General features: G+C 43.3%; 2 protein-coding genes across 4 annotated transcripts in view; both read right to left on the reverse strand.

Moving 5' to 3' along the window:
* CFAP20 (cilia and flagella associated protein 20) overlaps positions 1-687 on the reverse strand; it is a 12,299-nt gene extending 11,612 nt beyond the window's left edge. The window contains exon 1 of the mRNA XM_014827359.3: positions 240-687. Coding sequence (XP_014682845.1) covers positions 240-323 — 84 coding nt within the window. The 5' untranslated portion in view covers positions 324-687. The remainder of the gene's footprint in view (positions 1-239) is intronic.
* Positions 688-13,383: 12,696 nt separating this feature from the next.
* CSNK2A2 (casein kinase 2 alpha 2) lies at positions 13,384-52,112 on the reverse strand. 3 transcript variants are annotated; one of them, XM_044760765.2, is made up of 12 exons: positions 51,904-52,112; positions 50,995-51,106; positions 40,504-40,605; positions 38,079-38,129; positions 29,011-29,070; positions 23,898-23,981; positions 22,977-23,087; positions 22,686-22,787; positions 22,053-22,153; positions 21,075-21,223; positions 19,498-19,591; positions 13,384-13,833 (listed from the first exon to the last, which is right to left on the reverse strand). In XM_044760765.2, exons 1-11 carry the CDS (start codon positions 52,005-52,007, stop codon positions 19,515-19,517), a joined length of 1,053 nt encoding a protein of 350 aa, XP_044616700.1. In that variant the 5' UTR covers positions 52,008-52,112; the 3' UTR covers positions 13,384-13,833; positions 19,498-19,514. The 3 variants fall into 3 exon arrangements, with proteins under 3 accessions (XP_044616700.1, XP_044616702.1, XP_070356324.1); XM_044760767.2 differs by lacking the exon at positions 29,011-29,070 and having other exon boundaries at positions 51,904-52,106; XM_070500223.1 differs by lacking the exon at positions 23,898-23,981 and having other exon boundaries at positions 51,904-52,105.
* Positions 52,113-72,089: the final 19,977 nt, after the last annotated feature.

The raw sequence follows: 72,089 nt of genomic DNA on the forward strand, positions 1-72,089 counted from the left end.
CTGCGCGGAGGGACCACGGTCCCAACTACACCGAGGCCGCAGGACACTCCCACCCAGCCACGCCCACGCCACGGGCACCCCCGCTGCCCGCACGACGCCCCCACCTCACGCCTCGGTCACGCCAGGCTGGGGACAGGGCACCGCAGCCACCGCCCGGCCTCCCCGGGGCCCCCACTCGTCACGACCACCGCCACCCCGTCCCCAGCCCCGGGCGAGGAGGGGCCGGCCCCACCCCTGACCTTTTTGTCCCAGATCTGCAGCGGCTTGCTGCCGATGCTGTAGAGGATGGAGAGGAAGCCGCTCTGGAACGTGTTTTTGAACATCTCGCCGGCGGCCTTCTCCTCGGCCGCGCCGGGCCGGCCTACAGATGGGCACCAAGCGGCGAAGGCAAAGCAGGGGGCCCGCCCTGGCCCGAAGCAGGACGCTGCTCCCTCGACCTCCCGACAGACAGCCTCCGACGGCGGAACTTGGACGCTGGACGCTACGTCCCAGAGCCTCAGCTCCCTAAAAATACAACCCACCCGAAAACCGAAACCACAGCAACTGCCAGCCACGCCGCTCTCCCCGCCTTAAATGGAGGCGGCGGGCCGCCCGCCGCCCCAGGTGGATCCCTCCGCCCGCTTGAGCCCGCCCCCCGAAAACGCGGGGCCCAATCGCCCCACAGGGCTCACGGACTTCCTGTGCCTTCCGCCCTGAGGCCCCGCCCTCGTTCCGCCTCCTCGTGAGAACAACTCCGTTGCCAAGGGACTACTTTCCCATCGTCGGCCCGGAGTTGCTGTGAGAAAGCGGAAGGAGACGGAGGATTATAGAATGTGCGGTTGGAACCTGCGTGGTGTCATGGGAACCTGGCGGGGTGGGGTCAGGGGGCGTGAGGACCAGGCCCCGCCCCCTGAGACCCAGGAGGAGCTACAAGGGGAAAGGAAATGGAGAAAGGCTGCGAAGGCGGGTTGGCTGAGTCTTACCTGGTCTTACCTGGTCTCCTGAGAGTGCCAAAGCAATGCTTGTTGGCGAGTACAGGATAAGGTTCAAGCAGCTAGCCAGTATTGAGCACTAACTGCTAAGCGCCTTATGTGCATCATTGCTTTAATTATTAACGGGCTCCCTGTGAACACACGGCCACGTGTCTTAACTTGTGGGATGCAGTCAAAGCAATACTCTGAGGAAAATCCATCACCTTAAAGGCATTATTAGAAAACAGGAAAGCCTGACCATTAAGATAAAAACAGAAATTAATAAAATTAAGCAAAATAAAGTTGATTGAGTTGAATCAACAGCTGGATTTAAAAAAAAAAAAGTATTAATACCTAAAACATTTTTTAAAAGATGTAAAATAAGCTATGATATTTCAGGTGTGGAAGAAATCCCAAATTTTGGAGATCAATCACTCGCTGAGCATCTACCTAAATATTTTACTCTGTGCCCAGGCTTGTGCTGGGTACTGTGGCAGACAGAAAAGGAGTTTGCTGCTAATTCCATCATCATAACAACCGGTGATAGTAACATCAATGGAACATTTATTATGTGTCAGGCACTATACTATGTTTCAGGCACTATGCTAAGCGTCTTAGCCTTTATTAAATCATTTAATCCTCAGAGCAACACCATGTGTGAACAATCCAGGCAGAATTTCCAGATATAGGGGAAAAAACGTATGGATCTTATAACAGTAGAAAGTCAGAACTTTTTGTAAGGAACTGTTATTTGGGGATGGTTTCCGGGGTCTCTGTATACTTTAGGCCAGTGAAAAAATTTATCTTTTGATTGTTATTAAATTTTTCAAAATATCCTAGGGAGACACAAGATTATCGTATGTTAGATTTTCATGTGCACTTGAGTCTATTGCAGAATTTTTTATTCTGTTCCACTGAACACTGACAACACCAAATGCTGGTAAGAATGTGCAGCAACAGGAACTCGTATTCATTGCTGGTGGGAATGCAAAATGGAACGGCCACTTTGGAAGACAGTTTGGACATTTCTTACAAAACTAAAGATACTCTTATAGGATCCAGGAATTCCACTTCTTGGTATTTACCCAAAGGAATTGAAAATTTACATCCACACCAAAACCTGCACACAGATGTTTATAGCAGCTTTATTCATAATTGCCAAAATTTGAAAGCAACCAAGATGTCCTTTAGTAAATGAATGGATAAATAAACTGGCACATCCAGACAATGGAATATTATTCAGTGCTAAAAATAAATGAGTGATCAAACTATGAAAAAACATGGAGGAACCTTAAATGCATATTACTAAGTGAAAGAAGTCATCTGAAAAGGCTGCATACTGTACCATTCCAATTATTGACATTCTGGAAAAGGAACTATGGAGACAATAAAAAGATCAATAGTTTCAGGGGGTTGAGGTGTAGGGGAGAGATAAATAGACAGAGCAGAGAGGATTTTTAGGGTAATGAAAATATTCTGTATGATGCCATAATGATGAGTACATGTCACTATACATTCGTCCAAATCCATAGAATGTACAACACCAAGAGTGAACCATAGTGTAAGCTATGGACTTTGGGTGATTATGATGTGTCACTGGAGGTTCATCAATTGTAACAAATGTACCACTCTGGTGGAGGATGTTGATAGTGGGGGAGGCATGCATGTGTGGGGGCAGGGAATATAGGGGAAATCTCTGTACTTTCCTTTCAGTTTTTCTGTGAACCTAAAACTGCTGCAAAAAATAAGGTCTTAATTAAAAAAAGAAACTTAGATTCTATCTTCAAGACCTTGAGTTAGACAAATGTTTCTTAAATGACACAAAATGCACTACCATAAAAAAATTGTTAAATTGGACTTCATTATAGTTTTATAAGTCTGGTAATTAAAAGACAACATTAAGAGAGTGAAAAGGCATACCACAATCTGGGAGAAGGTATTTGCAATTCGTATATCAGACAAAAAATCTTATATCCAGAATATATAAAGAACACCCACAAGTTAATAAGAAAAAGACAGAAAACCCAATTTTGAAAAATTGGCAAAAGACTTGTAGCAGGCACTGTGCAAAAGAAAATATCCAAATGACCAACAAGCATATGGAAAGGTGCTCATTATATCTTGTCATCAGGGAAATGCAAATTAAAATAATGATACACTACTACAGATCTACCAGAATGACTAAAATTAAAAGGACTGACAACACCAAGTGATGGAGAGGATGTGGAGGAACTGGAACGTTTATGCCTTCTTGATGGGAGTATAAATTGGTACAGCCACTTAATAAAACTGTTTGACAGTGCCTACTAAGTCTAGACATATGTATACTCTGTGACTGAGAAATTCTAATCCCAGGTACCAAACAGAAATGCTTGCTTATGTTCATAACAGACATTTGCAGGAATGTCCTTAGCAATATCATTTCTAATAGCCCTAAACTGGAAACAACTCAAATGTCCATCAACAGTAGATGGATAAATTGTGATATATTTATTCAATGAAATACTACATGACAATGAAAATAATGAACTAATGCTCCACTCAATAACATGCACGAGTCTCACAGAAATAATGTTGAACAAAAGAAGCCAGACGTAAAATGAGCCAGATTGTGTGATTCAACTTACTGAATATGAAAAACAGGTTAAACTAAGCTATGGTATTGAAGTCATGCTACGGCCTCCTAACTAGCATATGAGCCTCTCTCCTCCCAGCCTCCATGTCAACAGCCTATAGCATTCTCTAGTCCTGTTAATCTGCTGCCCTTGGGGACAGTCCAAATGCTCACCCTACGTTTAAAGGCCTCAGAATTCACCAGGTGGGGATCCGGGTTTTGTGGCACCTGCTGTTTGATCTCCTCTTTATAAGACACAGTTTTGTAATATCATTTTCATAGAGCAAATAGGATAATTCAGTCTTCCTTTATCATGGCTGATAGAAGGCTTCATAAAACACGCAACTTTACCCACGTGTGCTGCTGTTTCTAGTACTCCTCCTTGTTTGTGCCCTCCAGACACAGGGATTCTGATTAAGTCTACTTTGCATGAGTCTCACTAAAAAAAAAAAGTGTCGTATGTTTATAACTATACACCCTGCATTATTGACTCTATTTCTGATGGGAGGGAAGTTCCATTTGGACTTAGCTTTGATGAGACCCAAATCTTCTGCTTACCTTTGCAGATTTTATAAAACCATATGGACCACTTGAATAAATTGCTAAGGCCCCTCCCAGGGCCTGGGAAGGGGCCCAGCAAGTGAGAGGTTCTGACGCTTGAGTTTCCTCAGTGTCTACGCCTCTGCTTCTCTCCTATCACTCCCTTCCTGTATCGTTCAGCCAGACTGGTCTTTGCCATTTCCCGTAAGTGAGCACTTTCTCACCTTATTTCCTGCCGGTGCCGCTCCCTCCTTCACCTTGTCTGCTTATTCCCAGTGGAGGTGGCTTTTCCTTTGTACTCCTCAACCACTGGGTTTACATGTGGCATGTGCAACCTCCTTGATCCTCATTGCTCCTCCCAGACCACTGCTTCTCTCTCCTTCCTGAAATGTCCAGCTCCTTTGAAACTCACACCATCAGACTCTGCAATCTACTACCCCTCCTCGTTAACAGCCATCTCAGATCACCTCCTGGATCATTCCTTGAATATTTAATGTCTGGCCCAATGTCTCTCTCCACCGTGCTCTCGTTATTAACTATTTCTAATGTGTGTGTAACTGGTTTATTGAGACACAATTTACCTACTATAAAATTCACTCATTTTAATTGCACAATGATTTTTGGTGTATTTACCAAGTTGTTACCATCACCACTATCTAATTTTAGAACACTTCCATTACTCCAAAAAGAAAACCCCTGCCCATTGTCACTCCTAGCCTGAGGTAATCTCTACTCTACTTTCTGTCTCTACAGATTTGCCTTTTCTGAATATTTCATATAAATGGAATCATACAATATGTGGCTTTTGTGTGTGCCCTCTTTCACTCAGCATAATGTCTTTGAGGTCCATCCACGTTGTAGTACGTATGAGTACTTCATTCCTCTTTATTGCTGAAGAGTATTCCATTGTGTGGATACACGGCATTTTGTTTATTCATCAGTTGACGAACATAAGGGTTGTTTCCACTTTTTTGACTACTATGAAGAACGCTGCTAGAACATTCACATACAAGTCTTTGTGATGACATCTGTTTTCATTTCTCTTGAGGATGTATGTAAGACTGAATTGTGGGGTAATGTGGTCATTCTACGTTTAACATTTTGAGAAACTATCAAACTGTTTTCCAAAGTGACTGCGCCATTTTATAGTCCCACTAGCAATGTGTGAGCGTTCCAATTTCTCCGCACCATTGCCAACATCCATCATTGTTTTTGAGGACCTTGGCCTTCATTCCACCCAGCTACTTACTCTTGTGGACAGGCCTCTCAGGCATCCACTCAAGCCCCCGCTCCTATCATTCTGGCTCACTCCCTCCCGTGTCCGGAGTCCTCCAATTATTCAACACCAGTGGGACTTTGAATCTGCTACCCTCCTACTTTTTATGCTCCCTCACCCCCATCATGTCGTCACTTCCTTCCCTTTGTCCTTGGCTTAAATTCCACAGTCCATTATTAGCTCGCTGGGTTGAATACATCCTCAACAACTTTGTTACCCTCTTCATCACTGGTACTCACACGTGGCAAAACCCCTACCCTGGTAAAATATGACTGCGTCTCCTCTGTACTCATCCCCATGCAGTTCAACGCGGCTGGAGAAAAATTCACAGCCCTGCTGACTGGTCTTGCACTAAATTCATGACCATGAACCTCAGGTGGACACTTAGTGCAGCTCGGCAGTCTTGTTACATATCCCTGGCCACTTGCTCTCTCTTCTCGCTTTCTCCTTTCTCCTCAACCTCCAACATTTCCCCTACGACTTTAAGCTAACAACCTTGCTTCTGCTGCTGCTGCTTTTTTTTGCAACATCACGTCTATTTCCAGAACTTTTTCATCACCCTAAACAGAAACTTTGTACTCACTAAGCAAGATTTTGCTTCTTATTTCACTGAGAAAAATAGAAGCAATCATAAGAGGACCCCTGCAACTTCCTCCCACCAAACACAGAACCTTCCATGTGTGTGCCTGGGTATTCTGCTCTCCCTCCTATTACAGGGAGAACCATCTGTGCTTCTATGGAAGGCCAGTCCCTGCACCTGTGTACCAGGTCCCACAGCCCTTGGCTCATCACAGAGGTCATTCCTGCAATTATGCCCTCTTTCTCCTGCATCGTCAGTTTTCCTCTGTATGGGGTCATTTCCATAAGTCTACAAACAACTGTAATATCTCCCATCTAACAAATCCCCTCCCTTGGCCCTACCTCTTTCCCCTACAGCCCCATTTCTCTGCTGCCTTTTACAGCAAAGCTTCTCAAAAAGAACTGTCTTACCATTTTCACTTCATTTTCTCCCGTCCCTACTTTAATCCATTTCAATCTGTTTCTCCCCGCACCACTCCTTGAGCTCACATGCACCCCCATGTTGACAAATCAGTGGTCAATTCTCACTCCTCATCTTACTTGATTTTTCAGCAGCCAGAGTTGTTGCTTACTTTTTCTTGAGACAAGTTCTTTCCTTGACTTCCAGGCACCGCACCCTCTGGTTTCCCTCCTTTTTTATCAGTCCTTCCTTCCTTGTCTTCTCTGCTGTCCTTTCCCCCTCCCCCACATCTCTACTTCGCAGGGCTCCAGGTGCCATCTGACAACCACCACTCCCTCACAGATCTGCTAATCTCAGGCTTTAGATAGCCATAAGCCGATTCCTGCCCCACCTCCATCCCGTGCTCCCCCCAAAGTCTATCTCCAGGCCCACTGCCCCACTGAGCTCCATGTGCTTATATCCAACTGTCTACTTGACTCCTCCCCTCCAAGGTATAATGGGCATCCCAATCTTAATATGTCCAAAATAGAACTTAAAATATCACCCCCCTCACATCCCACACACATCCCTTGCGTAAACCTGCTCTGTTCCAAGTCTTGCCCATCTAAGAAGATGCCAACTCAATTCTTTGCTCAGACAAAACCCAGGAGGCAGCCTTGAGCCCCTCCTTTTTCTCACAGCCCACGTCAGTGCAGCTCTACCTTCAAAATACTTCCCCAATCCAATCATGCCAGCACCTCCATTGCTACCGTCCTGGCCCAAGCCGTGGCTGCGGCAGTCTCCTCTTTGCTTTCTTATTTCTATCTTTGCCATCCTACAGTCTATTCTCCACATGGTGGCCAGAGGGATCTTCTTATTAGCCAGTGGCCCTTTGCTCTCATGACTGCCCATTTTGCTAAGAAAAAAACCCACATCCTTATTCTGGCCTCCTCCATCTCGTTCCTGGAAACCTCTCTGATCTTCTCACCTACATCCTTCTCCTCACACACGCCCTCGGCCAGTGCGACCTGGCACCAATCTCTCTCGCCTCACTTGCCTTTTCCTCTGCCCAGGCTGGGCCTACCTCCTTCCCTTCCTCATTTGGAGTTCTGCTCAGATGGTACCCATCTTAGCTTCCTAGGGCTGCTGTAAAAATCACCACAATCTGGGTGGCTTCAAACAATAGAAATGTTTTCTCAGTGCAGGAGGCTAGAATCAAGATGTTGACAGGGTCATGCTCCATCTAAGTCTCTGCGGAAGAATCCTTCCTTGCCTCTCCCAGCTTCTGGTGGCCCCAGGCATTCCTCAGCTTGTGGCAGCATCTCTCCAGTCTCTGCCTCCATCTTCACGTGGCCTTCTTCTCTCTGTGTTTGTGTTCTCTCCTCTTCTTATGAGGACACCAGGCCTTGGATTTAGGGCCCACACTGAATCCAGTATAATCTCATTTTGAGATCTTCAACTAATTACATTCACAATGACCCTCTTTACAAATAAATTCACATCCCAAGGTTCTGTGTGGACAGGAATTTGGGGGTGTCACTATTCAACCCACTATCCACCTTATCAGAAAGGACTTCTTTGACAACCAATCTGAAATAGCTCCCCCACATCCCAACTACTCATCCCCCAACCCTGCTTTATTTTTTTCATAGCACGTATCACCACTTACAGTCTATATATTTATTTGTTTACTGTCTGTCTCCCTCTACTTGATTTTGAGCTTCTGGGACAAAGACTTTGATCTGTCTTGATTATAGATGTATTCCCAGTGCCCAAACCAAGGGCCTCCCTAAAATGGGTACGCAGCTAGTATGTACTGAATCAACGAATTAGTCACAGACTTGGGGTTGCCCAGCACAGGCTCGGTCTCTCCTGGCCTCTGCAACTCCAGACCCATCCAGCCAATAGAGATCCTCTCCTGCTCAGAATCAGGGCTCACCTAGCCCATTTTCTGGCGCACATTTCTCTCACTAACCATGCAGTCTCCCCAATTGAAATGGAAACACCTGGAGCGACTGGGGGCTTAAGTGCCGTGAACAGCAGTCAGTGAGCAGGCCGATGGAGGAGATGAAAGTGCTTGCTTCTCTTAACTCCTCGTTCTCAGTGAGTGTCTGCATGAACTGTGTTCAGTTCTTCCTTATGTTGGGGTTCAAAGTTTATCGTGGTCATGGCCTTGGCTACAGCACAGATAATTTGATCAAAGATTGGAGAACATAAAATCGTGGGTTTGCTCCTGTTGTAGACTTGATCTGGTCATGCTCCTTCCAGGTGCAGACTGTGTCTTCTATGCCTGTATCCCAGCACCTAGCACAGTACCACCATCATGGCGGGCACACAATGAATGAATGGATGGATGAGTGAATGAATGGAATAGAGCCACATGGTCACCTCTGACATTCACCTTCATCTCAAAGGTAATATAGACTAAATTAACCTACAACTACAGATCTCTCTCGCAAAAATATGCATTAAACACTATTTCTTCAAGACTGTTTTCCCTTCAACATGAAGGTAAGGACAAAACACAAGTAAGATCTTGCTAATGAGTTGCTTCCTTCTAGGATGGGGTAGATGAGTCCGTTTTAGAAGGTCAGTGAAATAAATGGAAAGAGAGCAGAATCGAATGAGGCAGTAAAGTGATTACAATCTGGGTAGTGGGTGCAGAAGCTCAACTGATGCCAATCAGGCTACGAAAAGCTGTAGAAGAGGTAAAGGAACCGTGTGAGGTGCGAGGCACGTGGCGGTCTTGAGAATTCCATTACTACAAGGGGACGGTTAACCTGCAGTTGGGCAGAACCATCTACAGAAGCAACCAGCCTTGTGTCCAGCCCAGAACCTCTGACCATGAGCGAATCGGTCAGAATACGTCACCTTGGGAGGATAAGTGTCAAAACACACAGATTACGGCAAGTAGATCGGACCCATGATAGCAGTAATCTGTGTCAAACTGAGAATAAGTTTCTGATTAGTGACATTTTATTTAAGATATTTGAAATATTTAAGATAACAATGTATTAGAGGATCTGATACTTTGAACTTAATTTGAAATGCTTAAAGGAAGTTGAAATTAGATCTGTGATTTTAATTTAAAAATGTCCGAGAAAATTTAATTGTCTGTAAACAATGAATGTTTGAAAGATTTTGATTTATTAAATCTATGAGTTTAGACTTCGATATGTTAGTGTTTGAACGCTTAGGAAGATTTCATCACATTTTAGGTCTTTCATGTTAGCTATTAGAAGTGTTTGTGCAAATCAAACATTAAATATGTGGTTGGCTTTGAAATGTCTAAGGAAACTAGATTAAGTGTGTGAACAACATTTATGGTTTAACCCTTAAATTTTGAATTAATTGAGCATTGATCAAAGATGAAGAAAAAGCGTTCATATTTATATACAAGACCAACTAATTTGCAGTTAGAACATTTGTAAATTGATCTTAAAGACACATTTAGATTTTTAAATGTACAACTTTAATAACTAAGATATTATTTAACACACCGGTAACTATAAGCATTCTTCTCAGTGCACAAGGCCCTGGTCAGAGGCTAAAACCTGGTGGACAGTGTCTGTTGACGTCAGTCCAAGCCCAGAAACTTAGAGCCCCGGGCCTCTGGGAGACACGAGGGCCTCGCCACACACTGTAAGGCAGAGTTTATTCTCCACTCCTCCTTGCTGATGGGGATGGGGAGGTGGAGCAATAAGGTGAGGAGTCGTGCCTGGAGAACCTCCCCTTAGGTGGGAGCGAAGGAGGCGTGCCCCCACTGACTGGATGTTCAGTGGCCGATGGAGGACCACAGAGTCCCAGCTCACGTTGTATCCAAAGACCGTCAGCCCTGACTATGCCAGTCAAAGAGCCGGTGGCGGCCAGACAGGCTCCTTTAAACTGAGAACAAAGTTCAAATGGGACTCTGCTGGGCTCCCCCACATTGTTATTTTTAAAAATTTATTTTTAAATTTACGCACAGTAAAATGTACTTTTTTTGGTGTACGGTATTGACAAAAGCACCAACTCATATAACCATTGCCAGGTTTAGGGTCCAGAACACTTCCATCACCCCCCAAATTCCCCCACGCTATCCCTTTGTACTAACCCTCCCCCTCCCCTGAACCCCTGACAACCGCGGCTCTCTTCTCCAGCTGTACACTTTTGCCTTTCCCAGAACGTCACATAAATGGAATCGTTCAGTATCAGTTTTTTTGAGTCTGGCTTCTCCACTTAGCACAACACCTTTGAGCTGCACATTTTAACAGCTTCTAGAATATTCCACCAAGTGTTGCTCATCCATTCCACCACTCGGCCTCCTCTGGTCAGGGATATTTTAAAACGTTTGCCATGCTTACTTATGAAGGCTTCCCACAGCATTTCAAACAGCTTAAAGGGCAGCCACTTTTCATATTTAAGACAACTGTTTTCCTGTAACTTTTTTGAAAAGGTCTTTAGAATTTGCTTTTGAAATTATTTTATTATTTTGTGATTGTCTGTGACTCTTCAATAATTATCATGAGAGAAATATTTTTAAAAGTAAATATTGAATTTAACAATTAGTTCACAGGACTGGAAAGACATTTAACTACATTTATTAATTTTTATTTTACAACATTCTTCTTTTAGAGCCACAACCTTTTTTTTCAGGTCTCAGACATTTCTGTAGGCCCCTAGAAAGCTCACAGACCCTGAGCACATGCCCCAAGTGCCTGACAGAGTCCCACAAGAATTCCGTGACTAAAGGCCTCGCGGTTCCAACCTATACCAGTGAGTGAACGGAAGATTACTTTCTCTGAATTGTAACAATGCCCTTTCTGAAAAAGTCATATGGCACAGTTCTTTTTAAAGATTTTTATCTCACAAACATACAAAGTGTAAAAATGTGTGTGCAAATTTGTTCATTACAGCAATACTGGTAATAGTACTGCTAAGAGTCTATCAATAAGGGATTGCTTCAACTACAGTACACCACAGAATGGAATACTACGCAGCCATGAAAAGCAATGAGGTAGATCTACACATGTTAACACAGTAAGAACTTCACAACTAAGTGAAAACAGAAGTTGCAAAAGAATGTATAGTCTGATTACATTTCTGTAAAAATAATAGTTGTAATTTAAAAATGTTAGTAAAGGTACAGAAAAAAATTGGAAAATATAGCCAAATTTAACTGTGGTTACCTCCAAGGGAGGAAAGAGTTTTTGTACATGTGTGTATGTGGTTGAGGGGGCGGGGTAGGCTTTCATTACTTACTGTTACGTAACATATGAATTTTTTTACCGTGAGCATATTATTACTTTGGTAATCAGGAAAATTCAATGTTACTTTAAACAACCCAAACATAAGCAGGACGACTGAAAGACGTGAACTGATGTTCCAAATTTCCAAGCGCCCTGGGGATGAGCTTTAGACTGCGCTTGGGTTAGCAGGTTCCTTGTCCCCTTCTCTCAAGACCAAAACAAGCTAAGCAACAACTCCTCCTTCCCTTTCTTTCCACAACCAAACACTCTCACCCAACAATAATCATCCATAAAAACCAAGATTATTTTGGTTGAGAAGGGAAATTGGAGGACAAAGCTAGCGTTCAAATTCTGCATGGCATCTAAAGAACTCACAAGCCAGCCGACCATGTGTCTGCTCCAGAGACTCTTCCCGTCTGGGAATGCCCTCGAAGGCCAGCTGGTCGACATGGAGATAACGCACCGCGTAGATAAACACGCACGTACAAAGCACCAGGTCCACAGGAGCTTCAGGGATGTGCTCATTATAACATGGTATTGAGATGCTGTCCCAGAGAGCTGAGAGACCAACAGAAATTTGCAGAGCCTTGTGTCAAAAAGGGCCTCATGAGAGAGACCACTTGAGAATACTAGGCCAGTGATGGAGTGAGAAAGTACCAAGTCCATCCATTTGGTGTCCCGTTGGCCTGACAAAGTCAGCTGGTGGTGGGCCTGTGGGCCCTCACTCACTGGTGTCCAGGGCGCGCACAGCCTTGAGCGCCCACACCCGAGGAACTGTTTGGATCCGACAGAAGCTGGTCCAAGGTACACTGTGACGTTGTGGTGACCCTGAGGGGCCTCTTTGCTTACCCCCATAATTGCTTCAAAAACTGTGAGCATCCACACCTGGATTCCCATAGTCACCTGTTCAGGACAAGCAGCAGAGAAGGAGAAGGAATGTTGTGCAGATCAAGTGGCTTTTGTAGAGAACTAGTGGGCACCTCACCCAGCCGCCTGAGCGGTGGGGTCAGCCTGTCCTTCTGCTCTCTACGGGCAGTGGGACGACACAGGCCACAGCCAGACACAAGGCTGGGCAGCCACTAGGTTGTTGCTGCTTTCACCTCCACGTGGTACACCTGTCCTGGGAGGGAAGGACTGAGGTGGCCAGGGGAGGCTTAATTTGTACAACGGGTTTAGTTGTTTCCACTTAATAAATGTGATCAGTACTTCCACTCCACCCTCTTTCACACTTGAGTGGGCCACTTTTCCTTCCAGTTCCCGGGAGCTTCAGAGTGCGAGCAGAAGCAGCCTTTAGATCTGGACATGAGACCCCCAACCCCTTCCCTGCCCGAGGACAGCAGACTCAGCCATCCTCCAAGGTAAGAGGCTTTTTCAGAAGGGGCCATGGGGAGGGAGCAGAGGATGGGGGGTGGGGATGAAATATGAAGACACGAGCAAAGGGAAAGCAAAGAAGGGGCTAAGTCATCTTCCTGAGTTCATCAGAGGTGACATTTCCTTACCACCTAAATCACTGGGTGACTCACCTGCTTCGGAAGGAGGGGTCAAGGGAAGATGAGTGTGTTCAAGACAAAGCTGGGCTTCCTGGCTCACGGAGTCCACGCAAACTCTCTGCGGTGTACCCCATCCCCAGGACTAGTTCGCTCTCTCAACTCCTCATCTCTGTAAAGAGCATCCTTCAAACCAGCCCTCCTCACCTCTGGGACTCCCCTGCTTTCCTCTGGCTACAACCTGGCACATATGCTCCTCTATTTCACTCAGTCCTCTGTGGCCACGGGTCTCAGTTAATGGCCCCTTCCATACTGAAAACTCTCCATACATTTCTTTTAAAACCTTTTATTCAATAATATATACTTTTAAAATTATAATATGTAACTGCCCTTCATGCCATATATGCCCCCATTCCCGTACTGTGGAGTCTGTGGCCGGCCAGTTAACGTGGTCTGCTGGAAAAACAGGCGGCCGCAGGACGAATCAAGGGGCGCGGGGGAGCAACAGTAACCAACAACCATTTTGCATACCCTTCACATTTCCCATGCTTTCTGGGTCAGGAGGAAGTCAACAGGAAGCCAAAGGCGTGTGAACCTTTTACATTCGGAAGTGAGGTTTGATAAACGGTGGTGGGCTGCCCTTCGGTTGGTCTAGTTCGTGCTCGCCAAACCTGCCACCATTTTGTGTCTGCTCACGGAACGTGATCTCTCTACACACGTTAAGACGTTTGATTTGGTTCTTGTTCTGCTTATGGAAAAGTGGGAGGAACCGCAACAGACCTGGGGAAAGAGATGGGAGGAGGGGAAAGATGGCATTAATTAATCTGACCAGGAGGAAGGACAGGCCTCCACTCGCAAGTGGCCTCCTTCTCTTGAAGAGTGCTGGGGACAGTATGCAAGCTTGACTTTCCCATGCCACTTTGCGGAAAACCTAGCTAAGAACTGCCTCTATGGTTTCAGGTTTCAAACGGTAGGTACCCTCTTCCTTCCTCTTCTGATCACCATTAACAGAGGCAGTGTTTGGCACGGCCTTCTGTGAGAGCAAGAGGAAAGTTCTGGACACTGTGACCAAGTCTCCTCCCCTTCTCTCAGGTCCAGAACGCTGATTTAGTGAGGCCTCCTGACCATTCCATGCAAGCCAAGCTACAAGTTCAGCAGGTCAAGTGTAGATCCCCATCAGACCCAACCCTATTTACTGAGAACATCTTGGGACTAAGAATCAGATGACTGTCTTTACACAGGGAAAGGGCCGAGTCCACTAATAAAGAGCAAAAAGGGAGCTCAAACATTTTTAACTCTCCCCTGGAAGCAGCTGTCTGGCACGGCCTGCAAACCTCATTTCTCCTTCCATCTCCAGCACAGTGAGTGGGTGGTGAGATGCCAGCAGTGTCTCAGAACAGAAACACAGCACTGAGAAAGGACTACGGACCTGGGAAGCTCTCACACAGAAACACCATTTCATGAACACTCTCTTTGGGTAAAGGAGCAGGGGTCTACTGCTTAGCATTTGAGAAAGGCTGCGTGGTGCTTAAATTAAGAAAGAAAGAGCTCTATTTGCCTTGAAGCACTTCGGAAACTGATTTCTAAGCATCCAACTCCACAGAGAGACCAGTCAGTGAGAAAAGAGCTCAATAAATAAAGACACTGCCATCTGCCAAACGATAGCAGGTGCCCGCCTATGTTGCAAAAATTGGGGCTGCAGAGTTTTTCAAAAATGCAGAACACTCTGCCACAAAAGTTAAAGTTGTGCAAGACAACAGGTCAATCCGAGAGGCAGGTGTCGCAATGGTGGAATTCAGAATCAACTACCAAGAAACAGAACAATCCCCACGACACCACTCTAGTCCCCTCTCCTGCTACAGGAGTCGTCACACCAAGGTGACTGACTGCATCCACCACACACACATCCCACAGTTCGAGGCTCATCCCTCCGCTCCCCCGAGAGACAGGAAATACAAGGTTAAGGCCCTCACAGCAGTGGCTGGTCTCCCACTTGGCAGGGCTGGTGATTAGCAACATTTTTATTTAAGAAAACAGGATTTAACACGGCGTTTTTCTTTCTTCCATGGACAGCAGCACATAAACCACACATCAGTCACCCAGTGATACAAAGAGGTGGCCCATCGTGTCTGAAGCAGTCATTTGTAAATCACAACCCAGGCAGTGTTGCTTTTCTGCAAACAGAAGGAAAGTCGGCTCCATGGTTCTTGAAGATTTGTCCAAGCTTTCCACTGGGTGTCAAGATTTCTGTCCCAACCTCTTAGTCACCATTTACAGCAAGAAAAGCCAGCGAGTGAAAAACTGTTAATTTATTGATTCAATGAGAGTTTTCTCTTTTTAAACAATCCCCAATACATGCAGTTCAGGATTAACCATCACATTTGTAGCACATTGTTGAGACTCTACACAAAGGTATGCATCACCTGTATATCCCATCACATCGTTTTCCCCAGCCTCTATACCACCTTGTTCGGGTCGTTTTCATTAACACATCCATATAGCTCAAAAAACGTACGTTCTTACCAGTCTTCTTAGCCAGCTGTTTCCCCGCCACCTCCCCTCCCTCCTGTTCCCACCCTGGGGTTAGTTTTTAAAGGCAGGACATTACTGTCTTAGATTTGTTAAGCTCACTGACAAACTTTGGCTTCTTGTGTGCTCACGTGGACCTTGCTTTTGCTTTTGAAAGGGGTTATATTTCAATGACCTTGACTCTGATCAGTTATTATCCACTCCTATTTATTTGCAGGAGGGAAGTGTGCTTTTTCCCGTGGGTGCTCATGCAGAAACAAGGGTTACTAAATGAATCATTTAACCTGAACTGGCATTAAAGGAAACTGTTAACTGGGCTCTCTCAGCTCCGTTTCAATATAAAAATTTTTCCAACTGTCGCTTGCATCCCAAAATAATTCTGCTTCCATCCTCATCGACGCAGCACCTGGGAGAACCTAAGTCATTTCCCTGAGTAGGTGCAGCCTGAGACCCACAGCCGTCCCGTCAGCTCTCTCTGGGCCTCAGCATCTGCCTTGAGAGCACCACCTTTCGGTCCCACTGGAACCAATCCAGGGGCAGCGCCCATCTCAGGGCACATTCCAAGTTTTCATGTCCCCTAGTTTTCTCCCCTCAAGAGGTCATGGTCCCTCCTCAAGATCTACCTTTTGCCTGTTTTTCTTATTGGTTCCCTTTCTCCCTTTAATAGCCCCTCTCCCAGCTCCCAAGGATTACAAGCTCTTCTATCTCCTCTAATCAGTCTGAGAGCACTTCCTTCTCTGCAAAGAAATACATTTGCTTTGAGCCTTGTGAGTACCAACATGCTAGAAAATGTTAGGAGCCCAGTGGAGTGGCTCACGTTGAAGCGGTTCACATAACTGGCATCGGCCCTCCTCTGACCGGTAAGAAGACCCAGGAATGCCTGGTCTGCATTATACACTGTGGCTTCTCCCACCCAGTCCCCTCCACAGGGAGAGGAGAGGACAGGAGCAGGCCAGTGATATGATCCAGGGAGAGCAAACTGCCAGCAAACCAGACGGAACTCCCCACACTCCCTCGGTTCTCCTCTCACCATGCGGGTCCTCAGCTAAGCAAGCCTGGGTAGCTATGCTCACGTGTGGCCAATGAACTATGACACACTGATCTGTGTTTGGCACAGGAACCTTTTGTCCTCACCACACCAGGTCTAGGTTCTTGAACACAGGCAGTACCTGAGATGATAGTGTAACACTACCCTGTTCCCCACGTTTTTTGCTTTTCTTTAGGAAATAACAAGTCCTTATCATAGGCACTTTTAACCAGTTATAAGGTACTGAAGCAAACGAAATGTCTAATGAAAATTACTGAGATGAATTAAAGAAATAATATGCTACCTGAAAAGGATATTAGGGGGGAAAAAATCTACCACAGCTTCATCTAAGACTAGACTCCCACTCCTAGATACATACATACGTACACACACACATACTCTCTCTCTCACACATACTCTCTCATCTCTCTTCTGGAACTCTCCAAGACCATCTCCTAACCAGGGTAAATACTCTAAGGTCTCAGGGGAGCTGGGCCCATCTGGACACAAAATGGTCCTGGAGCTAGGTAAACGAGAAAAGGTCTGGACTAGACTCACTTCAGTTTGGGAAAGAACCACCTACAGTCAAGCAGCCAGGAGGCTGGGTGTCAAGACCAGACTCAGACAGGAGCGAGCATTTTAAACTCAGTCATGCTGTATGTCTAAGGCATGAGGAGAGGTCAGAAGCATAGGTGGCGTAACAGTACAGTGTATGCAGAAAGACAATGACTCTTGTGTCAAAGCGGCAGCTGCAGAACGCAGGACAGACAGGTCGGCTGTGTTTGCACTACTACATCGTGACCAAAGGAGAGAGAGGCAGAAGTAAGGCACCTGACTCTTCCCCTCCAACTGCTTTTATTGCCTCTGGGGGACCCAAGGGAAAGAAACGGTTACCGCTTCACCAAGACGCTCCAAGAGGCTTCCCCTGCCTGGTCCAGACAGGCAACTTAAAATTTAAAATGCTGGGTGACAAAGGAGGGGATGAGAGGTAGGGGACAGGAAGGACACACAGTGGCACATCTCCCTGACAATATCTAACAGTTCGGTGTTGCCTAGAAGGGCACATGAGAAGGCTTTTAATAATCCCAAACACTGAATTTTGCTGCCTGACATGTCAACAGAGGTTCAGCCAAGAGCTCATGTCTTGTCTTTGATTTTCAGGTAGAACACGTATACATTAATATACAGAATGTGCAACGCAGGCAGTAACTCAGTGCATTTCTTGGCCTTGGGATCTTAATTTTTAATCTGTAAGCTCAACTCTACAATAAGAGTTTTATTTGCATTTTAAGTTTCCACCGACCAAACGACAAAAATAGAATCTACATTTAGAGATAGGACCTGCTACCAATGCCAATACGATTTTATTGGAATATGGAATGTAAACAGATGTTTTCAAACAAACAATCTAACCTTATAAAAATGTATGGCATTATTAAATAGTTAATAAAGAAATCCTAAAGTGTGATGTGATGGCAGACACCTCTAGCTCTAGCCTAGGTGTGTGACGTCCCCACAGCTGTCAAGGCTTGCAGCTGGGGTGAGGGGACTGCTTGCAAATCATACTGGTGACAAGTCCCCCAAAACGAAATCAGCCCTATTTTTTTTTTTTAAACAAAATCTAGGTCCCTTTGTTAATGTGAAGGCTAGCACAATGGAGCCCAAGCTTTGATACTTGCCCAGGAGCTCCACTGCCTTCCCCGAGCCCCTTGGATGCTGCTCTCCTCAGTTGCTTGGGTCATGGGGCGGCCCTGCCCACACGACTCCAGTGCCTGCATGTGGGACTCAGCTTTGCCACCACATTCATGTATTACCTATCAGAGCTTAAAAATGCAGATTACCCTAATTACAGCAGGAAATTGTTTCTCGTGGGGATAAAAAAAGAGGCAAAAAGGGAGGGGTGGGGAAGTACGTTTTTTTCACACAGTAAGTCTTTCCTAAATAAATTCTGATAGGACATTTTTCTCCCTCCCCGACTTGCCTGAAGACTGACTTTCCAGCTTTAGTTATGGTTGTGAACAAAAAGTCTTTGTTTCAGAGAGGTGCATTAAAAGAGGTGCACACACAGGGATGTGCTGAGAAAGGTGAGGTTTTCCTTACAAGGCGGCAAAAAAAAAAAAAAGCTACATGAAAAAAATAGCAGTAAGATTTTATGCTTAGGCAAATCAGCGAAGGTTAGAGTGAGCTCAAGCTATGCACTTAGCACGGAACTTTGACGAGACTGATGGGCCTGTCCACGGCGTCACCAGGTTTAAAGTGAGGCCTCCTGACATCGAAGGGGGCTCTGTGAGGGCGACTACAGTTTGCTCCAAAACGAACACACTCAGAAGAAAACCGCAGGGTTGAGGTACATTTCCTAGAGAGCTCATGTCATAAAAAAATACATAAAACATGAATTTGTATAAGAGCTTAAAAAAAAAAATACTGTCACCGTTTTAATATCTCCTTTTCATAAATGAGGCTGGTGTGTCAGTACAGACTGCTGACATTTTGCTAAAACTTGAGCCTGAATCTCACCAAAGGAAACCCAGACCACAGAGGAATAGATGGGAAGCCAGAAATTCAGAGCTTGTTGACTGAACGAGTTAATTCAACAGTGGTCTCCTGTTAAATAAGGGAAATGTACAACAACTCCGAGCCTTTCATCCCCCATGCATTCCAAAGGGAGAGTCCCCTCAGATCCTGAACTGTGTGCATCGTCACGCTGCCAGAACGGCAGCTCCCTGTAGACTAATACTGGGGAGTTTCTTTTTGACAGACTTTTAGGTCTTTACTGTTCTTTGCGTTTGGAAGGAATGACTAGAATTTCTTTTTATCACACTGTAGTTTTCCTTCAAGATTTCTGTTTGGTTGGTTGGTTTTATTGGCAAGCATCAATGCCGCATTACCCGTCGCTTTCCAGTCTTCATCGGGCTGCTGTGAGACCACTGGAAAGTACAGCATTATCTGTACAAGTCTGGGACTGCTCCTTCACCACGGGGTCTGCAAGAAAACAGGAGGAAAGTCAGTGGAATCGGGGCTGGCCATGTGGGAGATTTTATGGTTAGGCAAATCAGCAAAGGTTAGAGTGAACTCATGAGCATCACAACAAACGCAACTCTTCCACAGTGAGATAAAGAGAGACCGCCAGGAAAGTCAGGGCCAGGAGGGCAACAGAAATTACAGAATTAAGGTTATAGAAAAACCAGACACTGAAAAATGACCAGGGGGAATTGCTCTTACAGTCAACTCTTATAGTTCCTCAGAATACAAGTTCAATTACTGAGATTCATGGAAAAGAGAGGCACAGAAACACTCATTTCCCACTGTTCAGAATTTCTCCTAATTTTCTTATGTGTTATTTTCCTTGAATACTAACATCACATCCAAGCCCCAATTTCTTCAAAGCTTGTGCAATAATAAGCACTTCAGAGGAAAGGGTGACTAAAAAGAGCCGTTAGAAGACCTAGCAATTTTAAGCAACAGCAGTTTAAAAAAAATTTTTTTGAAGTATGATATACATTCAGAAAAGTAGACAGATCATGAATTACATGTTATAAACATGAGTGTTCTCAATTCAATCTAACACAAAGGGTGAAAATAGCTTTCTGTGCAGGAAACTGGAAAGGGGACACTTGAGCTGCACTAGTGTGAGGTCGGAAGGCTGAGAGTGAGACCTTTTCACTCTGCTGTCTACTGACGCTCATGGGCCAGCAGGTGCCACACCACACAGCAACCCATTCTTCAGGGGAGATTTAGTTCACCTCCAGAGGGGAAAAAAGGAGAAGGAAAGATAGCATATTGGTCAAGCAAGAGACAGGGTGCAAGTGTTCATCTCGATTCAGAGAGTGAACTGAGTCACTTAACCTCCCTTATTCTCAGTCTCCTCTGGGACTGGACTAAAACATCTCACACTGCCGCCAGTAAGAGGAAAGTCTGAGACGTACTTTATCAGTGGGGAGAACTATATGCACGCAGAACAATAAGCAGCCACATCAACTGAATATGCACCCAGAGCTCCAAGTGAGACCTAAGGAGTCTGTAATTCAGACAGGAGTTTAGTGAGGTCTTTCTATACCTGCTCTCCTTTCCCCAAATTCCGTTTAACTTATTTTCTTCTTTAAAAATTTACTACGGTTACCTTATCACTTTCACCTAATTACTTGTTTTTTGAAGGGGAAATAAAATCTTTGATTAGTTCCTACACAAATGTATATATTTGAAAAAAAATTTTAGATACCAGTGATCTATAAACTCAGGGCCACAGGGAATGGTCAAAGGGACCAGACTCAAGGGAGCTGCAGTGGAGGACAAGGAAACACCTTTGGGGATCAAGAAACAGATCTGCAAAGCTGTCTCAACAGTCTAGAACTAATGAGGCCAAAGTCCAGGGACAATTCAATGCAAATACCTAGAATTCTCTTGACTGGTGCCAAGCATAAAGGGTAGAAGAGCTTTCCCTTTAATAGATTCCCCCGAGACTCACAGAAGTATGGGTGCTCCATGGCCTCTTTGGCGGTCAGTCTCTGTTGATGGTCGTATCGCAGAAGTTTGTCCAGAAGATCTAGGGCCTCAGGGCTGACAAGGTGTCTGTTCTCACTATGGATAAAGTTTTCCCAGCGTTTCCGTGAATGTCTGAGGAGAAAAGGGAAGCATTAGTATTCTGAGATTGAATTCAACAAGAATCCTTCCTTACGTACTAGGGCTGAAGGCAACAAAATCTTAGAATACTGCACTGACAACAAGCTCGTTAAATCTCACTCTTCTGGGTACCTACTCCACCCCCACAGTTACAATCACAGCATCCTCAAACAAAACAGTGCCCTGATACATGAAATTAATTAAAACTTCTACATCTGATTTAGAATTTGTGGAACCCTTCTAGATTATGTTTTATGCCCAGGCTTTTAGTCAATTCTGGGCGAAGCACAGAGGTAGCTGAGTAATTTTTATTGTTCAGCAAATATATTTAGAGAGCTAGCCTCAGAAACATGAAGCCTCATAAAATAGTTTGAAAATTGTCAACACAACCTATGCATTTCAACGCTACTGCACTGTTTATCTGAAAACATGGTTTAAAATTTGCTACCTTATACAAAGTCCATTACACAGAACATAAAGAAATTATAAATCTCTAATTAAAAGAATCACATCTTCTAAGATTTTCCACTAAAATAAGCATATGTTGTACCAAAAAGCTTTTTTCTGTAACACTGTGATTTTGTCTTCCATTTTCTATTGATAAACAAGTTATCTCTTAGAGAAGTAAAAATGATTAGAAGACACATGTAAGCAATGCCCAAATATCTCAAAATAAGTTAAAAAAAAAAACAGGGCAAAAAAGGATCTTTCAACTTTGACATGCTCAGAAAGGGGAAAGAGCTTGAGAAAGCACTTTCGGCTCAGCTTCCCCCTCCTGAAGTGGGTAAGTGAAATCCTCTTTCTTTCCCTCTCTCTTACTTACTGTCCCAGGATATCGTTGAAGTGTGGATCCAGGTCTATGTGATACTTCTTCAGGTACCCATATAGCTCATCTGTCCCCAGGACCTTGGCAATGCGAACAAGCTGAAACACAAAACAAACTGACCAAAACACTGAGCACGGGGCTCACTGCCAGCCCGTGAGGATGCTGTACAAGGACTCAGAGCACCTGCACCTCACCACATCTCCAGGGACCAGACACAGACCCAGGCCCGGGGCAGAGAGGCAGCAGAGGCAAGGACACCAAGTTCACGTGAATGCACATTTCAAAACTGCCTTTAAAATGGTAACAGAACTTACGACAATAATCTTCTAGAAGCTGATGATTATGGGGCATCACAACCTAATGACTAGAATCCAGTTTAATAGACAAGAAGGTGCCTGACTTCTTCACAGACCCACTTTAGAAGCTGGGCACAAGATAGCATTATGTGTCTGTATCTTTCTGGGGACCTGGTAACCACAGACAAAATTGTGAAATTCTTTACCCTGAAGAAAAGCTCAAGTGCAGATGTTGAGTGCCATTTAGGGGCTCAAGGACAGAATCCCTATCAAGGGATGTTGTTTTCTTCGCATCTGCCCCCAAATGGATATGAGTCAGATGGGGTCTGCTCACCTGGTCGTAGTTGTCCTGTCCATGGAAGAAGGGTTCCTTTCGAAAGATCATGCTCGCTAACATACAGCCCAAACTCCACATGTCCAAGCTATAATCATACATCTGAGGAGATAAGATATTTTAGAATTCAAGCAAAATAAAAAGTAGCTGAGAAAAATTGGAAATTACCATTTTGGAGTGGAATAAAGACTAGGTTTTGAATGTATCCAAATTAACTACACAAACAGTAAACCAGGAAAAGCCCTAAGGAGATGTAAAAAGAACCCAGAGGCGCTGTGCTGACCATTTTACCTGATAGTCCACGAGGAGCTCTGGTCCCTTGAAGTACCTGGAGGCGACACGGACGTTGTACTCCTGCGCAGGGTGATAGAACTCCGCCAGGCCCCAGTCGATCAGCCGCAGCTGCAAATAGGACACAAACGAAGGAGGTGAGAGGACTGTTTCTAGAGGCCTGTGCCTTAGAACAAGGCCACGTCACATCAGATAACAATTATTTGGCCACATAAAAAAATGTTAGCAGGTGCACTGGCTAAAAAACTACACTTTCAGCAACTGCATAAAAGGTTATCTCTAGAGCAGAGCACTCAGAATCTGATTCGCTTTTTCTCTTTTTAAATTTAAATGATCCCAGCTCATCATCCTCTCTACATCAATAGAGCTCAAGCTTTCTTTCTGCCTCCATACCACTTAGATGTGTGACACATTCCCCCATCATTAACAGCTTTCATTATAAGCTCTAGTCATAACTGAAAGGCTTGGGGACATATGCCCCACTCCTGGACAGAAGCACTATTCTAGCTTTTCATTAACCTAATACTAGTGATTCATTTACTCACCAATCAGGGACAACCAGAATTGGATACCGAAAGGAGGAGGGACCCAACTGTACTTTTAAGGCCAGGCAGATTGGTCTGAGGGTTGTTAAAAAAAGAAGTAGAAACTATCAGCTGTAGTTTCTTTCGTGAGGCCCTCCAGAGAACCAGGACCAAAATAAACAAGTGGTTACAGTTAGGGTCAGCTGTCTACCTTCCTTGAGTACTTTGCTTATGCAAAGTAGAAACCAACACTGGAGACTGGAGAAGTTAACAGTTATCACAAGTCTGCCAAAGCAAACAGCCTGGGTCTCCAGAAACCACCTAGGTCCTGGCCAGCATTTTGGTCTGCCCTAAGCCTTCCAGTGAAAGGCTTGTTGCTGCCTGGCTGTAATGGTACCTTTTTCTGTTGGTGATCTATCATGACATTGTGAGGTTTCACATCCCTGTGCATGATTCCCTTGCTGTGGCAGTAATCCAGAGCCTATTAGATAAGAAAGCACAGAGAAAAGTAAGCAAACCCTCTACCACCCCCCAATGCAAGCATATTCTTATTTGGTTGTGACAGCTTGACTTGAACAGTCTCCCAAGGGGCAGCTTACTGTCTGTAACGAAAGAGAAAAAACATGCTTCAGAAGACACCCCTGCTGTCTGTGCATACTACGTTGGCAGCTGGTAGGAAGGGACATGAAGGGCTATCATGAAGGTTTCTTAAAAAGGGGGAATGACACCCTTCTTCAGGCGCTCCTCTCCTAATTGTAGCTGGTAGTAATTTACCAACCACCTGGATTTAGAAATCATACATTAATTTGTTGGTCTAATTTGATGTGTTTAAAGCCAGATCTGGGAACCTCCCTGGAGTCACCTCTCATAGTGGTTCAAAGGACATGCAGAAGTCCATGTGGACACAATGAATGACATCCACATACATCTTTCAGCGCACACTGTCTTTTAGGTAAGTATTCCATGCGGGTTTTCACGAATAATATGCATTTTAACATTAGTATTTTCCTTAAAAACAATCCCTGAACCATCTGGTCTTTAATTATAATTATATTATTACTCTATGGAGGAAACTGCTTCCTATAAGATAGTTGATATGCAAATAAGATTTTTAAGTGTACAAGTCAATGATTTTTTAGTAAATTTATGGAGTTATGCAACTATTAGCACAATCCAGTTTTAGAAATTTTCCATTATCCCAAGAATTTCCCTTCAGCTTGCCTGCAGTCAATTCTCATCCTCATCTTCCTCCTACTTTCCCTTTCCTTTCCCTCTCCCTCCAACCACTGATCTATCTGTTGCCATGGATTTGCCTTTTCTGGACATTTATAAAGTGAAATAATACATAGTACTCTGTCTAGCTTCTTTCACTCAGCATAATGATTCTGAGATTCATCCATGTTGCTTTTTTCTTGCTGAATGGTATTCCACTGTATGAATCCAGGTGACAGACATTTGGGTTGTTTCCACTCTTTGGCTATTACGAATGCTGCTGTTAAGAACATTCACGTACAAGTCTTTGAGAGGACATATACTTCCACTTTTCTCAGGTAGATTCCTAAAGGTGGAAATGCTAGGTTGTATGTAAGTTTACATTAAACTTTTTAAGAATCTGCTTGTTTTCCAAAGTGGCTGCACCATTTTACATTCCCAGCAGCAACGTATGAGAGTTCCGGTTTCTCTACATCCATGCCAACACTTGCGATTGTTCCTCTTTTTGATCATAGCCCTTCCAGTGGGTCTGAAGTGGTACCTCACTGTGGTTTTGATTTGCACTTTCCTAACGAGTGATAAAGGTGAACATCTTTTTCTGTGCTTATTGGCCAGCCTATAGAGGCATACCTTGGAGACACCACAGATTTGGCTCTAGACCACTGCAATAAAGTTAATATAGCAATAAAGTGAGTCATATGAATTTTTTGGTTTCCCAGTTCATGTGAAAGTTACATTTACACTTACTGTAGTCTATTAAGTGTGCAACAGCAATATGTCTAAAAAAAACAATGTATATACCTTAATTTAAAAACATTTTATTGCCCAAAAATGCCAACCATCATCTGAGCCTTCAGTGAGTTGTAATCTTTTTGCTGGTGGAAGGTCTTGTAAAAAACACAGTATCTGCGAAGCGCAATAAAATGAGGTATGCCTGCATCTTCTTTAGACAAATGTTGATTCAAATCTTTCACTCATTTTTTATGGGTTATTTGGGTTTTTTTAAAAACAAATAACATAAAAATTTGCTCCTAAATCTCCCTTTTCTAACACAGTAACTATTTTCATAAATTTCAATGTTAGGACCTTTGGTTTGTCTTAAAAAGCACTTGAAGCCTACATGAATCTCATGATATACTCCTTGAGTTACAATAATGACAGCAACCCAGAATCTCACCCACCTACTATGTGCTTGGCCCTGAGCACTCTTGGTGGAGTTTTCCATGGGACAAGATTAGGGTTTCTCAATCTCAGCACTGTGGGCATTTTGGACCAGATAACCCTTTGTTGTAGGGAGCCGTCCTGTGCATTACAGGATGTTTAGCAGAATCCCTGGCCTCTACCAGTAGTACCTCTCCAATTGTGACAACCAAAAATGGTTCCAGACACTGACAAATGTCCCCTGAGGGACAAAGCTGACCTAGTTAAGCAGCAGTGGACTAGACTAGCAAGGGCACGGTACCAGGCATCTTTACATGGGAGGGAATACATAAGCCAGAGAATGAGCCCAAGACCAACATTTCAGGAATAAGCAAATTTTGCTTTCCTCAGACGCAAGAGTATACAGTGCATGATGCTTTTTATATGAAGGTCAAGAATACACAACACTCAACTCTGGTGATGGAGGTGAAAATATAATCTTCAGAGGAGCGAATACTGAAGAGAAGCGGGCACAAGAGAGCCTTCTCGGGTATTCATAATATTCTCTACCAACCCTGTCCAGAACTTTATGCAACAACAGAAAGTTCTACATCTGCACTGCTCAATATGGTAGCCACTAGCCACATGAGGCCACTGAGTATTTGAAATGTGACTAGTGTGACTAAGAAACTGCATTTTTACTTTTACTTAATTTAAATAGCTACCTGCAGGCAGCAGCTACTATATGGGACAGCACAGTTCTGTGTGTATCTGGGTGAAGGTTTCACTTACGTAAAATCCAAGACTGTACACTTAAGATTTATTCACTTCATTTATGTAAGTTCTACTTCCATTTAATTTTTCTCTGTTTTACACCAAGAGCTGTAGCCAGACTCCACAGTGGTTTTGTGGCAGTGCCTTCTGAAACCAGGACTCCTGAGAACAGACCTCCCCGAATCCGAATCAGACCGGACTCTGCGCATAGCCTCAGTGAGGCCCTGAGCAATCGCTCTGCAGCCCTCAGCCTCAGTTTCTTCTACAGTTTTAATTGAGTTAAATATTCCTCTTCCCTAGCCCCGTTCCCCCGACAAAGAGAACAGTTAGGAAGTGCTGATTCTGTTATTTTGCCTAGTCTTTGCCCAAAGGAATAAACTAATTAGAAGCCCAATACCTGGGATGTGAAAAATACCTGATGGAAGCAAAGGCTGAACAAATACAGGAAAGGAATTAGTTATTTTGCCAAGTTCACTAGTCAGACTCCCTGTGGAGACACTGACATGCTCTTAAATTCTTTGGGGAATTATTTCAGTTTTAAAATTGGGTGGTTTCTGACCATTAAGCATGAAAGACGTATTTCGAGTTTCATCTACGGTTCTATGCCTCATTAGCACAAAGTATGCCCTTACCACCTACCTGCCACCTCCAGAAAGCAGAGAGGACATCAAACACTGAGTGCCATGTGCATGCGCAGCCGTGGAGACCCGCACCATCGGGATGCCTACCTCATCTAAGGATAACTGTGCTAGGTTATACATCCTACCTTTGGTGTGCCAGCTAACCACAAACTCTTAATACCTCGTTTTAAAGAATAACCAATTGTGGGATCTGGATGGCAGCTCTCCTGGGGTGACTGCTCGGGATTCTCTGGGAAGCCCCTCCAGGGACTGGCTAGCCTGACAGTTCACAGGACACGCCTCTGCAAAGCTCTCCCCCATGAGGCCTCCAATTCTAGTTTGGAGTGGACACGGAAGAGTATGGGATAAACCAAGCTCTACCTTCTCCATCTTTCTGATCTTATCGACAAAAGAAAGACCCAAGAGCCATTAGAGCGAACCCTTAAATCCACCACTTTGGCTCTAACGACAAGTAGTTTATGCAAGTTCTCGTAAGAAAACACATTCATCTCATAAAGCTAGTTCTTCAAATTCCCATTCCCTAAAGCTCAGCCTTAATCTAACTTGGTATTTTGCCCAAGCAACTTTTTATGCCATCAAAACTCCATCTTGGCAATTTTCTTCAGTAATGTCAACAGCTGAGTCACCTCTATATTCTTTCAGAGGTACTTAAATTGAGGTCCACACCCTCCCCAAAACTTTATGTAATACTGTATATTTATACATCCATTTTGAGGGGAGTTCATAGCTTTCATTAGATTCTTAGTGATTCATGACCCTAAAAAACTTAAGAACCATTGGTCTATGCCATTCTACAAACCTTTTTAGAATTCCGTACCTAAGTGTTTACCCAGACAAACTAAAACAGATCATTCTTCCATCAATCAGTAATGCCTGAAGATTTCAGTCCTGGGACTGGTAGGTCTCCCAGAAGGTCCGCCCAGCACCCCTCCCTGTGCGTCAAGGTTAACTAACCAGGGCCAGTGGGGTAGGCTAGAGGACAGGGCGTCTCATGAGAAGTGGATCATGAGAGATGGCAAGAAAAAGATGGCTGCAAATGCCTGCCCTCCCTGTGTGCATATCCCTCCACAAGGTGGCTTCAACAGTCTGCCCATCAAGAGGGGAAGTCCGCTTCTCCATCCTTTGACTCTAGGCTTGGCCACATGACTTGCTCTGGCCAATAGGGCATTAGCAAACATGACACAAGTGGGGGCTTGAAAAGTGCTTACACATTGAGGTTTGCCTTCTCTTGCTGCTAGGAACCCCAGGACCACCATGGGAGGCAGCCCAGACTAACCTCCTGGAGGACAAGACCTCAGCCATTCCAGCTGCCATCCCAGATTATGTGAATGAGGCCATCCAAAAGACCACCCCAGCTAACCCACAGAATTATGAGAAATAAATCACTTTTAAATAGTCACTAAGTTTGGGATGACTTGTTACGCAGTGAAAACTAACAGTAAGTATTAATTAAACAGAAAAAAGAAAATCCAAGGGCCAACCAGAGCTATGAAGAGGAAGGTTCTAATCTCTGGTTTAATGTCCTTGGGACCCTTGACTTGGCCATCTTTCTCAGATCCACTGGAAAGTTTCTATGTAAAGATCCTATGACAGAGGCCTCAATATAAGTTAAAAGAAAAAAAAAATCTCACTAAATTCTCTGGGTATCAAGAAATATTCTGCTTGAATTCTCTTTGTCTTCTCAAAAACTTCTCCTTTAATGAATAAGCCTGAAAAAGTTCACTGTTTACGAATGCCACTTACTTTAAGTAGTTCATACATATAAAACCGGATATCAAAGTCTGTCAGGATCTGGTAAAGTTGCTGAAACAGATTTCAGAAAACAGAAAGTTAATTTACTCTCATTGCATCTTGTCAGCCCAAATGTTGGTCATTATTGTCTGTACACTTAGTGCTTAAGTCAGTAAGGAGTCCCACAACTTCTTACCACCTGATCTGGAACAAATGGGGTCAAAGACTCAAGATGAGGGTCTACCACTTCAGTCCTCAGGAGAAACATAAGAAATTCCAGGGGAGAAAACATCTAAGCCAACCTGGATCTTTTAAAAACCTGTTTAATGCTCCACAGTTTCAATAGCCACAATCACATTATTACAGAATGAAGTCAAAGCTGTCCAGCTGTCCTCACTGTCTTACTGCACTTCAAACAAACCCCACAGAATACTCTGGAGCACCGAGTTCTGAGTAGAGAGCAGAACCTGAAACTCACCAGCCCGTGCGGTAAACTAGTGGCAGGACAATCAGTCTGTTTGTGAAAGAAACACGAGGAAAATGAACGCTACAGCATTTGGAGCTGGCCAGAGACTTAAAAAATCGACACCCTCCACTCCCCCCACACCAACTCCAGGCTAGAAAAAAAGAACACTTCACAGGCAACAACTGATGGGAACTAAAGAAGCAACATGTTTTACAGGGAAGAAAAAAGGAGTGGTGGAGTGAGAAGTTGAAAAAGAAAAAGATATAGGTACTGAAAATGGTTCCAGGCCAAAGTGACACATAAACAAAAGTTTTCATTATTGATGATCCAAAGACCTAGCCACTGGGAGTTTTTAAAAAACGTCAATTTCTAAGAGGCAGAGTAGCATTTACGCATCTGGCTTCATTAAAAATCATCACGACCCTTGTCAGAAACTATACTATTATTTTTGATAATCAATTCTAAGTAAATCTCTTGCCTCATCAGTCACAGCAGCACTCTCCGTAGAGTTAATCAGCACACCTTTATTAAACATATTCTGCCTCTCCCTTTATTGAAAGACTCAAGCAATGTACAGAATCTCTCCAAGGAGCACGGAACGGCGTATATGATGTGTCTGTGTAAAAGGGGCAAAGAAGTAAAACTACGCATGCACATTTGTTTACATCTGCAAGAATGACAGAAAAGAGACGAATAAGAAGTGGCTTCATGTATATGTGTATGGGAGATGGACAGCTGGGGCAAGGGGAATAAAGGAGACTTTCACTGCATACCATTTTATGTTTTAGATTTGTGTAAATACACTACCTGCTCAAAAAAATTTTTTTAAGGAAAACAACAAATTTGCCAAGAATCAAATTTAACATTTTCTAAGAACACCAGGACAGCTTCTTTCCCAAATTTCCCCTTTTAAGTAAGAGCAATTCTCCCTCCAGCTTAGTAGGAATATCTGACTGCACCAACTGCAGGCAGCAGCTAGCTAGTACACTTCAGGGAATGAGACCACACAGTCCAGTACACCAGGGGTGCCTTGGAGCTGCTCCACCACGGGAGGCTGACCCTGGCTGGGACTGACCCCACTCAGATGCACCCACACCACCACTTCCGCTCAGGAGAAATCCAACTGTATAACAGCCAAACATCCAAGTTTTTTGTTCTCCCCTGGGCTCTGCACAGCAAGGCAGGCTTCTCAGCCAGCACACCGACAACCTGTATGTACGCACACAGGCCAAAGATGCCATCATCTCTCTGGGTGTCAAATCAGCTCCTCCTTTGAGAGTTAAAGAGATCTCTCCCATGGTGTGCCAGGCTGAAGCTCAAAGTCAACAGAGAGGTCATGAAAGTGACAAGAGCATTTTCTAACTCTCAGAGGGCTGAAATTTTCTATTTCCAGAAAACAAATAAGGGCTATTTTACTATTTGAACTTCTATCTATGGAAGGCCTTCCTCTCATGTCATGTGGTATCTTTACCAAGCACCCGTGTAAATGGTGTAAGAAACAAAAATACATGTCCTTGGACTGCCAACAGTATTCCTAGCTACTCCAACCAACCTCAGTTTTATGTAACACAGAAGACCCTGGCTGAATATAGCGTTTAGGCCCAACACGTTATAAACTCCCGCACAACAGGCTGATGTTCACTCTCAGTTCTCAGGAGCTCTGGGTAGGAGGAGACCAAACTACACCCATAACATTTTACCACCTGGGCCTAAAATTCAGGATTCACCAGGGTCCGCTGTAGCCCCCAGGAGCACCGCACTCTGACCAAACAAACCTCTATTTGCCACCTCCATTCTTCCCTCTCCCAAAATCTGGAATATTCCGCCCCTCATCCTTAGCCCATAAAGTCAAACCCGCCCCATCCGGGCTCCACAGAGCTGAGAGTGGTCTTCTTTCTCTGAACCCCCATGCTGTTTACTGTCCTCTGGGGTGTTCATAGAACACTGACAGCAGCAGTGTCCCCAGAACTAACATTTCTCATTCAGGTACTCGTAGAGACCTGAAGTTCCCAAGATAATTTCTCACTCTGTTGTGAACAAGAGGCTGCTTCACTTTGCCCATACCCTAAGAGTGCCATGCCAGCGTCCCTGCGTATCGTGGCATACACACGATGGGGACAAATGGGTGCTGTGGCTGGTGGCAGTCACCAATCTGGCCATTCAAGATGTCTGAATTTTTCCTCCCTCAAATGTCACAGGTCCACCGTACAACTCAGTCCGCGCGCTGAGTCCTCAGACAGCAGAACAGCCTCTGCTTCCCATGCCCCACCCCACAAAAGGCGGTTCTCTGCCCGCACACAGAAGGCAGGCAATAAACATTTGCCTTCGACGTTGTTCACCAGTCAATGGAACAAAAGCAAAAGTGTTTTCTGAGAAACAGAAGTGCTAAGAGTCCACGACAAATCAGAAAGGGAAACTTCACGAGAGCCATGCTTTTACTCCATTCTTCTTGGCCAGCCATGTGGAGGACATCATCAACCAACCAAGTGCAAAATGTTGGCTGGAAGTTAGCTCTGCTTACACTTTAATAAAGTAAGTGACTTATCAAAAACAAAACACGCCCGTGCCGCCTTACAGAGGTGCTGAGGAAGAAACTATTCCTCAATCCAGGTTTGGTTAGAAAGCCTCAACATGCTGCCACTTCCCTGGAAATCAGTTCTACTCCAAGACTACTCAAAGAGCCCGAGGCGGAAATTTCCTGGGACTTTTAAAAACCTCAGAAAGCTGAGCAAGAGAACGGGAAAAATGCAATTTGGTCAAGAGACTCAGGGCCTCCTTGGTCTGAAAGCAACGGCCAAAAGTGGACCTCGCTCCTGCTGTTCACAGACAGGTCTTCAGACTCCAGCTGCAGTTCAACTGCATCACGATCAGCTACAGACAAGGCCTCATCCCCAACGACTGTCACTTCGGAGGACTGCACACTTCAAGAAGGTTCCCAGCCAGATGTGGCAGTCCCCAACACAGCATACTCCCACCCTGCACAGACAGCTTGCATGCTCCTCAACACACACAGCGCAGTCTACGTCCAGAAATCCCAGTGGTCCCCATGTAGGGAGAAGAAAAAGTGGGGGCCAGGGGGATTTAAAGTGAAAGTAAATGGTGTTCAATGTAGTAGTCACAACTTTTGGCATTAACACACAACCCTAAGATCCAGAATAAAATCAAAGTCAACGTTTATAGAAATTTAAGGAAGCAAAACAAATCATTAATTAAGCAAATAAATTAAAGTTACTACTAATCACCTGAAAACGTCTTATAAAGAAATGGCAAAATAATGTCAATGACCTATGATAAAAGTAAACTTTGGGGGCCAGCCCGGTGGCGCAGCGGTTCGCATGTTCCGCTTTGGCGGCCCAGGGTTTGCCAGTTCAGATCCTAGGTGCGGACAGAGCACTGCTTCGCAAGCCATGCTGTGGTAGGCGTCCCACGGATAAAATAGAGGAAGATGAGCACGGGTGTTAGCTCAGGGCCAGTCTTCCTCAGCAAAAGGAGGAAGATTTGCAGTAGTTAGCTCAGGGCTAATCTTCCTCAAAAAAAAAAAAAGTAAACCTTGTTTCCCCAATTAAGGAAACATTATTGATTTAGTCTGTGAACTCATCCCCTCCACATCAAACCCTAATGGCATTAACAAGCCCTCAAGATACCCGCTGGTCAAGACCCATTTCTATGTGAGTGGTTTAGAAACTCTCCACAGGTCAACACGGGACTACCACCTTCTCAATATGGAGCCCATTTGAGACGTCTTATCAATCTTAAAATGCCCAGGGGCCAGCCTGGTGGTGCAGCGGACAAGTTTGCACATTCTGCTTTGGCAGCCCGGGATTCACTGGTTGGGATCCCAGGCATGGACCTATGCACCGCTTGTCAAGCTATGCTGTGGCAGGCATCCCACATAAAACCGAGGAAGATGGGCACAGATGTTAGCTCAGGGCCAGTCTTCCTCAGCAAAAGGAGGATTGGCAGGAGATGTTAGCTCAGGGCTAATCTTCCTCAAAAAAAAAAAAAAAAGCCTAAATGATATATTTTTACTTAAAATGCATATTCATTTTTATTTACACACTTCCAAAGCCATAGAACACTGAGAAGCGTGTCTCAACAGAAACTTTTTCTAACTCAAAATGGTCCCTTAGCTTCCTTGAGACAATTTTTGAGTTTGGAGGTTTTCTGTAACTACTGCTTTGTTCCAACTTCTAAAGACTAGATTTTCCTATTCATTTCTTTGGAAGTTGTGCCTTTTGTTCTCAGTATCACCACGTATCTTTTATTATTGCTTTGACATATATGAAGCATAACTGATAATTTCAAGGAGAGATTGACCAAACCAGTATCTCTACCATAAAATGAAATATCAAGGGAAAAAAATGAGTAAGGTCATAGAAGATCTGAACCAAATTACCAAGCTTGATATAAAAAATGACCAGGTACTAGAGTCATAAAGCAACCATCAACAAATTTCAGATAATCACCATTATACAAATCATGTTCCCTGGACACAGTGCAATCAAATTGGGAATCAACAAAAAAAGTATAATTTTTTAATTACTGGGAAACTTTTGAACACAGACTCTGTATGGTCAATTAGATGGCATTACTGTACAAATACTAAATTTCTTAAGTGTACTAACAGCACTGTGGTTATGTGGGAAAACGTCTTACCTAGTTCCAGTGCTAGCACATTTAGGAGTGAAGTATCATGATGCCTGCAGCTTACTTTAAGACAATTTCAGCAAAAAGACAAAGATTAAAAGGGGAGGGTGGAGGAGGGAGGGAAATAACTGCAAACGTGGCGAAATTTTAACACCTGACAAACCCAGGTGACCAACCTAAGGGTACGCATTGTGCTGCTCTTTCCAACTGCCAGTAGGTTTAAAAATTTTCATAGTAAAAAGTCTGTGGGGAAAAAACCCAAATCCACAAGTTAGGAACCTGTACTTCTAATTTGAAAACCACACAGAAGTGAGTTCCACAACCATGGAATGTAGTAAAATGCTGTTTGGGGTTGTGAGGACTTAAAGCAACTTACTGCCCATCAAGAAAGACAGAAACAGATCAAATGAGCTGACTTCCACTCAAGACGCTAGGGGGAACAACCGTGAAAACTCAAGGAAACAAATTAAGGAAGGAAGAAAGAAAATAAGATAGGAGCAGAAATAGAATGAAACAGAAAAACTAACAAAAACAACATCTGAGCAATAAAACCAAACGCTAGTTCTTTGAAATTATTAATGAGATGTCTTAACTCTGATTTTTTAAACAAAGAGAAAAGGGAGTAAAGGCACAAATAATGCCACAAATGTAAAGGAAAAGAAAATTACCGACGGATGAAAGTTTTTAAGTACTAAGAGAATTCTATTAACAACTTTATGCAAATAAAATTGCAAGTGGCCAACCTTAGAAAGAGCTGTCATGCCAAGAGACTCTAGAAAATCGGGTGAACCTTCCACCCACAGCGTGTTTTAAAAAGCCAAGTGGAGCCCAAGTCTCCCCTGCCCCCAGACGCCCACCGAGACGACCCTACTGTGCCCGAGCTTTCAGAGAGCAGAAAGGAAAAGCTACCCAACTCATTCTAGAGGGAGTATAACCTTGGCACCAAAATTAGAAGGATTCCACAATAAAAGGAAAGTATAGATCAAAATTTATTATCAATTGCATCAATAAAAAAATACCGAAAAGAACGGGCTGCAGGCTGTATCATTGTTGACTCACCCCGATATTAAACCAGGGACAAACCTTCTCTGGGTGACACCTTAAAACTAGTTAGTAATACTCTTAATAGTAAAATGAAAACAAAGACAAATTTCTCTAATAAGACAGACACAGTACAAAATAAAAAACCTGAAGAACACTAGGACATTAAACCAACTGATTACGCTATTTGTGGTCCATCATACTATCTGGGGAAAAAAAAAAAGATTTTCCTGTCATGATCGGCTCGTCCACAAAATACACCTGCTACCTGACGTTTAACGATCTTTTAAGTTGGCTGAAATGGCATGGCCTGAACATTCAAAGGGGATCTCCAGTTCAATAGAGCAGATCAAACACATCCTACCCCTGCTTCTTCCCGAAGCGCCTCTAAGATAGAGTAAAAGGAGGAGAGATTAGCTCACAAGAACTAAGAGAACGGAAGACAACATTTTGAAACTAGAAAACAGACGTCCAGCTGACTTAGCAGACCAAAAAAGCTGAAGATTCTGCCAACAGTAGAGGGGGTCCAGAAGCAAACGACTTCCAACTGAAGAATTACAGAAAGGCTCAGGAATTGGTGACCCCAGGTATCACTGAAAGGATAAAGAGACTGAGCTGAAGACAGGAAAAATGAGTTAAAACCACCACATTGAGAACAGGGGAATTAAGTGAAAGTCTACGTCACACTAGCCATAGCTGTCCTGAATTTGAAGCTACTAAGACGCCCGCAGCCAGGCTGGTATCCTCGAGACAGGAGCTGACAATCAGTAATGAGTATTTCATTACTCTAAAACACGAGCATTCAAAAACCATGACATTTCAGACAACTGTAACAGAGACAAAACACACAAAAAAAGGACTTTGGAAGAAAAACAGAGAAAAGGCATGAAGAAGAAATCATAATGGGGAAAAAACCATATTCTCAGTGAGAAAATAGAAGATATTACATAAAACATGAAAGAACAGGATACTATTTTAAAAAGTTCAGAGAAGAAAATAGAGCTCCTAAGACATGAAGTCCAACATTGGAATGAGTTCTAGAAAGTGAAAACGAAGAAGAAAGGGAAGAAAATCAGAGAATGTTAAAAATATTTTTCTGAAATGGAAGGACATGAGCATCTAGACTGAAAAAGCCCAGTGAGTATCCAGAACAAAAGATGAACACGACCCATAGGAAGGCACATCACTGCGAAATTTCAGAGACTGAGAATGAAGAGAAATCCTAAAAGCTTTCAGAGGAAAAACCAAAAACAAAACCAGATGACCTAAGATGAAACCAGAGTGGCTATGCTGGTAACAGCGGAACAATCTCTTCAAAATTCTGAGGAAATTAGTATTATTACAACCTAGAATTCTATACCTAACAAACACATCAATCAGGAGGATAAAATAAAGATGTTTTCAGATATGCAAGCCTCAAAAAAACATTAATTTCCCATGATCCCTTTAAAGGAAGCTCCTAGAGAATGTATGCCATCAAAACATGCCCTTCTAAGAAGTAAGATCTCTCTTGGGAATTAAAAACTGATCTCCTGCATGTTGTTAAATCAACAGAGCGGCCCATCAATTTAAAAACACAAAATGCTGGGGTGAAATTCCACAGGTGTGGCTAGACAATCAGTAAAAACACATTAAGCAAGCTGAGGCACTGAAAGCGTAGGGATTTCACTATGAAGTCCCATTAAAACTGGCTTTTAAACTTTTGCATTGGGAAAATGTTTGGTTTCGTTAAAGCCTATTTCTCTAAGAACCGTACACATTCTCACCCATATACACCTGATAAACCTGGGGGATTCACAGCCAAAGTGCGATCAGCTCTATCAGCACAGCACGCCACCGGCTGAGCACTGCCATGCTTGCTAACAAAAAACCCACCCCAATTTTTAGAGTTCACTACTGATTTCACTCTAACAAGGAAACTTGTTACATATGGGAAAAGCTAAACTGTATATAAAACTTGCTTACTGTTTTGTAAGTCATAATATTCTCTTTTGTCTGTTTTTCACTAACCTTATTTTAGAGTCGTTTTAGAGTGATTATCTAAGAAAAATTAAACGTGAAGACAAGCTTCTTTTCTTTTCACCCAAAATCATCACTCCTGATGCCAGCATCTTTCAAATGCTTATTTGTTTTTGCCCCTATCTTCCCTCACAACAAAATCACAAACCTTTTAGTCACTGACAGACGTATAATCACCTAACAGTTCTATAAATGCCCCTAAAAATCAACACCACGGTTTTGTTTTTATATTGGTTTTCATATAACACTCTACCATGTCCAATATGCCTGGCCCTGAAACCCTACCAGCAGTTAAGGTTGCAGTATTTGAACAATAAAAACAAACTCATGAAAAACTAGCTCAAAACCTTGCTTTTAGAAGAACGCTTCAAAGACTAAATTAATGTGCATTATAAATACAAGAAGCGTAAATAACCCAGGACAGGGCTTTTCTAAAGTGCAGTGATTATTAACTGGCTTTTCCATGTCGTTTGCTTTGTATACAGGGTGCATAAACACACACACTATCTGACAGCTTGAGTCCAATGTACTGCTTCTTCTCACAGGAGCCCTGTATCTGTTTTATCACTTTCTGTCAGCAATGTAACATTTCCACAAAAATCAAAGTTAACATCATCTAAAATTATGTGGTCTAATGGAGGAGGGTTATAGATGAGGCATTAGCTTAGACCCAGCCCAGCAAGTATTCCCAGAGTAAGTAAGGCAAAGGGTAATGAGTAATTTCACCAAAAGCAAGAACCCTGACCACTTTCTGCGCCCTGTACACATGCTACCAGGAATCCAATTTATGTCCTACTCTCGCCAATGGCCCCTCCTGGCCCCTTGTGTTCCAGAGTATCAACAGTACTTATCACCACCTCCTCATACCCCTCTGACCCCATGCCATAAAGAAAAAGTATATACGCACCTTAAAATCTGTATTATTGATATATTCAAATACCAAAGCTGGTGTCTTCGACTGCAAGAGAGAATATTAATGCTTTATAAGTATTCAAACAATAAATGTAACTGACTTCTGTCATACTGGCCCACCCCCAAATCTCACTTAGATGAAAAAGAGATTCACTCATCAGGGAGAGCCTATTAAGAAAGTATCCTCTTAAAATTTTATGTCTGGAATTTTCAGGGAAGTGGGTAGGGTATAGATGAAACAAAGCTGGCCACAAACTGATTAACTGCTAAAGGTGGGTGATGTGTACAGGGAGGTTCATTATACTATTCACTTTACTTTTGTAATGGTTGACATTTTTCATAATAAAGTGTTTTCTTCCCTTATAAAAAGAGACGTATTCTCTAACCAACCTGTCAGTGGGCCTGGCACATTCTGTGAAGATTTATACTCTGCAGTGTTCCAGTTGCCAACTACTAAAAGAGTGACATGTTTTCATCTTGGTTTAATGAGCCAGATGCATTTTACAGAACATGACAGGTCTTGGGTATCTATCATAGGTCCTTCAGGATCCAAAAGGAAAATAACCTATGATTATCAGTAAGCTGTAATGTGAAATTATTGCCTTGGCTAGAAACCATTAGAGAGTATCTTCCTTCACAAAGTAGACATGTTCCCCAAAAATATGTAATCAAGCATCTTTAAAGACTATAATCTTTAATGCAATGAGTACAAAATGTTCAATATTTCCTTGTGTAAATACAGATTTTCATATGTCAGGTTTACTTAAGTAAGGTAAAATAACACTAATTGGCAGTAATACATTTCCAAAATTGGGAGAAAAACAGGGGCTTAAAGGGTTGCAGAAGCAAAAAGATTTATTTTTATTTATTTTTTTCATTTTGGAAATTTTTATGGCTGGGAAGTTTTGCTCAAGGAAGCAGGTGAAAGCTACCTAGGAAACAGGCCACAATACATGCATGCAGGTCTCTACCAAAACGAGCAGCAGTCCTGGTCAAAGGACTTCTCACTTGCCCAAGACTGAGAGTTTTATCAAGACCAGATCTCTCTACATGCTGGGAGCAGGCCTGTTCCCCTATAAGTCACGGGATGAGGGATTTCTGTTGGTTTATGTCCACTTCGATTTACCTGTGTTACAAATCATGTAAAACACACATATGTTTTAAGTAACAACTACAAAAATAGTAAGACGGGTATCGCTAAGTTGTTAAAAAAAAAAAAGGCAAAATGATGCTCCTCGTATAATACTATACTACTACTAGCTCACACTATAAGCCACTTTCAAAGGTTACGTAGTCCAGCGTTAGTCACTGTAAAATCAATCTGAGCTCATCAGGCTGGGATATATTTTTAATGCCAATTAGATAGAATCTAGCACAGAATCCTCCTTCTCAGTCTTTCCAGGGTCCAAAAGGAAAAACTTTCCTTATTCTTCAGTTCAACAATACTGTGTGATCTTGGGCGACTTATTTAACCTCCGTAGACTTCAGTTTTCTTATCTGGACAATGTGGATAATAACAGTACCTACCGCACTGGACTGTTGGGAGGATTAAATGATGTAATACAGTTAAACACTCACAACAGTGCCTGGCACACAGTAAGCATTCAACACATAATAATGTAGCCACTACATTATTATGAGGATGTCTTTAGCAGACAGAAGCAAAGATCTACTTCTTAAACAAAAAGCTTTCATGAGAGAACAGTGAAATATTTGAAGTAGAAAGGCAAAGAACAGAAATGGGATGGGAAGTGGTACAAAAAAACCTTAGCTAATAATAAACACTTGAGGTTAAGTTACTCCCCAGGGAGAGGAAACAGAATTAAACAGTACATCTAAAATGGCTAAAAATCAAGTATTTTTAACAAAAAATATTTCAGTTGTATCTGCACCTACAATGTGAGCCCTAATGATGGATGCTGAGTAAAGACTAGTACAAGAAACAGCAAGACTGCCTCCCCACGGGGTCTGTGGGGCTGTGACCTGCCAGTGCTCAATGTCAGGTGTCCACATAGAGACAGTCAATATTTCCTTCTGTAAATCCAGATTTTCAAATGTCAATCTTAGTTAACTGAGGTAAAAGAATGCTTAACTGGCAGTAATGAGCTTTCAAAACTGGGAGAAAAGCAGGGGCTTAACGGAGATATTCAGCAAACGTTTGTGGGCTGAATCAAAATAAGGAGGTGATAAACCTGAGACAGGGATTTTTCTACATACACTTTTAGGTTCCAGAAAAGTAGCGGTGGCTATTTTATCATTGGGCCACCATAATTTTTTCAGGTTTTCAAAACCATTCGGTAGTGAAGACAATCAGTCATTCCCTCTATATAATGTTTCTCACTATTATTAGATTCTGTGTGTATGACTCTCGCTCTCCCTCACACACACACTCTCCCCACCGCCCCCCATGAGGCACCTACCACAGGGTCCTTCACAGTGTCAATCAGCTTAATGATATTCGTTCCACCACGAAGGTTCTCCAGAATCTTAACCTCTCGTTTTATCTTCTTTTTCTTCACTGGCTTAAATACACAAGAGTAATCAGAAGTGAGACTCCTTTTGAAGTTAATAAATAAAACTTTAAAACAATGTTAGCTAATCAAATAGATACTGCACTATCTTTCGCACAGTTAAAGAGCATGTCTAAATTACAAGAGAAAAAAGTTGAGATAAAATGGGCCTTCGAATAAGAACTTTCAAGATTAAGATAAATAATTTACAGGCTCATATAGCTTATGTGTCAGATCTTTAAGTAGTTACATTTAAGGCACTTAAAAATTCTGAACACCCATGTCATACTTTAAAAATAAAATGCTTACCAGATAACTGCCAAATGGAAAACGTTATAGCTCTGAACAGCTGTACATCACGCACTCACAAATGGAAAAACTGAAACAAAATGGTGCAACACCTGCTCTTCCCACGAGTTCATGTAATTTTGTCTTCCAGAAGTGAAGACCAGTTCACCGACATCAAGTTACAAACTTGTTTCCCAGCTGCTGGCTCCCATTTCCTGTCACCACTCCCATTTCCTTAAGATTTAGAATCTGAAATCAGCACAGAGCCAGTAAAAGTCCCCAATAGATTCCATTCCTAGAGCAAGAGATGATGGGTCAGCAAAGGAGAAAACTGATCTCCAATGCAGCAGGGACTGAAACCTCTGCCACCTGCTAGCCTTTCAACCTGCTGGAGAGGAAAACTAGACATTCATCAGAAACATTAGCATTACACATGCTATTTCTTGTCTTATATGGGTGAAAGCATTTGAAGAACAAAAGTCATTCTGGAAAAACAGGCATTGCCCAATCGGTTCTGTTTCATTAAGTACTTAGAACAGTGACTGGCACATAGTAAGCACTCAATAAATGTTAGCTTTATTATTTTCAAGTTTCTAGTTAGTAGCAAATCATATTTCATCCTTACAAAATTCTTACGTAGTGGACTCAGCCAAGTTGACCTATTTGCCCAGGTCACACAGCTAATAGTAAAGAGCTGGGGCAGGATTCAAATCTAGACAGCTTGACTCTGCAGGCCTCTCTCGGGCACTGTGCTTTCATTTCCCAAGTGTGGCTATGGGAGAAACGTAACTAAGGAAAAGAAGTATTCCATCACTGAGACACTTTATAATAGTACAGGCAGAGTCCAGTGGATTTGCCATGAAACAAGACTCAAAAAGCCGGAGTGTATGTGGTGGTGGAAGGAGGGAGATATAACACAGCCATAAGCCAGAGAAACCTTCGTCCTTTGTTGGTCACTAAGCTACAGCTTTGAACATACAACAAAACAGAGAGGGAGAAGATTACGAAACACAGAGCTCCTGCATCACCTGTAACAGGGTGCACAGTCGAGAGACTGGACTCCAGCTGCGCTCCTCCAAGCCAGCTGCCACAATCACGCCACTCCACTGTGTCAGGGTGCCTAGTAGAGCAGATCTGCCTACTGTGTCTCTTCCCCATCTCCACTTAGGAATCTTACTCCTTATTCCCCTTTTCATAATTAGGGAGCTCAATGCCTTGGGAAGATGATGCACTCAAACATGAAGTACAACTTGATCAAAAAACAGCTGGTTCACGGGGCTGGCCCCGTGGCCGAGTGGTTAAGTTCGCACGCTCCGCTGCAGACGGCCCAGTGTTTCGTCGGTTCGAATCCTGGGCGAGGACATGGCACTGCTCATCAACCACGCTGAGGCAGCATGCCACATGCCACAACTAAAAATATACAACTATGTACCGGGGGGCTTTGGGGAGAAAAAGGAAAAAAATAAAATAAAATAAAATCTTTAAAAAAAAAAACAAACAGCTGGTTCAGCAGGACAGACTACAAAACAAGTAGCCTGTAATCTTCAAAAATGTCACTATCATGAAACACACAGACTGAACAACTGTTCCAGATTAAAAGGGTATGAAGACTGAATGTAACCCATGACCTGGGATTTTCCTTTGCTATAAAGAACATTATAAGGGCAACCGGCAAATGAGAATGGGGGCTGTAATTCCCTAATAGCAGTGTATCAATGTTAATTTCAGATTTTTGATCACGGCACTGTGAGGTTATGTAGTCCTTTTTTTTGGGGAAATACACACTACAGTAGGGATGACTGCAATTTACTCTCAAACACTTCAGAAACGTAAAATAAATATAATTATATAGATGTACATATAGTCACATGTCACTTAACGACAGTGACTATGTTCTGAGAAATGCATTGTTAGCTGATTTTGTTGTGTGAAATCACAATGTACTTACACAAACCTAGATGATATGGCCTAGTACACTCCTAGGCTATACGGTACTAATATTATGGGACCAATGTCATGTATGCGTCCATCGTTGAAAGAAATGCTGTTATATGATGCATGACTCTACACACGCACACAGCCGGCCCTCTGTATCTGCGGGTTCTGCATCTGAGGATCCAACAACAGTGGATTACACAGTACTACGTTTACAATCCGCAATTGGCTGAATCCGCAAATGTGGAACCCACTGGAGGGCCAAGTAAAGGACTTGAGCATCTGAGGATTTTGGTATCTGCAGGAGGTGCTGGAACCAATCCCCCCCGACCCCCACCCCCTCAGATACTGAGGGACAGCTCTGTGTGCGTGTGTGTGTGTATATATACATAAAAGAGAAAAGGATAAAGCAAATGTTAACATTTGAGAAATGTGGGTGAAAGATACATAAGGGAATTCTTGTAACTTTTCTACAAGTCTGAAATTATGTTAAAAAGTAAAAAGAAAAATAAAAGCTGGCTATCCTATCTACAAATTCAGCCAATGCTACCAGTATAGCCAATCTAAGAAAATTCAAGAGTTGTTATCCACTACTGGAAAGAAGTGACAAATCTGTGGGAGTGGTAACAGGGAAAAAAACTACCCCAGCCAGAAGCCTGTATACACCAAAAACCCTCCTCCCCACCCTGTGACAGTGCATTAGTAGAGGGTAACCCATTATTAAATAAGCCGCTTCTATGACAGTGCCCCAAAGGCTTGCTCTGTTCTCCTGTTATTCAGCAACAGGTCAGGCAGGCACACCGTTCCCGGATAACCCAGTTAAGATTAAGATATCTTTCATTCTATCTAAAGGTAACACATAGCAAGTGAAGCATATTTTGCTGCCCAATGGTCACCTGTCCAACAACTTCCCAGCCTAGAAATTGGGGACAGGAGGGCAATTCTGAAGGGGAACAATGGAGCCACGCAGCAGCCAGAGTCCTCACATACTGACAAAAAACCAAGAGACTGTAAAAAAGGAAAGTGACTGACAGCCCAGCACACCCCCCCATCCAAAGCATGGGCACCTATTCCCTACAGGAACCAGGCTATAAGTAACTCCCTGTAGCCTCAAGCTTATCCCTTTGAACCTGGGAGATGCTAGAAAAGCTAAAAGACCAATGAGCTCCCAGAGAGTGAAAGTGATCACTTTAATTCTATAAACAGAACTAGGATTTGTAAGGGAGGACCCTTGGCAACTTAAAGAAACTCACTGATCACAAATTTTTACAGAAATAAGGATGCTCTGACCCTTTAGCCCAGTGTCTGCACTCATTCACCACCAGTTACACAAAGTGGAGAAAACACATACATTTCCATGACGATTTCATCACTTCATCCTGCATGCTAAGAAGTCTGTCCCACCTAAGGTTTATTTATTCCAATTCAGAGAATATCTGTTTAAAAAGATTTAACTGAATCAGTTTAGACGTTTTCCAAACCAAAAAAAGAGCTGTTTTTTTTTTTACTCAAAATATAGTAGGTAAAATGGCAAAAAGCTAAAAGAAGAAATTAAAGTATTAAATCAAGTTTCAATAATAAACGAATTTTGGCACACACCTGGAGAGAATCTTTTAAGGGAAAAACCTCATTTAAAATTTTCTGAGGAAGGGAGGGAGGAAGGAAGAATCTTTCCAGGTTTCTGCTCACATGGTAAAGAGTCCCAGCTATTCAGAAGAACATGTTAAATGTAATCCAAGAGTAAGGTACTTTTTCTCCTCCCTATTCACCAACATTAGAAAATTTTAAAACAAAAGACAAATTTAGTGATGAACGGCTTGGAAACGCAATAGTTGATAAGTCAGTAATCTGTCCTATTTATTTGCTTAGAGCTGATTTTTAAAGAGCCAGATCTGAGAATGATTTCAACCAGTGGCGTAAATTGCAATTGAATTTGCAAACTAACATCTACCATGAGCACAAGAACTATGACCTCGATAAATCCCAGCAAATATTAACAGGCAAAGTCCCGTTGAAATTTCTTTCCAAGCGCAACTGAACTGATCAATCCAGGACAGGCAGGAATACAGCTTAGGATTTTCAAATCCGGGATTACTTTTTTTTTTTCCCCCTTTTTCTCCCCAAAGCCCCCCAGTACATAGTTGTGCATTTTTAGTTGTGGGTCCTTCTAGTTGTGGCACGTGGGATCAGCATGGCTTGATGAGCGGTGCCATGTCCACGTCCAGGATCTGAACCAGCGAAACCCTGGGCCTCCGAAGTGGAGCATGCGAACTTAACCACTTGGCCACTGGGCCGGCCCATGGGATTACTTTTATTCCACTACCAAAGCAACGATTGCTCCACTAAGGTATTAACTTCATCACCTGCAATAAACAATGACAGTGAATAACGGGTGCCAGGAATGAAGGTTGAATAAGGAAAAAAGTTCAGCCTGGACAATGGCATTTATTTTATTACCTTGGTAGCATCTCTAAAATCTATTGCAACTGACCTAAATATAAACAGTTACCTGAACAATGTTTTCTCTTCACAGTAACTTTTCTCCTAATCTTTCAAGTCTCATTTTTCCAATTACGTTATGAACTCCTTGAGGTAACTGTTTATTCTCATAATTTAAAATGTTTTTCTTTAAAAAAGTGAGGCATACAGCAGGCCTTTTGAATCTTATCAAGAGAATGGTACAGTCCTTTCTATTATTGGTTCTGCCCTCTAGAAGCATTCACTTGGCCCAATTTCAAATACAGTTATTATAGCCAAATTTTATTGCTAAGTGTGCCAGGCACCGTTTTAGGCACATTTAATCCACATTTAATTGTACACTGAGATGAGTACTATTAATGCAACTTTACACGAGGGCACCGAGGCAGACAGTTTAAACAGCTGCTCAGGTCACAGAGCTTCCAGGTGTGGGAATTAACGTCTGAATCCAGGCAGTCTACGTCCAGGGCCACAATCGGGAAAGAAAACCACTTTGTAGATTGCTACAGCACTTCTCATCTATCTACCTAAGCATCTATCCACATCTCATCTGATTCTCCCAACAACCCTGTGAGTTAAACAAGAAAGGTATACCCATTTTACAGATAAGACAAGAGAGTCAAGCGGGTATAAATGAAGAAGCTAGTTCTAGAACCCAAGTCTCCTGCTCTCCATTTACAGTACTGCTTACACTATACCCCTGATGATGAGGTGGCAGATCCTAAAACCAGGCTCTAAAAACCATCTGGATCCATGCTCTACCCATGAAAATGGGTACTCTCTAGCAAGATAGTCTTTTCACACATGGCTCACTCTCCAATACACTCTAATGTATCAAAGGGGTAAAACTGTTGACCCCAAAATCTGGCAAGTGATCGTGATGAGATCTGGAGGAACCAGGGGATAAAAAAGTATAAAAACACTGGTTATTGCGGCTTCAAACCAAGAAAGGAAAGTAACATTTCGCTTATGCATTAAACATGTTGCTGTGGATACAAGCCGGAGACCCCTGTCCAGGTCCCTGTAGCTCTCTGGGCACTCATCTGTTCCACACTTCAACTAGCAACCCACCAAAGTCAAGTATTTCCCTTCAGAAGAACAACTCCAAAAATCATTAGAAACAAATTAACTTCACTTGACTTCCAGGGAGTATTCATCCATCTTTCCAGTACAGTTCAGCGCGTGAAGTCAGACATCCAGCAAACGTCCTGACTGTGCTTTTCACATCTACCAAGACTCCATGACAGGGACAGAACCTAATGCTTCCACTCCCTAACCATGTGACCCTGAGCAAACTGCATGCTCTCTCTGGGTCTTGGTTTATCTATAATAAAGGGTTTTGGGGGGCCAGCCCAGTGGCAAAGTGGTTAAGTTCACATGCTCTGCTTTGGCAGCCCGGGGTTCATGGGTTTGGATCCTGGGTGCAGACCTACACACTGCTCATCAAGCCATGCTGTGGTGGCCTTCTGCATACAAAACAGAGTAAGACTGGCACAGATGTTAGCTCAGCAAGAATCTTCCTCAAGCAAAAAGAGGAAGATTGGCAACAGATGTTAGCTCAGGGCCAGTCTTCCTCACCAGAAAACAAAAAAAAGGTTTTGGGTTCCAATGGTTTCCATGCTCCCATATTCTGCAATTCTGCTTTATACAGGTTAACCACACTCTCAATCTCTGAGCCCACAAACACAATATTAGAAACAGCACTGACCAGTTCACAATTTTTAAAATTTATGTAATTTTTAATGTTAGTAATACTTTTTAATAATATTGTTTTAACTATTTTTATACAATGATACATTTGTGGAAACTAGAAATCACAAAAAATTTACATAAATTAATACTAATGTCTTGTTTCAGGAAGATGATGTCTTGGTATACTAGTTTAACAAATTAAATGGAGGGTAAAAAACTTAACACTTGAAAAAGTGGAAATAAAGGAGAAAGCACCATATCAGTAGCAGAAGAAAACATCATTTTGATATAACCTAGACAGTCACCAGCTCACTATGAAGTAACTAACAAGGATCTGTAATCAACAGTCATCACATCCTTCTTTTAACACTATGTCCTGACAGCAGAAAATTTAAAAAATATCTACAAACAAACATGCTAAACATTCTTTAAAAAATAAATCTGTGGGGCTGGCCCCGTGGCCGAGTGGTTAAGTTCGCGCACTCCGCAGCAGGCGGCCCAGTGTTTCGTTAGTTCGAATCCTGGGCGTGGACATGGCACTGCTCATCAGACCACGCTGAGGCAGCGTCCCACATGCCACAACTAGAAGAACCCACAACGAAGAATACACAACTATGTACCGGGGGGCTTTGGGGAGAAAAAGGAAAAAAATAAAATCTTAAAAAAAAATAAAATAAAATAAAATAAAATAAATCTGTATTACCATCAGTCTTTGTTTTAGGCTTGAAACTTAATTTTGGGGGAAAAAATGGATAGCTAAGTTCTGTATAAAATAAGACTATCAACAGGAAGCTTTATATCAGAATTTTCAAGTCACCGTAGCATGAGTTCAAAACACTGTACATTTGTTTTTTTAAAAAACAGTATTGCTCCTTCTATTTAGGAAATAGCAGTGTAATTTGAAGGATCCCAAACACCCCAAGAAGTGCTGAAATCCATACACAGGTGTGCTCACAAAAGCTAAAAGTTGTCTAAAATGGCTAAATACTTTTATTTCTGTGTATACCTCCCTAAGATGTACTACAAAGGAACTGAAAAACTGATTTTTCAGAATCAAAAGATGAACCTTCAGGCACTAAAGTGGCTTTCTGCCCTGCTATATTAATCCCTACCACTCACCACTCCTTCTTTTTCTCCTCAAAACAATTTCTGTCAAAAAAGATATAACTTCCCTTTTGACTGGAAAGTTTTAAGGTTTCAGCCTCAGAATTTCACCTCAGGAGAGACAATAAAATTTTCCTCACCAATTTCTAAATTCCTAAAACATCTTAATAGCCCCAGTATGTTTTAATAAAAAAATATTAAAAATCTACTGATGCAAATTAAACGATATAAAATTCCTCTGTGGTCATTCATCATCCAACCATCCATATACTGGAAAGGATTAACTGGAAATGTCATGGACTAAAAAGGAAGACAGCCCCTTCCTTGCAGAATGTGCCCTCAATCTCGGTCACTATGTGCACATAATATGTAAGTTCCTGCCTGCAGCGGACACAGAGTAGGCCTATATGAAGAGGAAGCTTTTTCTAGATTCCTCCAAATTATGAGCAGCTAGCAAACACCACAATAGTAGATATTAGCCATAACTTCAACTTATCTGAATAGGGGAGGGCAACTTTGGATAAAGACCCTGTTCTTTTTTAAAAAAACAATACTTTTAACCTACTTTACTTCAGCCTGTCAGACCAATGAGAAAACCACAACAATACCATTAGTAGTTTCTTACCCCATCCTTCGGATAGGAACAAAATCTGCATAGAAATGCCACAGGGCTTTGAAAAATAGAAAGAAGTGAGTATGGTTTTCACTAACGGAAACAAGGTGATTCAGGCTGCACCCTGAAAAGAACTTGTATCGAAAAGAAACAAGAAACAACACTTCGTTAACTAGAGCATCAAGGGGCCTCCCAAACCTTATTCCAGAACACTGGAACTTATTCTGCGCTCAGCGTTAAGATCCAACGCTAAAATGAGCAGTCACAGCCAGGAAGAAATAGGACACAGGAGTTCTGGCTAAGGGTCATTTCAACATAGTGACGTTAGGCAAGTTTCTTCATGCCTAGGTTTCTCCTTGGTAAAAATAATCTTCAGCTTCCACATTGGGTTCCCTAAACATATGCTGCGAATCTTTAGAGCGGAGGAAAAACCAGCCAGCAACTGACCCTATGAAGTTCTCTAGCAGGATAACTAGAGCAATGCCAAGCTTTCCTAAACGAGCATATTGTTACTTCTTTTTGTTTGTTTGTTTGTTTTTGGTTTTTGGGGGTTTTTTTGAGGAAGATTAGCCCTGAGCTAACTGCTGCCAATCCTCCTCTTTTTGCTGAGGAAGACTGGCCCTGAGCTAACATCCGTGCCCATCTTCCTCTACTTTATATGTGGGATGCCTACCACATGTCCACACCCAGGATCCAAACTGGCAAACCCCGGGCCGCCGAGAAGCAGAACACACGCACTTAACCGCTGCGCCACTGGGCTGGCCCCTGTTGCTTCTTATATGTACACCTGAATGCTGTTCCTTTCAAAAAAGACACCATGGGAATTTGCACTTATTCTAAAAATGCTGCCATGGCACAAAAGTTGAGACATTTTTCTGGAATTGCTTTAGAGTCAGCAGCTCATTCTTCTGAATGCACAGGAGTGGAATATGGCTATTCCTAATTTCAATTTATGCCTTGCTTATTGCCCAGAAAGATTTTAAGCAGCTTATGTTAAAAACATTTATGCTTATATATAAGGGAAAAAATTATATGGCTTCCCCAGGTGACTTCTCTGAAGGGAGCATTTCTTTAAATATTTATGCTTGTAAAGAAACAAAAACATGTGACTTTCTAAGTGCAGTTCAAATTTAGGGAAGAGTGTAGTCAGATTCCACATCTCCAGTATCAATTCCTCACTCCTCACCCCCAGTGTTTCTAACAGCACAAATAACTGCCAGTTTCTACTTCAACTCCGCTTCTTCACCACTAAGCGAGGATGGTACTGAGTAACAGAGCTGATCACTTTTCTGAGAGGTGATTTTCAGACAGTGTATGCCACCTGATATTAAACAGGGACACAGCTGTCCTAATCCTACCCTTAAGACACAAAAACATCTTTTCAATCCCACATTCTTATCAGAGCCTCTGCAAAATGGCCACATCGGAAATCTTGTCTATGTAAAATTGCTTATATCAATTACTCTTTGGTTTTCTCAATATTTCACTAAATGATGCGGACACATTAAATGATTCTAAGAATCACTTTTTAGAACACCCTATAAAACAATATTAAAGCTACACAGTTATCTGAAGGAGAATTTAGCCAACTCTTCACGCTCATTAAGATCCAAGAGATGACAAAAGGTGTATCTTATCAAACTTAGGCTGCTAAACCAGACACTAAGACTGCTTTGCTCCAATTACCATTTCCGTGATTGTAAGTGTAGTCTTCCACGGCTCCCAATTTCACTTTTACTAGCTGATAAGCAACAATGAACCTTCCTGGCCCTACTGGCTCACGACATCCACCCACCCGAAACTTGGACCACCAAAGAAGAAACAAGTGATTATCGACCGAGGTGTTTCCCTCCACTCAGGCTTCAAACTCAACCTTGAAGCTGCTCCAATTTTTTCCAACTTTCTTTCTGGAATAACTTAGGGCAACAAGAATAACAAACGGAGTGCTCAAGGGGCCCCTGGACTAATGGGATCTTCATGAAAAGGCTTTCCTTTCTTCTGAATACCTACGTACTTTGGAACAAATGGAGCCCCTTTGGAATTTTCTCTTTGGGGAGTCCATAATTACATTTCAAAACAAGGATGGTCCTGAACTATCACGTCTAGATTTGAAACAGGTCTGCGTGTTTTCTTGAAAGTTCACAGGAAAATGGAGCAAGGGAAGAAATAGAGGAGGACATCAGACAGGTAAAATTAGAGCCTGTACTGCTCATTCTAGAGTGCAGCTGGGGTAGTTTATATCCTTCCGCCCTGTGGAAAAAAAATTTTAATGCACCTCATAAAACACTCACCTTGAGAATTTTTACAACCACTCTCTCATTGTTGGTGATGTTAATGGCCTCAAATACTTCACTATACTTCCCCCGACCAAGTTTTCGAACCAGTTGGTAATCATCTTGATTACTGTCAAAGGCAAGAACGACACATCAATGCCAGGACTTGGGATTAACCAAGTCTGTGCCCACTAAACAACCCCATCCAGCCGCTTCCATTAATCAGGCACTTGGAAGTGTCTACACGTCACACAACTCATTCCCTAAATGAAAGCCACAACATAAACTTGGCTCCCTTCACTCTGCACACAGCTCCTAACTTAATTGGTCCCTCCTAACTTGGGGAGATGAGGTAGGAAGGCACCGCTCGGAGCCAAGCTAGAGGGATGAGCAAAGCATCCATCCTGGAGGCTCAGAGGGTGCCCCTCTGCCCAGGGCTCCACAGCACGATCCTTCACACCCTCAAGGCACACAGCGCCAGCTCTGAGAATCTGGACGGCTTTAGAAAATTTCCTCCCACCCAGCCTCATTTCAAAAAAACTAAAAAGGCCGAGAATTTTAATAGCTCAACAGGACAGCTGCTGACTCCCCACCCCAATAGAAACGCAGAAGTGTGAGGAGGAAGGGCTGCTCCCTCACTTCCACCAGGCTCTGATCCCCGGACCCTACCCTTCTCCCCGGTAAGAAAGCATTCCTGCGGGTAAGGGGGAGACGGGGTGCAAGGCGGGGAGAAAGGGACGAGAAGGGGGGTATGAGGACATGTGCGGGGGGTGGGGGGCCCTCTCTCGCACCCCAGACCCAAGGGAGCACAGGTCCCCGGGAGGGGCGGGCGGCGAGACCCACGGCCGGGGGGCGAGCGCGGCCTGCGCGGGGGGCGGCCGGCGGGGTGCGGGCGAGGGGCCGGGCGGGGGGCGGCGGCGGCTTTACCCCCAGCTCGGGACGTGAGCCTCATAGTCCCAGTACTCGCGGCTCCTCAGGCTGTTCACCTCGGCGTAGACCCGGGCCCTGCTGCCCGCGGCCGGGCCGGGCATGGCGGGCGGGACCGGGGGGCGCCGCGGGGCGCAGAGGGCGGCGGCGGCGGCGCGGCTGGGGGCGCGGGGCGGCGGGCGGAGGAGGCGGCGGGCCGCGGGCCGCCGGAGGAGGAGGAGGAGCGCGGCGGCGGGCGGCCGCGCCAGGCCGGGCCCGCGGGGGCAGGCGGGCTGGGGGCGCGGGGGGCGCCGGCCGAGCCGGCCCGGCCCTGGAGCGGCCGGCGGGGCGGCGGGGCGGGCGGCGCTCGCGCTCCGCGGCGGCCTCCGCTCGGCTCGCGGCCCGAGGCGGCGGCGGCGACGGCGGCACCAGCAGCGGCAGCCGCCGGCCGGGAAAGGGGCAGCGGCGGCAGCGGCGGCGAAGAAGGAGGAGGAGGAGGAGGAGGAAACCCGGAAAAGGGGCCGCGCTCACCAGGAGCGGCCACCGCCCGCCCGGGGCCGCCCAGGCTCACAGCGCCCCCTGCAGCGCGGGGGGACCGACCGGGTGGCGCCGGCCCCGCCCACGGCCGCCCGCCCCCCGCGCCCCCGCCAGTCTCCCCATCCTCAGTCCGGCCGACCGCGCTCGCCAAAGGGCCTACCCCCTTGCCCCCACAGACTGCTGCTCTACAGCTTTACCCACGTGTACCCTTTCAGGACTGTCCTGCAGACCCCTGCCCCAAGCCCGCTACCCTGTAGTCATCCGGAATTTACGCACCCGACCTCCCATTCTGACCCTATTCTGACCCTCCTGTCACCCAAGCTATTCCCATCAAGCGCCTCCCCGAGGACTCGCTCTTATCACGCCGAATCGCCGCACCTCAAGATTTCTCCATCCCTCCCAGAGACAACCCCTCTCCTGCAGTGGACCCTGTCCTCTCACCCAGAGACTCCTCAACCCCAAGACTTCCCCGCCCTCTGCATCCAGAGCCCTCTTCACAAACCCTTCCCCCTCCCCTCCCCCCGCCCCGCCCCCAGTCGGCCAGGTTGCTCACTGTAAAGTTCCTGTTTTTCCCTTTGTAATTAATAAGCAATTTGTGGGGAGATACTTTGAGACCACGTAAACACCCTGGTTTTGTTTCGGAGGACGGAGAGCAGGAGGGTTACGAGAGGCCTGCCTGAAGGGACAGGCTGGGGTTGGGCATGAATGAACTGAGGGTGGGGTGGCCAACCAAACTATTTTATATGTTGCCTTCTAGCCCTGACAGTCTTCTCTCTTTGATCTTCTGGGCCTTTCTTTTGTCTTGCTTTCCCATCCCTTTCTCAACAGAACTTCCTCACACAGCCCAGGTTGCTCTGACTCCAATCCTTTCACACGTTCTGTTTTCTAGATGAGACCCTGCTTCCTCCTTCTTGATTTAGTTAAGAGCACAGACTGTGGAGTCAGATCCACCCAGGTTTGACTCCCAGCTCTGCTACTTACAAGCTGCGTGACCTTGGGCCAATAACCTCTGTGTGCTGCAGATTTTACAGCATAAAAATAGTAATGGGACACTCACAATAGCAGAGACATGGAAGCAACCCACGTGCCCATCAACGGATGAATGGATAAAGAAGATGTTGCATACACACACACACACACACACACACACACACACACACAATGGAATACTACTCAGCCATAAAAAAGGACAAAATCATCCCATTTGCAATAACATGAATGAACCTTGAGGGTATTATGTTAAGTGAAATAAGCCAGACAGAGACAGACAAACACTGTATGACTTCACTCAAATGTGGAAGATAAACAAACACATGGATAAAGAGAACAAATTAGTGGTTACCAGAGGGAAGGGGGTTGGGGGGTGGAGGAAAGGGGTAAAAGGGAACCTATGTTTGGGATGGGTAGAAACTGATATGTAAGAATGTACACCTGAAATTGCACAGTGTTGTAAACCATTATGGCCTCAATAAAGCAATTCAAGAAAAAAATAGTAATGCACCTACCTCACAGGGCTATGGGGAAAATTAGACAAAGTAAACCCTGTGAAACCCTCAGAACAGTGTCTAACAGATCCTAAGTGCTCAATATTGTTGTTACCAGATCCAGGGCCTTTCTCCTATCACTTTTCCCTCCCTGAGACCGTGACACACCCATCTTTTGGTTCCTTCCATCCTCCAAGGTTAGCCAAGACCACCTCCACTCCCTCCACCCCCACTTTCCCATGCCTGACTCCTTTTTCCTGTTCAAGTCTTACCTTTAAGTTCACTTTAAACATTAGAGTTGATACTTCTCTATCTCCGCACCCTATTGCCATCCTTCAGAAAACTGCATGTTTTGTAATTATTTATTTGTTTCCTAGGTTATTGTCTGCCTCCTGCACTGTAAATACAGCATGAGAGCAAGGACAGAGTTGGGTGCTCACCACTGGCTCACCCAGCATTTGCCTCAGTTGGACGCTTTCAATGAATAAATGTTACCCCACAGATCACTTATTAAATCACAAAGGGGGGCCTGGAGGTCACTGCTTTAACCGTGAATCAAACTTAACATCACCAATAAGGGGCCAGCAGATCCTCTGACATGAGGCACCAAGAAGGGACACGGCATCTGCCAAAAATGCTTAACTGGAATCTAATCATGGAAAATACAATCCGACAATTCCAAACTGGGGAACATTCTGCAAAACAGCTAGCCTGCTCTCTTCAAAAATGTCAGTGTCACGAGAAAACAAAACAAAAGTCTGGAGTAGTGTTCTTGATTAAAGGAGCCTGAGAGAGATGACTAAATGAGGAAGTGCCTAATTCTGGCTTCGATTCTGGATGAAAAAGGTAGGAAGGAAAGGAGGGGTGGAAGGAGGCAGGGAAGGAGCAAGAATACAGCTAAAAGGATGCTATTGGGACTGCTGGGGAACCTTGAATATAGGATGTACAACGTTACATGGTAGTATTGTATTAATGTTAAATTTTGTGAGTGTGAGGATTAAACTGGTTATGCAGGGGAATCTCTTGATCTTAAGAGTTACCTGCTAGGTGTTTAGAGATGAAGTATAATATCTGCAGCTTACTCTCAAATGGTCCTCCAGAAAAACATGGGTTCCTGAGAACACAGGCATCCATGGGGAAAGGGGAACAATTAGGGAGAAATGTCAACAATTGGAGAATGTGGCTGAAGACTACGTGAGCTGGCAACTGTTTGGTAGATTTGGACATTTTTTCAAAATAAAAACTGGAAGAAAATAAGCAAAGTGTTTATGGGATAAACAGACTTTGCAATTTAATTCCCCAACCCACAATCCTCCCTAAATCTATTTTAAGCGAGAAGACACAAACATTCTCAAGCTCTTAATGCAGCCTTAGGATTTCTTTCTGACAAGTCTCCGTAAACTAGTCTAGACCAGAGTTCTTTTTTTTTGCAGGGAAAGATTTGCCCTGAGCTAACATCTGTTGCCAATCTTCCCCCTTTTTGTTTCCTCCCCAGAGGCCCAGTGCATGGTTGTATATCCTAGTTGTAAGTCCTTCTAGTTTTTCTATATGAGCCACTGCCACAGCATGGCTACTGACAAGTGGTGTAGTTCCCAGACCAGGAAGTAAACCTGGGCCGCTGAAGCAGTAACAGCACGGAACTTTAACTGCTAGGCCATCAGGGCTGGCTCTGGACCAGAAGTTCTTAATCCTGAGCCTTGGATGAGCTTCCTGGGTTTCAGGAACCCTTGACACTGAAAAATTTGTTGATCAGTGTGTGTGTGTGTGTGTGTGCATTCTTTCCTCAGCATCCATCAGATTCTCAAAGGAGGCCATGACCCAAAAATGGTTCCAAACCACTGGTCTACCTGCTAGGACAAACCCTGCCTTGGGCCCCATTCCTCGCCTCCACCCTGGTCCACCTCTGACCCCACCCCCCCTCCTTGCACCTTCCTCCCATCCCTCACTACCTAACCCACACCCATCTCCTGTAACCTGCTTCCACAACCTGCCAGGATGCTTGAGGATTCACCCACACATCACTCTGGTGCAACGTGCTCCTGGATTTGGCTGACACTTCGATAACTCAGCCCTGAAACCTGCAGTCAGTCCTCCCACGGCTAAATTGGGTATGTTTTTATGGTTTGTTAGGAGGTAGGTTGGGTACCCCATGGAACTGGAGAGACCCACCGCCTCTCCTTCCTGCCAGCCTGCCATGCAGCATGCTTGGTGTGAATCAAGATGGGCAATTGGAGGTAGTACCAATGCAACCCTTGCTGAAGGAGTAAGTCTCATTGGATATCGAGTGGGATGGGCTGGTGGCTCTGCAGGGGTGGGTGACAGGGCAGGGAGGTTCAGTGAACTAGAATCAACTTCTAATTACTCTGTGTGTGTTGGTCTGGGGGTGAGTATAATTCAGGGTTATACAAGGGAGAATGAAAGAGGGCATCTTGAGTCAAATAGCCCAAGAATTTCATACCAAATTCTATCCAAACATGTGCACACACACAAAACCCCCAAAACAACAATTTAAAACCTTCAGAGGAACACCTTCTATCTTCACAAGGCTTATTTCCAGAACATTTGTGAGTTTTACAGGCTTTTATCCTATATTGCTGGTTCTAAGAACCTAGCTTAAGAAAATACTGTAAATTACAATCAAAGAATTGTTAATAGTAATGACAATTTGTGTGGTCAATATCATTGAACCCTCAAAAACCCTGAGGCTAAAAACCATTGAATTTGCACTTTAAATGGTTAACTTGTATGCTATGTGAATTATGTCTCAAGAAAACTGTTTTAAAAAAATCCTATGAGATTGGAGCTGTTGTAAAGATCCCGTTTTTGCAGTTTAGTTAACTAAGACTCCAATGACATGGATAATTGAGGAAGAATCTAGATTTGAACTTAGGTCTTTCTGACCACCAAATTCATTTCCCTAATCCTTTTCTGATTCAATATATTCCCCAAGAGGGCCAAAGATACTCATTATGAAAATCATCATCTTTAATCGTGAAAATGTAAAACAACCTAAATATCCCCAATTGAGGGACCAGTTAGATAAATTGTGGTATATCCATACAGGGAAATATTAGGCATCATTAAAAATTATGATTATCAGGAATTTTTAGTGATGAGAAAAATTTTATTATATAAGGATTCTTCAATGTGTTTTTTTTTTATTAATGTTATGATAGATTACAACCTTGTGAGATTTCAGTTGTACATTATTGTTAGTCATGTTGTGGGTACACCTCTTCCCCCTTTGTGCCCTCCCCCCACCCCCCATTTTCCCTGGTAACCACCGATCAGATCTCCTTGTCAATATGTTAACTTCCACCTATGAGTGGAGTCATATAGAGTTCGTCTTTCTCTGACTGGCTTATTTCGCTTAACATAATACCCTCGAGGTCCATCCACGTTGCTGCTAATGGGCCAATTTTGTCTCTTCAATGTGTTTTTTTAAAGTGACACAAGTAATTGTGGAAAGCAGAATAATGCTCCTCCTGGCCCTCAAAGACACCTACTTCCTGATCTCTGGATCCTGTGAATATGCTACCTTACATGGAACAAGGGACTTTGCAGATGTATTAAGGATTTTAAGATGGGGAGGTCATCTTGGATTATCCAGGTAGACTTATTATAATCATAAGAGTCCCTGTAAGTGAAAGAGGGAGGCAGGAAACTCAGAGAAGTAGGTGTGCTAATGGAAGCAGAGGTCAGAATGATGGGACTGCTGGCTGCAAAGGTGGAATGGGGCCACAAGCCAAGGAATGTGGGCAGCCTCTAGGAGCTGGAAAAAGCAAGGAAAAGGGTTCTCACCTCATGCCTCCAGAAGGAATGCAGCCCTGTCAACACTTTGATTTTAGCCCAATGAGACCCACTGCAAACTTCTGACCTCTTGAACTATAAGATACGTTTTTGTTGTTTTAAGCCACTAAGTTTGTGGTAATTTGTTACAGCAGTAAGAGGAAATTCACACAGTAGTATATAGTTACTTGACATTTTTCAAGAAATTCAGAAGTCAGAGAGGTGAAAAATGGAAAGGTGCCCTTCTTCTCCTTCCACATTCCCACATTTTGGTGTATACCCTTCCAGGCCTTTTTCTGTGCAATAAGAATATATAGTACAACCTATGTTCTTTTTTTTTCATATTTCATAATAAAATTTACTAGCATATCTGTTGTAAGACAGTTGAAGAATTTTTACATTTTCCAGCCCTAAAGAATCACACAGAATCACATATATTCGATATATTCCAAGACGAATAATATTGTAGCAAGGTACTATCCCTTACAAACTCAATATATTATGAATAAAATAAAAGACGTTCATATTATTCTATGAACAAAGAAGCCACATTAAGAATTCTGTTGTGACTTTCTCCTAAAAGCAAAGATAAGAGTTGCAGAATCTCTAATTTAAAAAGAGGACAATTTCAATGAGCCCATCTTACAAAGAAATATATTTATAAAATGCCTACATGCTTCTCACCCAAGTTGTGTCTGCTTTAATTAAAGAAAGAAAATGTTGAGTCTCATTTCCTCATTTCTTAAATAGGAAAGATTTTCCGAATTCACAACATCTCTAGGACTGTTCTTAGTCTAAACTTCCATAGAAATATGTCTGGGATAGAAAAATTTAAACATCAGAATACCAGGTTTTAAGCTTTCACATGGAAAAGTGCAGAAAATCCCAACGTTGACAAATCATGGTTCTGCAGAAATCAAAACGTATGTTCTTCATTATGCTTTGCCTTGTTTCAAAGCAAGATACCAAAGTGTATGTCTATATTTTAGTAGATAAGTTCTCAGGAGTGTAACAAATGCATAGAAAAACAACCGGAAGGAAATACATTCAGTGCCTTTGGGTCTTAGCATCATTTGGTTTTACTTTTATAATCAGAAAAAAATAACCAATTGCTACAGGCTGTTGACAACTCTACAACTCATAGGTTAATGGGGGTTTTTCTCCACTTGGGAAGGGGTGGAGGGTGGGGAATGGGGTCTTAAATTCTCTGTGTAATCCAAGTAGCCCACAGGGATGCAGGACTCTCTCTCTGGGTGCCTTTGAGGCTCCGGACAGGTGAATGCAATGTGTTAATTAGGGCCCCCTAGCTGCACTCCACCTGGGTACACTTACAAACAACTTGCTTAGGGACATCACTTGATTATTTTTTCCTAATTATCCTTAAAGTGTGACCCACTCTGCCCTCACCCACAGAGTACCCCAGAGAGGGCAGAAGGGGATGTGGCACAGCCTGTCCCAGGCTAGAAGTGACAGAAATTTTCTGCTGGTTCTCCAGTGGTGTCCCCTTTTATTCAGCCTCGTCTGAATTTTTAGCACATTTTTAGCTCCCGTCCCCCAACACCCACCTCTTCCCAGAAGCTCAGTGAACTCAAACTCTCCTAATAGGCTCAGGGAAGGATGGAAAAACTCATTCAGACTAAAATGTAAATAATGGCTATCTAGAAGGGATTTGCATTTCAAGGAGGGTCAGGACCAAGAAGTCTTGCGGAATGAATTCTTAATCCTGGTGTTATAGGTGACAAAAAGGTAGAGGGGGTATTTTGGACGGTAGGCAGTGCTTCCCCAAGGGTGTGGTGGGCATTTAGAGGGGAGTGGGCTGAACTCGACAACAGCAGGCACCCCCACCCCCTGGCGAGGCCATTGTACTTCGCAAATGTTCATCCTCTTCCTGCCAAACTGCACTTCCAAATTGTCCAGAATCACCATCCACTCCCACGTCCCATCCATCACCAAGTCCAGCTGGCTTCCTCTCCAGCTGGCAGCTCACTTCCATCCTCCTGTTGTGATGCCCATATCTTTTGCCCTGATTTAAGCCTGCATCATCTCCTGCTGGGACCTTCTGCAGGTCCTTTACTGCAGTGATTTCTGGGCTGTCTCACCACATGCTAACCCAGAGATCCTTAATCTGGGTCAGCGGCTGGTACTCAGGGGGTTCATAAACTTGGAAGAAACATATTACATCTTTATTCACTAACCTCTAAATAAAATTTAGCATTTCTTTCCATTATAGATGTAGTAAAAAAAAAAAAAAAAAACCTAAAACAAAGAAAACACGATAGCATTAGTGGTACCCTCAAATTCGTCACCACTAGACATCCCAGATATTTGCTTGTCACTGCACAGTTGGTGTTATTTTGAAGCAGGGAAGTTTGTTCTCCAGGAAGATCAGTGGCTGTGATTGTTGGAAGTGAAAGAGTATGGAGGACTCCTCCATCAAACCTCCATCCTTCTCCTGGTGTGGGGCTTTTCCTCCTGTATCCCAGCCACCACTTAGGGCATTCCTCACCTTGGGGCATCTGTTTAGAAGACCCTGAGCCTGAGATTTGATAGGTTTTTATTCTCCCCAATAGATACTCATGGCTATACCCTGAAGATAAAAGAAACACAACAAACAATAGCAAAAAACCCAACTAAACTAAAAGATTTTTCACAAGCAAGCTCTACTTTTTGTTTTAGGAAGTGCATCATTTCTGGATGCTTGCAGAAGTCTTTCCATATGGCAGGAAGATGACATGGAAAGCCCGGATGCTAGTGATGGCCTACGAACGTGAGGACCCACCAGCTCTGCTGCCCACAAGAGCACAGAGTACAACAGAAGTTCCCGTGGATGACCTGCCAGCCCCAGAAAGCACAATTCAAGCCCAGGAAGATCAAAATTCCACACCCCTAAGGTGAGGACCTATCTCTTCATTGGGAAAGTGGAGGAGGAGACATAGATGACAGTGAGAGAGATGGTTAGGAGAAGGTAGTCCTGGTTGCAAGCACACTGGACATCAGTGGTGTAGGGGAGGAGGACATTTCCTCTTCCCAAATGTGGGTTCGTCTGGCAGGAGAACGAATTAAATTCACATGAGACAGACTAGCAAGAGAAAATTAAACAAAGCTTTATGAGGAACCATGGCCCGGGGGCTTTCTTCCCGAAGGAAGAAAGGGCACCGAAGAAGTAGGGTGCACATAGTGGTTATATACCCCCAAACGGGGTGTTTCACATGTGATTGAAATGTCCCTCCCACAATAGTCACAAGATTGCCCCGTCAGCACAGGGCTTGATGGACACATCAGGTAGTGGTCGGCTTTCTCGGTGGGCGTAGCAGGAGGCAAGTCTGGATTGTCTGGATTGTCTGGAGCTGGGCGGTCACGGGTGAGCTCGGCGCTCTGCAATCAGTTCCTAGCCTAAGGAAAGATGCTTAATCCTTAAGAAATGCCAATGTTGGGAGGGGGAGGGAAGTCAGTTACAGGAGGTTACCAGAGAAGCACAATAAAATGCAGATTTAAGTCCTTGCCTTTGGTATTGATTAAGAGTTTTTAGAGAGAAGGTCATCTCCTTTCTTCTTCCTGGTACAGAGAGGGAGGCAGCTTTTACAGATAGAGATTTACCTTACAAATGTAAATGTGTCCTAAGGAAGAGCAAGTTCCATTTCTCAGAGCCTCCTTCCCTGTCCCAGTTTATCAAAAGTAATCAGCCTCAAATAATCCTGATGCCAAAGAGACATATCTTGGGGTGGCCAACCTCAGGTCCCCACAGTGGCATTGCCGGAACCATGGTGGAATCAAGCAGAGACTGGCCCTAATTAGCACAAGAATTGTGTCATTCTGCCACAAAAATTGTATGTAATCCTTAGACCCTATTCTAATTCTGCCATTTGCCCCAGTAATGTCCCTTAAAGCCAAAGGATCCCCTCTAGAACCAGACATGGCATTTAGTTGTCACGTTTCTTTTTTTTTAAATTGAGATATAATTGACACATAACATTATATGAGTTTCAGGTGTACAACATAATAATTTGATATATGTATATATTGTGAAATGATCACCACATTAAGTCTGGTTAGCATCCATCGCCACACATAGTTACAGTTGTCATGTCTCTTCAGTCTCTCTCAGTTCGGAACAGTTCCTCAGTTTCTTTTCCAAGATTATAGGCCAGTTCTTTTGTAACCTGTTCCTCCATTTGGGGTTATCTGATATCCTTTCATGATTTGATTCAGATTATGTATCTTCGGCAGAAATAATGCTGTGTTCTTCTCATTCCATCCTATCAAGTGACATACAATTTCCAATTGTCACATTACTTGAGGTATTAACTTCAATCACTTGACTATCAAGGTAGCATCTGATGGATTTCTCCACTATAAAGTTACTCTTTTTATCTTTTTAAGTAATACGTATTTTATAAGGACGTATTTTGAAAACTGTATAATTATCTTGGTCCTCATCAAACTTTCTATTTATTTATTCATATTTGTATGCACTCATGGATTCCTATTTTATTCAATGGGTTATAATCAATTACTGTCATTAGAGTTATGTTGATGTTCAAACTGTCCCTTATTTGGATAGTGAGAGCCCCTCAAGCTGGCTTCTGTATCTTTCTGACGTGTCCCATCATCCTTTGAGGACTTTTTTATTTTTTGGCACAAAAGACGTTCCACACTCATCTTGTTCTTTCTCTGCCCCAGGCCTGGAATCAACCATTTCTTCAAGGGGGTCTTGATTCCTTTTCATGAAGAATAGTATTTAGAAGCCAAGATCTGGGCACTAGGTTTGCTCACTGGTATTGGACTATTGCTGCTCCCCAGGCCTTCTCCAGTGGACCGAGCTAGAGAGTATGTGTATGTACACACACAACCATTTCCATCTGTATTTATTTCTATATATATCTGTGTATATTGAAAACCACGAGTTCACTCCATGTCTCTAATTCCAGCCTAACACCATAGAATTCATTCTGGTCTTCTCCCTTTCTATATTTGTAACCCTCTTTCCTGCCAGGGAGCATCTGGTGCATGCAGAGCTCTTCTAGGTGGTGGAGAGAGTGTTAAGAAAGGTCTCTCTGAGGAGGTGACGTTTAAGGCGGGAATTGAAGGAAGTGAGGGCATAAGCCATGCAGATTCTGGGAGAGGAGTGTTCTAGGCAGAACACGCAGTCATTGCAATGGCCCTGAGCAGGAGCACGCTGGTGTGTCTGAGGAACAGCAAGAGTCCTGTGGCTGAACCAGCAGGCAGATGATCAGCCACGTAAGAAGGGATGGTTCAGGTGGCAACTTGTAGACCATTTTAAGGACTTTGGTTTTTATAGGGACTGAGATAGGAAGACACTGCAGCATTTCAAATGCAGAAGAGACATTGTTTTATAAAGGATTGCTCTGATTGCAAATATGGAAGCAGGGAGATCAGTGGGGAGACCTACAGTAAACCAGTGAGTGAGGAGCGTGGCTGGGAAGGTGGTGGGAAATGGAGAGATTCAGGAACCATCTTTCAGAGGGAGCCAACAGAATCCGTGATGAGTTAGATGCGGCATGTGGAGTGTGAGAGATAGGTGGCGGCACATAATACGACATAAGTGTTCATTAAATAAAGGAATAAATAAAGTGGAAAAATTGTATGTAAAGCACTTAGCAGGTCATATGGCATATATAAACTCATCGTGATCATCATTTATCAGTTGATGGGTGGAGGTGAAAACTTGCCCAACAGGCTCCTCTCCCCATCTATCCAGTTCTGGCCCCATCCTGGCATCCTGGAATGTCACCCCTTGGGCAGAGCTATCCCTTTTCAATCAGAGCTCCCTCTTCTCCCTCCCCAACCCTTCCCAATGAGTCAAAACTCCCACTTCCTCTGAGTCCTGTCTCTGCAGGGTGTGAGCTGGCATCTGATAAGCTAATTCACAATAAGGTATTGACTTCTTTCAGGATGCCTACTCCTCCCAGAAGTATTCACATTTTTTAAAAGGCAGCAACTTATTTACTTAGCTGGGAATGTGATGGAATCTCTGACAGTGTGGCAGGGTGGTAAAGGAGGTCATTTTGTTCTGGCTAGCACTCAAATGACAATTTACAGAGGCCTGGGACCTCCTTAAAGGGGTCCAGCTCAGGGCCAGGCTGCATTCTTCTTCCCTGAGTTACACAGCAACCTTGGGCATTTACCACCTCTATTTACCACAAAAGCACAATCCACGTTTGGCCAGGAGATCACATATTCTGGATGCTTTCCCAAGGTAGGCAGGGCTTGGTGTAGCTGCCCTGCCCCTTTGGGAGCCCCCATCTGTGGGATGGTTCAGCAGGGCAGTCTTCACTCATCCATCAGACTCAACCCCTTAAAAGAGACTTATAATCTTGAGGCCAGTGTGCTCAGTGCTTTGATAGTGTGCAAAATTGGTTTCTGTGCAAGATTAGTTTAAGAAGCAAGGTGACAAAAGTACAATGAGATATCACTTCACACCCACTAGGATGGCTATAATCAAACAGACAAATAATAGCAAGTATTGACAAGGATGTGGAGAAATTGGAGCCCTCCTACACTGCTGGTGGGAATGTAAAATGGTGCACCCACTTTGGAAAACAGCTTGGCAGCTCCTAAAAAGGTTAGATATAAAGTTACCATATGACTCAGAAATTCCACTCCTAGGTATACACCCAAGAGAAATGAAGATGAAATGAAGATGTATGTCCACACAAAAACTTGAACTAATGTTTGTAGCAGCATTTTAAATAATAGCCAAAAAGTGTAAACAACTCATATGCTCATCAACTAATGAAAATGTAGTACAGATATCCAATGAGATATTATTTAGCAATAAAAAGCAATGAATTACTGATAAGTGCTACGATGTGGATGGACCTTGAAAATGTTATGCTAAGTGAAAGAAATCAGATACAAAAGACCCACATGTCATATGATTCCATTTATAGAAAATGTCCAGAATAGACAATACATAGAGACAGAAAGTAGATTACTGGTTGCCAGGGGCTGGAAGGAAGTGGGGAGTGACTGCTAATGTGTATAGGGTTTCTTTCGAGGGTGACGAAAATGTTCTAAAACTGATTGCATAACTCTGTGAATATGCCAAAAACCATGGAATTGTACACTTTAAATGAGTCTATGGTATATGAGTTGTATCTCAATAAAGCAGTTAAATATTTAAAACAAGGAAAGCAAGAAATAAAAGAAGAAGAAAAGAAAGAGAGAAAGGCAGGCAGGAAAGAAGGATGGAAGGAAGGAAGGAAGGATGGAAGGAAGGCAGGAGGATGGAAGGAAGGAAGGAAGGAAAGAAGGCAGGCAGGAAGGAGCAGGATCATATGGAAGTGGAAACCTGGCCAGGTACAGTGCCTAACTGAAAATACCCAGGTCCCCAGGGACTGGTCCTACCTTCCTAGAATGTGTGTAAAGGGGAAGAAGATGAGAGATGCCAAGGAGACCACAGAAACCATGGTCACTTTCCATTAGGGAACTGCTGTGCAGAATTTGCTTGGGGAACCAGGGAAAAGAATGGAAATAGAAAGACAAATTATCCCAACCTTGGAAATAAGGCAAAAGGAGGACTGTGTGTTCTATCTGCACAACACTAACAGACCACCCCCAGATTATTTCATTATCTAGGGGAGCTACCTTTGTTTGACTCGAACTTTCTTCTTGATTGGGGCCCAGATTCCATAAAGTTGTGTGCTAAATTATAGAATTTTGTTTGGTAGAGATGCAAATAATTTTTGTCTGGTAGAAAAGATAACCCCAAAGGTTACAGTTTTATTTCCCTGTAGGGTGTTAAGCAGTTTTGTCTCTAACCTAGCAATCAGATTTTAGTATGCCTTTCCAGACAGGTTATAAAATCCCTTTTCTACTTCTCCTTTGCTACCATCTTTCACCACCCTGGTCCCCTCATTAACAAATTAAATACATCTTGGGTGCATGCCCATTTCTATGCGAGTCATATTTTAATGTTCTTAAAGTTATACTTTTTTTTAGTTGAGTTATTGATAAGTTACAATCTTGTGAAATTTCAATTGTACATTAATGTTTGTCAGTCATGTTGTAAGTGCACCACTTCACCCTTTGTGCCCACCCCCCACCCCACCTTTCCCCTGGTATCCACTAAACTGTTCTTAGTCCATAATTTTAAATTCCTCATATGAGAGGAGTCATACACAGATTATCTTTCTCTCGCTGGCTTATTTCACTTAACATAATTCTCTCAAGGTCCATCCATGTTATTGCAAATGGAATGATTTTGTTCTGTTTTGCAGCTGAATAGTATTCCATTGTATATATGTACCACATCTTCTTTATCCATTCATCTGTTGATGGGCACTTAGGTTGCTTCCACATCTTGGCTATTGTAAACAGTGCTGCAATAAACATTGGGGTGCATAGGACTTTTGGGATTGCTGACTTCAAGCTCTTTGGATAAATACCCAGTAGTGGGATGGCTGGATCGTATGGTAGTTCTATTTTTAATTTTTTGAGGAGTCTCCATACTGTTTTCCATAGTGGCTGCACCAGTTTGCATTCCCACCAGCAGTGTATGAGGGTTCCTTTTTCTCCGCAACCTCTCCAACATTTGTTGCTATTAGTTTTAGATATTTTTGTCATTCTAACGGGTATAAGGTGATATCTTAGTGTAGTTTTGATTTGCATTTCCCTGATGATCAGCGATGATGAGCATCTTTTCATGTGCCTATTGACCATCAGTATATCTTTGGAGAAATGTCTGTTCATGTCTCCAGCCCATTTTTTGATTGGGTTGTTTGCTGTTTTGTGGTTGAGTTGCGAGAGTTCTTTATATATTATGGATATTAAGCCTTTGTCAGATATAGGACTTGCAAATATTTTTTCCCAGTTAGTGGGTTGTTTTTTTGTTTCAATCCTGTTTTCATTTGCCTTGAAGAAGCTCTTTAATCTGATGAAGTCCCATTTGTTTATTCTTTCTATTGTTTCCCCTGTCTGAGAAGGCATGGCGTCCGAAAAGATCCTTTTAATACTGATGTCAAAGAGTGTACTGCCTACGTTTTCTTCCAGACGCCTTATGGTTTCAGGTCTCACCTTTAGGTCTTTAATCCATTTTGAGTTTATTTTGGTGAATGGTGAAAAAGAATGGTCAATTTTCATTCTTTTACATGTGGCTTTCCAGTTTTCCCAGCACCATTTGTTGAAAAGACTTTCTTTTCTCCATTGTATGCCCTCAGCTCCTTTGTCAAAGATAAGCTGTCCATAGATGTGTGGTTTTATTTCTGGGCTTTCAATTCTGTTCCATTGATCTGTGCACCTGTTTTTGTACCAGTACCATGCTGTTTTGATTACAGTAGCTTTGTAGTATGTTTTGAAGTCAGGGATTGTGATGCCTCCCGTTTTGTTCTTTTTTCTCAGGATTGCTTTAGAAATTCTTAAAGTTATACTTTGACAGAGAACAGAGGTCACTTGCTGTATTTCAAAAATGGTACCGACAAGTAATTGCCATAATCAGTATAGACAGTCAGAACTTGAGCGGTAAGGAGGAGTCCTCTGGATACACAAATAAGGAGTCATTGGAAAAGACTCTGATGCTTAAGGCAAGAAGAGACGTTACAATGTTACCTATGAAAAAGAGGGAGTTTGCTTAAAATTTTATATACACACACGTGTATATGTATAAACACACGTTCCACACAGAAGAAGACAAAGGAAAAAGACTGGAAGGCTACACGTGTAATCACCAAAGCTGTGTCATCAGTGATTATCTGGAGGGGGCCAAAAGGGAAATTTTTAATTTTCTTCTGTGTATTTTTCTGTATTATCCAATTTTGAACAATAAACATGTCTTACATTTGAAAGCTTTTTGAAATTGTTTAAAAGAAAGCCAGCAAATAAACTTGATGGAAAAAACCAGAAATCTGGGAATAAGTTGAGAGAAAGGAACCCCCTGTTTGGGCACGCTGGGGAAGGGCATGTTGGGAATATGTGTCCTCTCCTAGAAAATCATAAATAGCTGGTTTTAACAGAAACACAGGAAGCAAAAATAGCTAACTAGGTTACACGTTGCTAAGAGGACTTCAGATCAGTGTTCAACTGGGGGTGATTTTGCCCCAGGGGACATCAAGCAAAGTCTGGAGACGTTTTTATTTGTCATGACTTGGGAGTGTGGGGGAACCGGGGAATGGGGGAGAAATACTGCTGGCCCCTAGTGAATAGAGGCCAGGAGTGCTGTGAAACATCCTACAATGCACTGAACAGCCCCCAAACAAAGAATTCTCTGGTACAAAATGTCAATAGTGCCAAAATTGAGAAATCTTGGTTTTTAGCAATAAAGCCAAGGGGAAAAAAGCAGAATCTGAAGTGTTCACACTACAATCATGATTATGTACATAGAGTCAAGGATATAGTTAAAACTACGTACACTCCAACCACACCCCGACCCCCCGGGAGCCATCCCTCCCCCTCCGGACAAGGAATGATGAAAAGGTGCTTTTTCCCTCGTTTTTTCTCCTCTGGAATAGAATTCCTTTCCCTACCATAGAAGATCCAGCAGCTGTCATAAAGAAGGAAGATCTGTATAAACTGATTTTGAAAGATGCTCAGACTATATTAAGTGAAAAAAGCAAATTGCCCAACAATATGTATAGCATGATCCATTTTTGCAAAAGTAAACTATACAAAGAGGTATTAACACTTGCATCTGTGCACAGTGAGGCATTATTGCGGTGATTTACATTTGGGAAAAAATTGGAAGCAAGGAGCTTTCAGTTAAAATAATAGATTGAGAGTGTGTATTTTCCTCTGCCTCCTCCCAAAGCCCTACCAACATCAGAATAAATGAACCAAAAAGGTATAAACTCACAAAAGAACCAAAAATAATAGGAGAGAGGACAATAGTAAATAAGAGGTATTAAAATTTTGACAGATGGAGAGCAGGTGAGTTAGTGGAGCTGAACATGCCTGCAGAAGGAGGTGCCACCAAGCAGCCAGCTACCTGCTAGCCCTTCCAGCCTCTTCCTATGAAGAGGAAGTGGCGCTAGATACTTGACTTCCATCTGGTGGGAAATTGACACAAAGTGCTGTTTCTCACCCCACCCCCCGCCTTACTGCCGTCTGCTGGAAAATGATCAAAGTAGATAGACAAAGTGACAATGTTTACAAGGTTAATGTCTCCCTTAAGATGTGGTTCCATTGTGTACTGCCCAGCTTGCACATCTGTGCAAGGAGGGCCTCACAGGAAGCAGGACGATTCATGAACTAAAACCCCAAAATGCCAGGAATTGAGACAGAATGATGTGTCAGAGTCGGAGCGGGATCTCCAACAAAAGCACAGCTAGGAACCCTGTATGAGAAGCAGTGGGACCTCTGCAGCAGACTGCATTTTCCACACATGGCCACAGCAGTATTCCACAATGTGATGGGGACACTCCTCCTGTTGATAGAGACTATGTCCCCTCCCTCGAATTAGGGCAGGCTTGCACAACTGAATGCAGTGGAAGTGATGCCGTATTTCCAAGGCTGGAACTCTTGTGCTGGAATCTAAGCCTTCGTGTAAGCAGTGTGACTGTCCTGAGACCACATTGTTATGAGGAAGCTCAAAGTTGCCCATATGGAAAAACCCCATGGAGTGGACCTGAGACTAAGGAGAGAGAGAGGGAGAGATGGATAATGCCTGGCCCCCTGCTAGCCCAGCTTCAAATCACCTTCTGGTTGCAACGTCATGAGAGATCCCAAGCCAGAAGCACCCAGCTGAACCTTTCCCAAATTCTTCAGCCACAGAAACTATGAGACATAATAAAATGAATGTTCTTGTTTGGATTAGTTTTGGGTGATTTTTTACTTAGCAATTGTACCTGGAATAACCACCTAGGAGCCCTTTTCAGAACTGCTGCATCCAGGCCACTACCCCCTCCTGATCTCAGCAGAAGTTTATTCTGTGGAAAAAATGAAACCAGGGAATCTCCAGACCTAGGGAGACCAGGCACAGCAGAAGGCAGGGAGAGACATTATGCTAAAACTAGGGATGTCATGGGAAAGTCTGTATGCTGACTAGGAAGAACCCTGGTCCCCCCTATTGCTTGGCTCTAAGGATGCTGCCAGCCAGGCACATAGCCTCATCACAGTGGGAGACTGGAGAGTTGTCTCTGGAGAAACCCCAGAAAATTAAATTGTAGGTATTATGGGCCAAGGTAAGTCTCCATGGACCAGCAAGAGTGAAACTTTTTAAACAAATGTTAGATCTCACTGTAATTAATATCCTCAGATAACAAGGTGTTGCATTCACGAAACAAGAATAAGATTCTATTAAAAAAAAAAAGGAGCGGGGCTGGCCCCGTGGCCGAGTGGTTAAGTTCGCGCACTCCGCTGCAGGCGGCCCAGTGTTTCGTTGGTTCGAATCCTGGGCGCGGACATGGCACTGCTCATCAAACCACGCTGAGGCAGCATCCCACATGCCACAACTAGAAGGATCCACAACGAAGAATATACAACTATGTACCGGGGGGCTTTGGGGAGAAAAAGGAAAAAAAAAAAAAAGCATCTTGGTTTGGGTGTCACCATAAGTAGACTCTGAGACAATGATTCCAGTGCAAGTGATTTGGGGCAGGTAATCCCAGAAAATACTGGTTGAGGAAGAGGGAAGGGAGACAGGGAAGGGAAGGAAGATAATGAAAGATGTGTTATTTTAGCCAGTTCTACTGTGGGGACCTGGAGCTTGATCTTTCTGGAGAACCCCCGGAGACAGAACAGAACACACCTTAGAGGAATCCTGACCGGTGCGCAGGGACCCACCAGGTGCTTCCAAGGGAAATGACCTTCATCACTTCCAGCTGGTCCTGCACTCAGGCTGAGGATGCCACTTGGAATAAAACAGCCCTTGGGCAGAACGGCACAGAGGCTTGCAGCAAACAGCCTCGGGCAGCTGGCAGGGGTGAGTGCCGAGGGCTAATGCCAACAGTGTCTGCTACAGGAAGCAATCAGAAAACAAGAAGGAGTCTTGTAAATTAAAAATGTGAGAGCAGAAATAAGACATTCAATGGAAGGTTGAGAAGGAAAAAGTTGAAGATAGCTGGACATAATCGATTTGGGGAGCAGGCTGGGCTTCTGGATTATTTAAAGCTTCCTGGGTGCAGTTAAATTTGAGAACCATTGCATGGCAGGAAAAAAATACTTCTACAGTCACAATAACATAAACAGAGAATACTGATTTCACCAAATTGTCCCGTAACTGTATGGGAAGAATGGAGCAAAGTGGGCAGGTGTGGTGGGTATAAAACATCAAACCCACATCTAACACAATGGGAAGGCAGTAGATCGAGTCTCAGATTGATAAATCAAGAAATAGCATATAGGCATCTTATTCAGAAATCTGGAAGTAAATGCCAGAAGAAACAGCTGAAAGAGTAGTAAATCATTTCTCAGAGAAGCAGGTCTCAGGCGTGTGTGTGATGACTTGCTGATTTTTGCTATAAACCTTGATTTTTTAATACCAGGAACATGCATGAATTTGGTCAAAATTTTTGAAAATAAATTTTATAAAAGAACAAAAGAAAAAAAAATGGGAGCAACCCAAGGATCCATCAACAGGAAAAGGCTAAATAAATTGTGAGGTATTCACTTAATGGAAGACAATGCTATGCTTAGAGCGAGGTAGCTGTGTACGTCTTAACATGCATGCATCTTCAAGACTCAGCATGGCTGTGACTGGGAATAATAGGTATGCTATACCAGAATTTATGTAAAACATGTGCACACAAAATAGAGCTAGATGTTTCCCATGGAAATAGAAATATGTATAAACAAAAACACATGGAGAAAGGTGAGGACAAATGCACTCAGAAGAAATAACATGGGGCTGGCCCGGTGACATAGTAGTTAAGTTTACTCACTCCACTTCGGCAGCCTGGAGTTCGCCAATTCAGATCCTGGGTGTGGACCTATGCGCCACTCATCAAGCCATGCTGTGGCGGCATCCCACATACAAAAATAGAGGAAGATTGGGACAGATGTTAGCTCAGGGCCAATCTTCCTCACCAAAAAGTGTACCTTAAAAAAAAGAAAAGAAGAGAAATAACAGACATAACCCACAGGCTGTGGTGAGAGCAGACTCAGATGGGGAGATTTTGTTCTGTTTCATTTTTTCCCCAAAGAAGGTAAAATTTTTCATTACTTGTAAAATTAAATTAAATTTAAACAATTGAATATACGTCAAAAGAATGAGAAGACAAGCCATAGACTGGGAGAAAATATTTGCAAAGGACACGTCTGATAAACCACTGTTATCCAAAATATGAAAAGAACTCTTAAAACTCATAAAACAGTGAGAAAACAACCTAGTTAAAAAATGGGACAAAGACCTTAGCGGACACCTCACCAAAGAAGACAGACAGATGGCAAATAAGCATATGAAAAGATGCTCCACATCACGTCATGAAGGAAGCTCAAATTAAAACA

This window comes from Equus asinus, chromosome 28 (genome assembly GCF_041296235.1).
Source record: "Equus asinus isolate D_3611 breed Donkey chromosome 28, EquAss-T2T_v2, whole genome shotgun sequence".
In the NCBI taxonomy this organism is placed as follows: Eukaryota; Metazoa; Chordata; class Mammalia; order Perissodactyla; family Equidae; genus Equus; species Equus asinus.

Coding starts and splice junctions, on each gene's coding strand:
- CSNK2A2 (XM_044760765.2), bottom strand. CDS start 52,007: ATGCCCGGCCCGGCCGCGGGCAGCAGGGCCCGGGTCTACGCCGAGGTG. Junction 51,107..51,903: donor GCTCACGTCCCGAGCTGGGG/GTAAAGCCGCCG, acceptor TGCCTTTGACAG/TAATCAAGATGATTACCAAC. Junction 21,224..22,052: donor TTCAACGATATCCTGGGACA/GTAAGTAAGAGA, acceptor TTTTCTCCTCAG/ACATTCACGGAAACGCTGGG.